This window comes from Nymphaea colorata, chromosome 2 (assembly GCF_008831285.2).
Source record: "Nymphaea colorata isolate Beijing-Zhang1983 chromosome 2, ASM883128v2, whole genome shotgun sequence".
Taxonomy (NCBI): Eukaryota; Viridiplantae; Streptophyta; class Magnoliopsida; order Nymphaeales; family Nymphaeaceae; genus Nymphaea; species Nymphaea colorata.
The window spans coordinates 3391887-3463542 of record NC_045139.1 but is presented as its reverse complement, the minus strand read 5'-3'; the positions used below and the strand labels follow the sequence as shown (position 1 = coordinate 3463542).

General features: G+C 38.3%; 4 protein-coding genes across 15 annotated transcripts; all 4 read right to left on the bottom strand.

Moving 5' to 3' along the window:
- Nucleotides 1-15320: 15320 nt before the first annotated feature.
- LOC116247977 (disease resistance protein Roq1-like) lies at nucleotides 15321-23557 on the bottom strand. Of its 3 annotated transcripts, XM_031620485.2 has the most exons (8): nucleotides 22963-23557; nucleotides 21264-22377; nucleotides 19414-19719; nucleotides 18867-19310; nucleotides 18061-18774; nucleotides 17435-17978; nucleotides 17007-17338; nucleotides 15321-15958 (listed from the first exon to the last, which is right to left on the bottom strand). In XM_031620485.2, exons 1-8 carry the CDS (start codon nucleotides 23469-23471, stop codon nucleotides 15497-15499), a joined length of 4425 nt encoding a protein of 1474 aa, XP_031476345.1. In that variant the 5' UTR covers nucleotides 23472-23557; the 3' UTR covers nucleotides 15321-15496. The 3 variants fall into 3 exon arrangements, 2 of the variants coding, with proteins under 2 accessions (XP_031476345.1, XP_031476344.1); XM_031620484.2 differs by having other exon boundaries at nucleotides 17007-17978; XR_004170949.2 differs by having other exon boundaries at nucleotides 15821-15958; nucleotides 16851-17978; nucleotides 22963-23556.
- A 7466-nt stretch (nucleotides 23558-31023) lies between these two features.
- On the bottom strand, nucleotides 31024-51988 carry LOC116247976 (disease resistance-like protein DSC1). 9 transcript variants are annotated; one of them, XM_050076024.1, is made up of 8 exons: nucleotides 49813-50386; nucleotides 48029-49133; nucleotides 47485-47796; nucleotides 46934-47377; nucleotides 46126-46830; nucleotides 45497-46043; nucleotides 33242-33690; nucleotides 31024-32044 (listed from the first exon to the last, which is right to left on the bottom strand). In XM_050076024.1, the coding sequence occupies exons 1-8, from the start codon at nucleotides 50331-50333 to the stop codon at nucleotides 31340-31342; spliced, it is 4788 nt and encodes a 1595-aa protein (XP_049931981.1). In that variant the 5' UTR covers nucleotides 50334-50386; the 3' UTR covers nucleotides 31024-31339. The 9 variants fall into 9 exon arrangements, with proteins under 9 accessions (XP_049931981.1, XP_049931980.1, XP_049931982.1 ...); XM_050076023.1 differs by lacking the exon at nucleotides 45497-46043 and adding an exon at nucleotides 33790-34336 and having other exon boundaries at nucleotides 31032-32044; nucleotides 49813-50383; XM_050076025.1 differs by lacking the exon at nucleotides 45497-46043 and adding an exon at nucleotides 34300-34336 and having other exon boundaries at nucleotides 31037-32044; nucleotides 33242-34146; nucleotides 49813-50382.
- LOC126409778 (uncharacterized) lies at nucleotides 43448-45490 on the bottom strand. 2 transcript variants are annotated; one of them, XM_050076028.1, is made up of 3 exons: nucleotides 45081-45490; nucleotides 43996-44476; nucleotides 43448-43809 (listed from the first exon to the last, which is right to left on the bottom strand). In XM_050076028.1, the coding sequence occupies exons 1-2, from the start codon at nucleotides 45402-45404 to the stop codon at nucleotides 44003-44005; spliced, it is 798 nt and encodes a 265-aa protein (XP_049931985.1). In that variant the 5' UTR covers nucleotides 45405-45490; the 3' UTR covers nucleotides 43448-43809; nucleotides 43996-44002. The 2 variants fall into 2 exon arrangements, with proteins under 2 accessions (XP_049931985.1, XP_049931984.1); XM_050076027.1 differs by having other exon boundaries at nucleotides 43448-44476.
- Nucleotides 51989-68401: 16413 nt separating the features above from the next.
- LOC116246633 (uncharacterized) lies at nucleotides 68402-69036 on the bottom strand. Its single transcript, XM_031618428.1, has 2 exons — nucleotides 68886-69036; nucleotides 68402-68811 (listed from the first exon to the last, which is right to left on the bottom strand). Exons 1-2 carry the CDS (start codon nucleotides 69034-69036, stop codon nucleotides 68402-68404), a joined length of 561 nt encoding a protein of 186 aa, XP_031474288.1.
- Between the last annotated feature and the right edge of the window lie 2620 nt (nucleotides 69037-71656).

The window sequence follows — 71656 nt, the reverse complement described above, 5'->3', positions numbered from 1 at the left end:
CAGGCAACGTCAGTCAAAACCAGACCAAACCAGATCTGAAACCCAGCTTTTCTAATGACGTCTTTGGTCAAGACAGTGGAGGACACTATACTAGGAGCATTGCGCCAGCCTTCACCATTGAACAATATCATAGACTTCTATCTTTGGTGAAGGATCAACCGGCCAACATCAATTTTGCAGGTAATATAGCTCACACAGGTAACAATGACTCAACTAATTTACATTCTCTTAGTTGGATTATTGATTCGGGAGCCAGTCGACATATATGCTCTAATCCACATGCACTCCATGAGTTAAAAATGTGTAATGTACCTGTGACGTTACCAAATAGAAGAACTCTCCTAGTTCATCAAATGGGCAAAATATCTATGTCGTCTTTTGAAATGGACAATGTGTTATGCATACCATCATTTAAAGTCAATTTGCTCTCTGTTAGTGAACTTACTAGAAACTTAAAGTGTTCTGTAAATTTTTTTTTTGATCATTGTGTTATCCAGGACCTGGCATCGAAGATGACGATTGGTCGGGGTGAGGTGAAAGGCGGCCTTTATGTTCTCCAACAAGAACCAACTTGTGCTTATACCTATTTTTCCCTTTCTTCGCATGAACTTTGGCATAAGAGATTAGGTCATATTTCATCTTCTCGTTTGAAATTAGTGAACAAAAATTTAGATTTGAGTCTTGTTTTGAAAAATGATCATATGTGTGATGTGTGCCATCGTGCAAAACAGACACGACTTAAGTTTGATTTGAGTGATATTTCTACAACTCATCCTTTTGATTTGATTCATTGTGATATTTGGGGCCCTTACTCCCAATCCACTATTTCTGGTGCCTACTATTTTCTTAGTATTGTAGATGACTTTTCCCGTGCCACATGGATTTTCTTAATGAGGCATAAGTTTGAAGCACTTCATGTCATCAAAATTTTTTTTGCCTTAATCAAAACCCAATTTAATTGCCAAATTAAATCTTTACGATCCGATAATGGGACTGAGTTTTTCTCACTCGAAATGAAAGAATTTTTACAAAATCAAGGGACTACCCATCAACATAGTTGTGTTGCTACGCCACAACAAAACGGTGTAGTAGAGCGTAAACATAGACACCTCCTCGAGGTTGCTAGGGCTCTTCGATTTGAATCGAACCTTCCTATACGATTTTGGGGGGAATGCATTTTAACGGCTGCCTATTTGATAAATCGTATCCCTTCTTTAAAACTTGATGGAAAAACCCCTTTTGAAAGATTGTTTAAGAAAAAGCCCAATATTAAACATTTGAAAATTTTTGGGTCGCTATGCTACGCCACTAACACCAGTCACAAAAAGGATAAATTCGAGTCTCGGGCATCCAAATGCATATTTATTGGATATCCCGAGGGGCAAAAAGCATACAAGTTGTATGATATAGAAACTCACAAAGTGTTTTCTAGTCGAGACGTTGTGTTTTACGAACATATTTTTCCTTTCCAAAACAGGAAGAATGACAAAAATAATATTGTTTTACCCATACCTTACAACCATGATGAAGTTAACTATCAAGACGATGCCAATGGAATGTTTCTTAGTACACCACTAGATACAACCCACTTAGAGATCGAAGAACCTTTGAATCTTGATAGAGAACATCTAGAAGAACCTACTTTACCCACCAATTTCAACCCGTCTTTTGATCAAGATCCAAATCCAACACCCGGATCCATTAGACAACAAGAAGACTTCATTGTATCCTTAAATTCCAACGAGCCAAACTCTTCTCTTGATCCAAATCAGACTTCTGGACCCATTAGGAGATCCACTCGAGTTAGAAAGCCCACAACTTGGTTGAATGACTACTTTTGTACCCTCGTCGCCTCACCTTCAACCAATAGCCCTCTCATGTCAGGTCGCAAATAAGGAACAAGGTATGAGTTGAACAAGTTTATCTCTTTTCAACGTTTTTCTAATAGACATTTTGTGTTTCTCACCTCTCTTATGTCTAAATCTGAGCCTCAAAAGTATGAAGAAGCTGTGCAGTACAAGGAATGGCAAGATGCCATGGATTGCGAAATTCGTGCCCTTCAAGAGAATAAAACTTGGACCATTACGACACTTCCAAAGGGAGTGAAACCAATTGGGAGCAAATGGGTCTACAAAATCAAGTTGAGATCGGATGGATCTATTGAACGATATAAAGCTCGTTTGGTAGCTAAAGGATACTCTCAACAAGAGGGGCTGGACTACAACGAAACTTTTGCACCAGTTGCAAAGATGGTAACGGTACGTACCTTTCTCACCATTGCAGCTAATCAAGATTGGATCATGTGCCAAATGGATGTTAATAATGCATTCTTGCATGGAGACTTGCTTGAAGAAGTATTTATGCAAATGCCACAAGGATATGCAAAACAGGGGGAAAATCAGGTATGTAAATTGCACAAATCTCTTTATGGATTGAAACAATCCCCATGAAATTGGTTTTACAAGCTCTCAACTTCTCTTGAAGAATACGGGTTCACGCAATCCAAAGCTGATCATACATTATTCACATTTAGAAGCGGTAAAACTTTTATTGCTATCCTAATATATGTTGATGATTTATTAATTGCGGGTAACACAGAAAAGGCAGTTGACAATTTCAAAATTTTCTTATGCAAAAAGTTTCACATGAAAGATTTGGGCAAATCTAAATATTTTCTAGGAATTGAAATTGCTTGCTCAGCCAAAGGTATATATATTTCCCAACAAAAATATGCAACTGACATAATTCATGAAGCAGGTCTTTTGGGAGCAAAACCGGCCGATACTCCTATGGAACAAAAACATAATTTAGAGATCGAACAAGGAGAATTCATTAAGGATCCAACTCAATACCGTCGACTTGTTGGGAGGCTAATATATTTGAGCATTACTCGGCCGGACATACAATATGCTGTACATGTGTTAAGTCGATTCATGCAGCAACCCAGACTACCACATCTACAAGCAGCATTCCGTGTCATTCGCTACCTAAAAAAGCATCCTGATCAAGGCATTCTTATGAACAAAGAAAACAATATGCAATTAAGTGCTTTCTGCGATTCAGATTGGGCCGCGTGTCAACAAACACGACGTTCTGTCACCGGTTATTGTGTTTTTCTTGGATCAGTACTTATATCTTGGAAGACAAAGAAACAAAACACGGTATCCAGATCATCTGCAGAAGCGGAATACAGATCCATGGCAAATCTAGTATGTGAGATTACATGGTTAAGATATCTATTACATGATATGGGTTTCAGTCAAATATCGCCTATAACAGTATATTGTGACAATCAAGCTGCATTACACATTGCTGCGAATCTAGTGTTTCATGAATGGACAAAACACATCGAACTTGACTGTCATGTTGTACGAGAGAAACTGCTTCAAGGGATAATACGAACATGCTATATTCGAAGCAAAGATCAAATAGCAGATTTATTTACTAAGGCACTTGGGAAAGAAGGTTTTAATCATCTTTTATGCAAACTGGGTGTCACAAACCTTTACACACCAGTTTGAGGGGGAATGTTAAATTTAGTATAAAATTGAAAATTGTAAAGCTTTGTTGTGCTGTCTTGAACATTGAACCAAGAAGTCGCATACTCTAAACGACTAGATTTTCCAACGTTCAAGACAGCACGTCTCTCTTCTTCCCTTCCTTGTTTAGCACTCCCTAATTAGGCTTTTCTTTTCCTACCGTTGAAAACTAAACGTTGTAAATCCTTTGTATATTTATTACCATTTAATGAAAGGGGAAACAAATAACTCGCCATTCCTGCCCAACGCCCGTCTCTCTCTTCTCTCACGTTCTCCATGAAGGAATTCCACAATTTGTGTCATCTGAAAATGGAATGGTACATTCTTCCTTTGTTTCCAAACTGATAGTCAACCCCAAGCACGAGTTTTAAGATGACAAGAGAGAGGAAAGCTCAGCCAACACAATGGCGATGTTGGGATTAAGGATGTCAATGGTTTGGCTTTGGATCAGATATCCAAGAAATCCATTTAAAATAATTCGGTTTAAGGAATATACATCTGGTCGGATTCGAATATGGGTTCGGATTCAAGTAAGTATCCGATCATGGCATCCGAATTTACATATCCGACCTTTCAATGGAAGCAGGCAGTTGTTCAAGTGAGGAAAAACCATTAGGCGACGAAGGCACTTGAGTCCCTCAACATAATCTGGTATTGGTATTTCCATTAATGAAATGCAATTATCAAGTATGAGCCGTTATAGCCTCTTAAGCCTTACATCCACCATGCCTGCTTCAGGTAGGATCTTGATTTTAAACCACCATCAAGGCTGACTAGTTGAAGGCAATTCAGTAGCAAAATTTCACAGGGGAGAGCATCTTGGTTGTTAAAATATCCTGGATGTCTGTAGTGATTGACCTGATAAGCTTCTTTTGGTCTCTGCGGAAGCATATTAAAAGAAAGTGACTTGATTTCCTGATTGAGCAAATAATTCAAGAGGTGAATCAAAGGGTCAATGGGAAGCCTACAAGCCTCAGGAAAACATTAAACTTGAGAGAAGAAAACATATTTTCACCGACAGAAGAGAAAAGATTGTGCATGTCCTGTTAAAAGAGAAGGATTCTAAAGTTCCACCATCTCTGCCTAATTCTGAAGATTCTAAAGTTCCATTTTCTATTCCTAACTTGTTGGAGAGAGAGAGTGGTGAGTTAACCAGGACATCAATCAAAATTTGGCCACTCAGAGAAAAGCTGTAGTAGCAGCAAACAGCACCTTATAAGAGGGCGTTGGGATGACACCCTCGTCTAATTCAGTTTTTTGAAAACTTAATTTCATGAAAGTCAAGTTTTTTAATGAATTTTAAAAACTTTATTTTTTTATTTGGATGACAAATCCAAAACCTGGTTTTTGAATAAAGGGGCCAAGTTTTTTTTGTTCCTTTTTACAAAACCAGGTTTTGTCAAAACTTTACTTTTTTTCGAAACCGAGTTTTAATGACACCCAAATGCTCCAAAAGAACTGATTTTGGTGCCAAAACCAAAATATGAGGTATCAAACAAACACCCCCTACATTTTTCCCTGTTTTCTTGGTAAGATACCGATCCTTCTCGAAAGACTAATATACATTTGGCAATCGTTCCATAAACAAGCTTCCTACGTGAATAAAGCACCAAATTCCAATTTTATTCCTGCTTTTAACTATCTGTGTGCATGGCTGTCAGAATATTTGCATCTGACCGAGTTATAAAGGATTATGAAGATCACTTTCAGAATGAAGAATGAAAAAAAAAACACTGGAATAAATGAATCCATGGTCCCTAGTTCTAATTTCTTTACAGTCCTCTTCAACATTTGCACAGAACAAAAGAAAAATTAGGAATTAGGAATTAGTCCATGAGACACAGAAAAGGGGAAGGCGTGAAGTACCCATTGTAGCTCTTTAGATCAAAGTCGGAACTTCCTCCTACATAAGTCAGTGTGTGCTTCCATGCATTGACCTCGTTCAAGGTATCACTCCTTTCCGTCTAGTGCTTCTGAAAGGCAGCTTCAATGGGCCGCTCTGATACTGTTGAGCGGTTAACGGAAGGAGGCTCTTTTAATTGGAAACCCAATTCATGATTGAAGATGACCGTTGGTTCCTTGGAGTTGCTTTCTTTGTGCTGGGTTGCCATCTCTATTGTTTTCCTTCCCTTGTTATTGCTTACCAAAATATTCTTACCTAGTAACAGTAACTACACTCTCTATAAATTGATGCTCTACCATGTAACGAGGGTAGTAGAAAAATTTCTCATTCAATAAGAGCTCCTCCTTCCCGTGGACGTAGGCAATTGAATGCCGAACCACGTATATGATTGTCTCTAGTATTTGCTTGAGTTCTTCTTTTCTTTATGGTATCAGAGCCAGGTTCAAAGAACGGTGAGAAATTTTTCGCCATTGGCATTTCTTCCAGCAAGTTTTTCTGGGTTCGGTCTCTCTTTTTCTCCTTTTCGAGGAACTTCTTGAGGACCGTCCTCTGTTCTGGTTCGAGAAGAAGAAGTAGCTGCCAACGTCGGCTCTCTGTTTTGCTCGCGGCGAGATCAGAACTCTTGGTGCGTGATCTTTGTTGAAGCCTCATCCGTGGGTCATACAACGCGGACCTATTCTTCTCAAGGCCGCTCCTCCATTCAATACAACTGGTTTGCCAGGTTCTTGACAGAATTGTTTTTTATTCCTCAAACCTTGCTGCCTTTATCATTTTTTCTCTATGGCCGAAGGCGGAATTTCAGGAAGCAACAATGCAACATACCATCAGCAAACGAACGTGGTTGAGAGTGCTAACCCAACCCTCAAAATCACCACCGAACCTTTAAATGGGTTCAACTACCTCACATGGGCCAAATCTGCTAAACTTTTCCTTAGTGGAAAGGCAAAATTTGGTCATGTAACTGGTAGTAAACCAAAGCCACCAGAAGGAGATCCGAAGCTAGAAGAGTGGGAGTCAAACGATCATACAGTTATGTCATGGCTTCTTAATTCTATGGACACAAAGATTGCTCGAAGTTTTTATTTTTTGGAAACGGCAAAGGAAATATGGGAAGCTGTTCGCGATCTTTTTAGTCAGCAATACAATGTTGCCAAAAGATATCAGATTACTCAAGAAATCAATAATTTAAAGCAAGGAAACATGTCGTATACTGAGTATCTTGGACAGTTACGTGCGCTTTGGGATGAATGGGACTCTTATACCCCAGCAGCCACCGATGCAACAACTCTGGCGAAGAACAGAGAAAGCGATAAAATCTTTCAAATGTTGGCTGGTCTTAGGCCAGAATATGAACAACTTCGTAGCCAGGAACTTATGACTGCTGATCTTCCTAAGTTAAACACAATATGTTCTATCATCATGCGTGAAGAATGTCGTCGTCAAGTTATGAATCCTTTGAATAAGAATGATGATGACTCTCAAGCCGCTATGTTCTCAAAACAAAAAGACATTGGTACATCTTCTAACTCTGATTTCAAAGGGAGAAAGAAGTTATTCTGTACCTGTTGCAAAAAGGACAATCATACACGAGAGAAATGTTGGAAGCTGAACAAAAAACAGGGTCCGATGGTAAAGACAAACAGAGCAGCACAAGCTTTTCATGAGGAATCTGAAACTCCAGTGACGATGGAAAAACTATCACAACTGTTGCAAGGTTTTATAAAACAAAACACTGCAACCCTAGCCACCAAGGACACCAACGACGGACCAGGTACATGCAGTTTCTTATCACATTTAGATGAAAATTCTTGGATTATAGATTCTGGTGCTTCAGATAATATGACTGGTTTCAAAAGTGTATTATCTAATATTAAAGATAGTGTCGACATTAAACCTGTTACGATTGCTAATGGTGGAAAAATTAAGGTTTGTGGTAAAGGAGAAATGCAGTTTTTTGAAAAAGGAAATCCGATTGATGCTTTATATATGCCGAAATTAGCCTCTAATCTCATGTCTGTAAGCAAAATTACAAAAGCTTACAATTGCTATGTGATCTTCTCGCCTTCAAAGGTTGTGTTTCAGGATCGGACCACGGGGGTGACGATTGGTGAAGGGACTGAATTTCATGGACTCTATTACTTGAATAGCGTGAATAAGGCTCTTGCTGCCAGTAAAAATAAAGATGAAGAGGAGCGTTGGCACTCCAGGTTAGGTCACCCGTCCAGTTATGTAATGAGTATTTTGAAGCCTGAAATTAAGTTTGATTGCAATACTTGTGAGGTTTGCCGGTATGCAAAATTTACCCGACCACCTTTTCCTTCCTCTGAAAGTTGTTCTAGTAGTATGTTTGAATTGGTTCATTCAGACGTTTGGGGACCAGCCCCGATTGATTCTTACAATGGCTTCAAATACTATCTCTCCTTTATTGATGATTTCTCCAAAGTAAGTTGGATTTACTTTCTTCGGTCCAAGGATGAAGTGTTTTCTAAGTTCCAGATTTTTTATAATATGGTTTCTACTCAGTTTGGAACTAAAATTAAAATCTTTCGCACTGACAATGGAACTGAGTATGTTAATCATAACTTTGAATCTTTCTCAAATCAAACTGGTATGGAACACCAAACGACATGCAGAGAAACTCCACAACATAATGGAGTTTCAGAAAGAAGAAATAGACATCTACTTGAAGTGACACACGCTTTATTATTTCAAAATCAAGTTCCTGAACGTTTTTGGAATGAGGCTCTCTCTACGGCAAACTATATTATGAATAGATTGCCAAGACGCAATCTTGAAAATAAAGCGCCTATTGAAGTTCTCATGGGTGGTAAACATTCTATTGATCACTTAGAAAAGTTTGGTTGTATTGTCTATGTTTGGAAATCGCCAAAGAATCGAAATAAACTTCAAACTCGTGCCATGAAATGTGTGTTTATGGGTTATGCTTCCAGAAAAAAAGGTTTTCGATGTTTTGACCCTATATCAAAAAGGATGTTTGTATCTCGAGATGTGAAGTTTGATGAGGCACAAGCCTATTTCAAAAATCAATTCCAGGGGGAGATGAAAAATCATCAATCAAATTCTCTATCTCTTCCCAATGTTTCTCCTATAGCAGACGCGGAAGTTAACTATCAACCACCAGCTTTTCAACCAGAGGAGAACATAATTCCAAACCAGAACGAACAACCTATGGAAGAAGTCACCACCATGCGCAGATCAGTTAGAACCCGTCAGACACCTCTAAGACTTAGAGACTTTGTCATGAGCAGTCAAGTCAAGTATCCTATTGAAGCTCAAGTAAACTACAACAAGTTTTCCCAAAAACAAGCTGCTTTGTTTGTGAAATTAGATAGTGTGGTGGAACCAGAAACGTTCGAAGAAGCAAATCAGGAACCTCATTGGAGAAAAGCTATAAAGGAAGAATTGGATGCGTTAACAAAAAATGGGACTTGGGATCTCGTTCATCTTCCCTCGGGAAAAAAACCAGTGACTTGTAAGTGGATATTTAAAGTTAAATTTCATAGCGATGGCTCGATTGAAAGATATAAAGCCAGAATGGTGGCACGTGGATTCTCTCAAACTGAGAGGGTAGATTACTCTGAAACTTTCGCTCCTGTTGCAAAAATGACTACTTTGAGAACTATAATATCTATTGCTTGCAATTTTGAGTGGGAATGTTATCAGCTTGACGTGAAGAATGCTTTTCTTCAAGGCGACCTCCAAGAAGAAGTGTATATGGAGATTCCTCAAGGATTGGAACACAAAGGTAAAGAAAATCTGGTCTGCAAATTGAAAAAATCCATTTATGGTCTCAAGCAATCTCCCCGTGCCTGGTACTCAAAACTTAGTTCAGCTCTGATAAACTTTGGATATTATTGCAGCATTTCAGATAATTCTTTATTCATTTATCGTTCACATAATGAAACTATCTTGCTATTAGTATATGTGGATGATATTGTCATTACAGGGACGTCCCAAAAATTGATAGAAGAAACCAAGAAATATCTTCATCAGAAATTTGAGATCAAGGATCTTGGACGATTAAAATACTTTCTTGGAATTAAAGTAAGTCATTCAAAGAAAGGTATATTTCTATCTCAAAGAAAATACACTCTGGATCTACTGAAAGAAACAAGGAAATTGGGATCGAAACCTGCAATGACACCAATTGAGGTCAATCACAACTTAGACATGACTGCCAATGACGGGCCTATCAAGGACATTAAAAGATATCAGAGGATGGTTGGGAAACTCATATATTTGACAGTCACCAGGCCAGATATAACATTTGTCGTAAGTGAAGTAAGTAAATATATGCATGCTCCTCAAAGTACACATTTTCACGCCATCAATCGCATTCTAAGGTACTTAAAGGGAGCACCTGGTAGAGGCATTTGGATGAAACGTAATAAGGACATTTTTATTGAAGGTTTTTCAGACGCCGACTGGGCTGGCAGTAAGTCAGATAGAAGATCTACCACCGGTTATTGTGTAACCGTTGGAGGAAATCTAGTTTCATGGAAAAGTAAGAAGCAAAAAATCGTCTCGAGGTCTAGCGCAGAAGCAGAGTACAGAGCCATGGCAAACACAGCTTGCGAACTGACTTGGCTCAAGGCGATAATAACAGAGATGGGGTTTAACTTATCCCCTCCCATGAAACTATATTGTGACAATCAAGCCGCAATTCATATAGCTGCAAACTCAGTGTTTCATGAACGGACAAAACACATTGAAATTGATTGTCATTTTATCCGTGAAAAAGTCCAAAATGGAAGCATTATTACTCCGTTTGTTAGAAGTGAAGATCAATATGCAGATATATTCACCAAACCCGTCACCAAAGACAAGTTAACCGACACCATGGCCAAGTTGGGAATTGTTAATCTTCACTCTTCCCAACTTGAGGGGGAGTGTTGAGCGGTTAACGGAAGGAGGCTCTTTTAATTGGAAACCCAATTCATGATTGAAGATGACCGTTGGTTCCTTGGAGTTGCTTTCTTTGTGCTGGGTTGCCATCTCTATTGTTTTCCTTCCCTTGTTATTGCTTACCAAAATATTCTTACCTAGTAACGGTAACTACACTCTCTATAAATTGATGCTCTACCATGTAACGAGGGTAGTAGAAAAATTTCTCATTCAATAAGAGCTCCTCCTTCCCGTGGACGTAGGCAATTGAATGCCAAACCACGTATATGATTGTCTCTAGTATTTGCTTGAGTTCTTCTTTTCTTTAGATACCTTACGTCTTTTGGGTTGACGACAAAAGACAGGAATAATCTGCCTCTCTTGGTCACCATCATAACATTCAACCATGTTGCAACTAAAGAAAAACAGAGATTTAAGGGACTAACGCCTGATTTAACGTGGTTTTCGGTGTAAAATCACACCTACATCCACAAGGGCAGGTATCGTTTTTTAGTGACGATAGGCCTGGTTCTTTCTTCTATTTATAATAGAATTACAAGCATTATTATTTCCTGAATTAGAAGAACTATATCGATCTTTACAAAAAAAAACGGTATCTGATTTACAGTCGTTATTTCTTTGTTGAGTTGTGTCTCTCTGTTTGACAGCTGCCTGGCCAGCCATAGTCTCTGTATTTCTTGCTTCACACGATTGGCCAGATGACAATGTTTCCTTCTTTCCATGGTAATTATAGTGATTACAGCCGTTACTGTTTTCATTGTTACGGCTGGGTGGAGTTTCTTCATTGAGTCCTCTGTTTATATCTTTGGCATTGTAACGCTGACTTCTTCTGTTTTCCTCCTTTCTTTCTTGATCAAAGAGTTTCCTTACTGATAATGCATCTATTTTCTTCAGCAACTTCTCTTAGACACCATTGTGATTCCGCATAGTGCTTGGAGAAGATGGGGACCAAGATCTTGGATAGCCACCAATATCTCCTCAATTCTCTCTCCCTTGTGCAAATCTTCCTCATCAAAGTAGGCATGTATGCCCTGTATCTCGAGGATCTAATAGAACAATTCAGTGAAATTATTGTGAGTGTCTTCTCCTCGAAACCTCAAGCACAGATCATACTCAAAGCAGTAGCGTAGCCACATTGTGGTTGGGGTGGGTAACTGTCCACACCAGTCTTTTAAAAGTTCTTTATTTTTAAATGAAAATCTTAAATACTTATATATATACATATATATATATAGCCCACTAGTTTTGAGTATTTTTAAACAAGTGCGCCTCCAACCAATTTTTTCTGGCTCTGCTACCGACTCAAAGCCAACATGGTTGCTAGACACAAACAATCTGAAAGGTCCTACCTTGTTGCTTTGCAGCACCATCCTTCCAATCGAATTTGCCCAGACGCATCAACGGTGGGTGGAAAGAGTTTCCAAGGACTTTTGATTAAGGAATCATTTTCCATTACAAGGCAGCTTCTGCTTGCGATTTTTATAGTTTCTCCAAGGAGCCCGTCCACCAGGGCAGTGTCATTGTTCATATTTTTTTAATCCTGCACTATTGCACGAGTTAAAGCGATCTTGCCCGCGAAGGGAGGGGTGACGGGCGGAGGAATTAGAGGTGTACGCCAGTCGAGGAACTGGTGAAGGGAGGGGTAACGGGAATTGGGCCAGCTCGAACTTGATTGTCTCAAAAACGGCTCGAATTCAACTTAAACTAGAGTCAAGGTTGGTAGAAGAGCACGAAATCAACTCATTTAACTGGTTTATGTCGAACATGTCTTGTTCTTTTTGTTAACTCGTTTAATTAGTTTAATTGTTATTCGTTTCAATTATTAGTTCATTATCATTCAACATTCATTATATAGCCGAGCCGAGTCAATTTTTACAACTTGAACTCAACTCGTTTAACATTTCGTGCATATGTTTGAACTCAATCTCGTCTCGTTTATAAACGAGTCGAGCTCTAGCTCAAGTTTTGACAAGCAAGTTCGGGTCGAGCTTGAGCTGGCTCAACTATAGGTTATGCACACATTTGATACCTCACCAGTCCATCAGCTTCATGTGCCCTTTCACCAAAAAAATTTGTAAAGAAAGTCAATAGTTTTGTACTTTCTCACCAGCCAAAGATGTTTTTATCATCATAGGAGAAAAATGGTTATGGACATAAATAACAGGACAGACATAATAAAAGAATGGTTCTTAGGTTTTAAGGGGCATAACATAGTTGGTCTGATTAGAGTATGTCAAAAAACAGGTCTTTAGTTTGATTTGTATAGATGCTATGTCCTTGCGACTTAAGTGCCGAGCTGTGGTCTTTTTTTTTTTCCCTTGCTTAAGAGATGGTTATGTCATTTCACCGAGAAAAGCAATTTTAATTGATGAATTTAAGATACAAACGAATTTCAAACAGAAATACACTAAGACTAAACTTTTCATTAGAAATAGTGCCATAGTGAAGCAACCTGTATAAAGTTAGCTTAGTATAATTATCTAGATGGGATTAAGGAATTAGGCACACGTTCATGTCAGATTTAGGATATGAATTCACCTACGTTTAAGAGCAGGCCATTCTGACCCGCTTGCTTCACGAGGGAGTTCCTTTTAAGTTGCAATACAAAAATTTAATCGGGATTTGGCAAGGCGAGACGATATGGCATGAAGGATTGTAAACCAGGAGATACTCCAGTTGTTAAAAAAGACAAGTTTAGTTTCAAACAGTGCCCTAAAAGTGAAATCGAATCTAAGGAAATGGAAATGGTTCCCTATTCGTCTGTTGTGAGAAGCCTTACGTAAGCTTAGGTTTGTACTCGTCCGGACATTGCATTTATCGTTGGAATGTTAGGCAGATACTTAAGTAATTCATGTATGGATCATTGGAAAGCAACCAAAAGGGTATTGAGGTACTTACAAAGAACAAAAAATTTTATGCTCACATAAAAGAAGTCAGACCAGTTGGAGATCATTGGGTATTCAGATTCTGACTTTGCTGGGTGCCAAGACAGTTGCAAGTCTACTTCAGGCTATATATTTCTATTGGTTGGAGGAGCTATATCATGGAAAAATGTCAAACAGACACTTGTAGCTACTTCAACCATGGCAGCAGAATTCATAGCATGTTACGAGACATCCAATCATGCTTTATGGTTGTGGAATTTTGTCATGGGGCTGTGCATTATGAATAGTGTAGAAAGACCACTAAGGTTATTGTGTGACAGTAATTCAGCAGTCATGTACTCTAATAACAGCTGCAATTTATCAAAGTCGAAGCACATCGACATTAAGTTTTTGGCTATTAAAGAGAGGATACAGAATGGTCAGGTGTCTTTAGAGTATATTGGGACAAATTCTATGATTGCAGATCCGCTTAGCAAGAGTTTAACATCTAAGGTCTTTTACGAACATGTTGTTCATATAGGGGTGTCGCCTTTGGTGATGTGCTGGTTTAGTGAGAGTTTGTATTTTGTTTGATCTTATGTATGGACACATATTCAGTTTTTTGCATAATAAATTTTAAAGTTATTTGGTTCCATTCTATGTTTATGTGTTTTTTGATCTCCATAAGGTTTTAAAGTAGGACCAGTTGAGAATAGACATGTTGTAATCACATTACATGTAATTTTCATGCTATACATCCATATAAGATCTATGTTATTGATTGTGTTAACATTTGTGATCATTGAAGGTTTAGCTAATTTTAATATAGCGAAAGCCGCTTTGGTTGTGTTGATATGATCATGGACGAGATTAGTGAAAATGACGTTTAATAAGATAGCAATTACGAACTCCTAAGGTTTTGTATAATGTCTGATTGTATAAAGACATATTTTGTCCAAGTGAGAGATTGTAATGATCATTTGGTGGGTCGACATATGTTTATGAGGAATTTCATGGTTGTCTTAATGTAAATATCCGCTTAAGTGATTACGTTTTGGGATATTACGTCATTTTATATGGTATGAAGTAATTTTATAATGTATAGATACCTATATATAATTACGAACTCTTTGATGAGTTGAATCCGTAATTGCTCTTAATATAAAATGGTAGTGGTCCTTGGGGTTGTGCGGTGATTGAAAGAAACATTTGTTTCTAGGGTTGTCTCTTCCCCATCTGAGAGAGACCTCACGTGCGATGCAAAGACCCTGGAAGATCCTACTGCAATTCGATCGTCCATTTGTTCAGATAGATTCAGGTACGCTTCCTCTACAGTTAAGATTTTATTTCAATGATTTAACATAACATAATCCTGTTTAGGGCAAATTCGTTTTGTGTATACATGAGGGAAATCTCCCAACAAAAACTACTCACTTTTTAAAAAGATGAAAAATTACTCGGAAAGGACATGCTACTGCATATCTTGGTCGCCAGCAAAGCAACCTTTCTTTCTTCTTCTACTTAGTTTTTGGCTTCACATGGCTTCGTCCAATCTTGTCATCATTTCCAGCACCGGCTTCCCCTGCTTCCGCGATTCTCATATCATTGTTTTCTCTTTCGACCCATAAGCATCATCCAGCCCTTGGCGTCACTCAAAATATTGGGCTGACTCGGAGTTCTAATGGTTTTGCGTTGTAGTTATTCCAATTTCATTCTTTTTATATCAGAAAAGAAAAAACAGAAAATCATATATGAGCACTGATGACGGGACCTATGGTGGAGGCAAAAAAGTCTTGAGAAAATTCCAAGCTTGTCTACAACTTAGGATGAGATTTTTCCTTTTTTGTTTTGATTTAATTTTAACTTGAGATCGGAAGCATATTTAGGAAAGATCAATGCATATATTAGGCAACTTTGACACTTACATGTGCTTTTCATATAAGCGAAAAAAGAATCAATGGTTTGTATTAAACTAAAACTTCACGACAAAGTCCCCCCCAAAAAAAAAAAGACTGGGCAAGGTACCACGGTGGCCTTTCATCCAGAGATGCAGGAAATGAGGTAGCTTGGCTCACTTCTCTTTTATCTTGATTTGGGATTCAAAGGGTGTGACAATAGGAGCGCTAATTTCTTAGATGCTCATCAAACATTTCCCGACAGAAGTAAGCATATTATTTTTCAGAGAAAAAATTGCAAATAAACCTAACACATTGTCATTAAAAAAAAAAAGACATGGTAATATTTAAATAATAGATGGAACAAGTTCAAGTGTGAAAAGATATGTTTGCTCGCACCATCCTGAACGTTGGGTCTTGGCAAGATATGTGTAGGGTTGGGACTCGAGTGGCACTTGTTGGCTCCAGCCTCAAGTGCTTATTTATCTCATCGTCCTTCCCAAACCTGGCCGTGTATGAATGGTAACCAGCATATGGGGATTCAAGGTCCTCCCTTAACTGTAGCGCCATCTGGGGCCGATCAGCAGGTGGAAAGAGACGTGACCTTACAGCTACGCCAACATTTAGCACGCTATCATCTTCTGGGACTTTGACAACATGATCCATTATTTCTTCCTTGGACTTTCTTTCAACTAAAACGCCCATTTTTTCAAGTTGCAGGCGCTCGCTCTTCAAGCGCCCTCCTCTCGGAAACGGAAGAGATATTGTCTTCACACCACTCCGATTTTTGCAACCAATGCGGAATGCCTGGAGATCATGAAATGCTGCCTCCTGCGTAATCAATAAAGCAAGCACATTCAATAAAAAAAAGAAATATGAAATTTTTATTTAAAAAAATCAGATAGCAAAAGAATATATATATATATATATATATATATATATATATATATATATATATATATATATATATAAACAATGTTAAAAAATCATAGAAATATGTCATGTACCCCTCAGATCATAACCATTAACATCAAATTTCTATGAAGTTTTTATGTGAAAAAAAATAGATGGGAAAAGAATATATATAAAAACAATGCTAAAAAATCATGAAAATATGCCATGTGCCCCTTCAGATCAGGCCCAGCTAAAAATTTCAGATATGAGGATGTCAGCAACATTGGCAAGGTGATAGCGTTCGTGCTATTGCCTTCGTGAATGTACGTGTTCGTCATGGGCTAGCTTCTAGAATCATCTGTGCTTTTTCATTTTAATTCAGTATCATTCTTAAGGCTGACTTTCTAATTAAAACTGACAGGTTTGAACACCTAAAAGACAGATTTGTTGAGGATAAAAAGAAAAGAAAAGAAAAAGAGATTACAAATTGAAAAAGAAACATAAAATCAAACAAGAAACAAACTGAGAAGTTTGTCTAGTGAGGCATCACTGTTGTAGGAAGTAATCATAATCTAAGTCACATGGTATGGGTACTATTTTGGTACAGTATAAGTACGGTAACTTTAGAAATGTGGGTATATATATATATATATATATATATATGCAAAATAAACACCAAAAAAATCAAAATGAAAACAAAAATTAAATAAACAAGTGATAATAGATAAAAACTTAACATATTAATGAACAACTGAGTTGGTAAAAATTAAATCAAGTAAAATTAAACAGTTTCAATCTAAAAAATACCCAAATTAGTACAAGTACTCACTGTATGAATACAACAACATGGGTATGTGGACCTGATGTACCCAGGCCTTGGGTTATAATAGAACGCACATCAGGTGACCACCCCATCTCAGCATTTTCTTCTATCACCCGACCACAAGAGCCATCACTACTGCAGTTTTAGAGAAGCAAAGAATACCTTCAACTGCGACCAAATCTTATTGAGATCAAGATGCCAACAGCCATTCATGTATAGGACTTTCAGTGATCTTAAGTTCTGCAAGCCAGGAATTGCGACCAGATTCGTGCAAAATTCTACACTCAACTCCTCCAATGCTGTCAAGTTTGAAAGGTCGGGCACTGAAGCCAATTTCCTAGGGTTCTTAGACTGCATTTTAGTTAGCCTCTTCAAGTTGCCTAGCCAATGTGGGCATGTTCTTACCGACCTTCCCATGGGACTAGGTAGGCGTTCAAGTGAGGAACAACCTTCCAAGGATAGGCGCCGTAGGCAATTATGTCTTCCAATATAACCTGGTATTTGTGTCAGTGAAGTGCAATGATCAAGTATGAGCTCCTTTAAGACCACCGAAAGCAAAATACAAGGTAGTCGTTGAAGTGAGGAACAACCTTCCAAGGATAGGCGACATAGGCACTTGAGTTGTCCAACATAATATGGCATTTCTGTTAATGAAGTGCAATGGTCAAGTATGAGCTCCTCTAAGGCCACCGAACTTTCAATGAAAGAAGGTATCTGTTTAAGTAAAGAACAACCTTTCAAGGATAGGCAACGTAAGCACTTGAGCCCAACAACATAATCTGGTATTTCTGTTAATGAAGTGCAATGATCAAGTATGAGCAGCTGTAGACTCTCCAACCTTACATTCATCCTGCTTGCTTCAGGTAGGAACTTGATTTTTGAACAACCTTGAAGGCTGAGTCGTTGAAGGGAATTCAGTTGCAAAATTCCACAGGGGAGAAAACCTAAATTTGCACATCCGACCATGCTCAGCAAGATGAGACGTTTCAGTTGTCCAATGGATTCACCAATTTCAAGTAAGCATTCACAATGGTCAAGAATCAACTCCTCCAAATTTGGGATCCGAGCCAAATCAGGTGTCTTGACAAGAAACTTACAATAAGAGAGATTGACAACTTTTATTTTCTCTAAAACCTGCAAAAAGTATTGCCCAGTACAGTTATGCATCGGAAAAATTTTGATTTTCACAAGAGTAGCTACCATATGACTGACTTACCTTTGAAGTTTCTTGTCGTGGCAACCGTGTTCCATGCCGTTGCTCATACCATGAAGCATCAATATCACCAAAAATCAAGGTAAGGATAATAAGTTCTTCAATAATCCAATCAAAAAACAGCATTTGTTCTCCGCATGGGACATTCAGTTGCATCAATATGTCATCTATGCGTTTCTCCATCCTCGTTGAATATTCAATGGCATCAAGTTTATCTGCTTCATGGAGATCGAAGAATATGGAGAGTCCAATCTGAAAATTCCTTCTAGATATGCTGATAAATGGCTTCATGTTCTCATCTCTAAACTTGCTTCTTTTTTGAACTTTGACGTCAACTTTTGTTAGCTCAAAATTGTTGGCAGCTTTTACCTTCATAATTATGGTTTTGCCTCTTGGGACCTCATTTATCTTATCATTCCTACCAAAATTGATTGTATAGCAGTCAACATACACATCGTCCTTATACTTAGAATTGTCACAGTGAGCTTCATGCATAGTCTCCAAGAGGACCCCACGTTTTGCCGTATCTTCATGACGAACGTGCAATTTGATGGTTCTGTTCTCGCATGGATCGCCATAACCATGGCACTGTAAGTGTTGTAAAAGCAAGGGGTCATTGATAGAGCCAACTGGAAGTAGGAAAGAAAATTCTTGCTCATAAGACGGTGTTCGACTTCCAGAAATGCCGAGTTCATCCCATTCTTTAAATGCCACATCCTGAATTGGCAACAGAGACATAAAAGCCAAAAACCCCTTAAGGAAACATGTAGATACACACACAAACACAGAGACAGTGGTAGAGAGAGAACCTCAAATAAATGTTTCCTTCTGTGGTCAAGGCCTTGGCAGCCATCTATGTGCAGGCTTCTTAAAGACTGAAACTTGAGAAGGTCAGGTAGAACTTCAAGGCTTTGGCAATCTCGCAAGATGAGCTGCTCGAGTTTCAAAAAGCCAGTAGTGGAATTTGTTGGCAGAAATTGAGGAAAAGCGACAAGAGTGCTGCATCCTTCAAGGTTGAAAACTACAAGAGAACTCAACCCATATATTTCGTTGGGTAGTTTCTCCAAAGATACACACTCCCTTATGCTGAGAAAGACCAACTTTTTTAGAGACCCAATGGAGTCATCAACTTCTTTCAACATGTTACACTCATCAAGTATAAGCTTCTCCAGATTTGGTGCCATAGCAAAATTGGGAGTGGCATTGAGACATCCACAACAGGAGAGGTCAAGAACTTTGAGTCCATCAAACAACTGCAAAAATGGTTTATGAATGTTAGTCAATAAGCAACACTCTTGAATATTAAAAATTACATAGAGTGCCAACTACTATACATATATTAGATCAAACGCAAACCTCTTTCCTTGGTATTGAGCTTGACCATGTTGGTGTTTCAGTCCACAATTGGCTGATAAAACTTCGAGAAAGGTTAAGGACCACAATGCTTTTAAACTTGCTTTCAAGTGGAAGAGTTGGCAAGGGACAACCTTTCCATTCTAACCATTTCAAACTTGCAGGAAGATGCTGAAATTCACAGTAACTGAAGTTGGCCAAGTTGATAAAGAGTATTCTAATTTCAGACATCAATTCAAAGGCTTCGGTGCTCAATTTCGCCTTGCTTTCCTCACGTGAGTTGAGAAGGATGCCTTGAATCTTGTTTCCCTGGAATCATGACCAATTATATTATATTTGCTTGTGATCACATTTTCGCCCCCAGCAATTTGTTCATGAAGAAGATCCATTAAAGTGAGACTAGAGAAATTCACCTAAAAGCAAGTATATTATAACTGGAAGGGAGTCGAAGCTCATCATTCGAAGGTACTCAAGGTACCGTTTGGTTGCTAAAAAAAAGTGGCAGAACAGATATGAACCTCACGTTCCAAGGTGAAGCCCAATGAATTCAAATCAAACCTTGGAAAATAGGATAGCAGAACAAATTGTTTTACTTGTCTTCCAGTTAACTTATTCTGTGTTACCTACACCTCTCAGATAGAGCAAACGCATTGATCAAGCACTTTTTTCCATTCATCAATTTAGAGCTTAGGTTTCAATTCTCATATAGAAAGTTATAGTTGATCCCGTCTTTTATTAAAAAAAAGTGATTGAGTTTCTTTACATACCCTTTCGATTACTTTATCTATCATTCCAGGCTAACCAATTATCTTACTTTATCTATCATTCCAGGCCAACCAATTATGCTACGCCCCCAAGACAAAAGCTTGTAAAAAAGTCATAATCAATAATTTTCTTTTACTATAGCCTAATTAGTTTCACATGTTTATGTCAGCATCACCCAAAATAAAATAGTGAAATATGCGATTTACTTTACTAAAATTAGTGAATAATGGTTTTTTTCATAATATAGATAATATATTTTCTAATTGAAAAATGGATTTGTGTTTTGAATGCCATGCAGATATCCTTTTTAATATTGATTAAAGCTTCTCAATACTTTTTCCATTTCCTATCTTTGTCCTTTATTTTTAAAGTTTGTTTGCATTGACGAAGTTATCATTTTATCTTTAACGATCTTTTCATAATATAGAGCACGATATTTTTTTTTGCCACAATTTATTATATTTTTTATTATCATAATTTGTTATTTATGACTAATTTACTATTTTATTTTTATTTCTAGATCACGGACAGGTTGCTATTTTATGTCGACATCATTTTGATTTTTCGTTAAGGTTTTTTTCAATAACTCGAACTTGTATGCTTTTGACAAAGCGGGCCTTTGTCTTGTGGGTAACTTCTCGTGAGCAGTCCTGAACAGATATACTACAAGTATTCAATTTGATCCTGCTATCTTACCAAATGTTTTTAATGTAAAGGAATTCATGTATTCATGCTCTATTGCAATCATAGCATTACAAAAATTGCAATTTGAAAACCGCATCACGTACTTACAGATCTGCTTACTGAAAATAATAAAAAGAATAAAACATCTTTTTGAGCAATCTTTCGAAAAATGGATTTGCCTGATAGAAGATCATATTCTTTTGAAGAACAAAAATTGTTTTGAAAATATAAAAATTACTTTGAGCTATGACCCATGTTGTGAAAAAACAGTTTATAAATCGAATCAGTCGATTCGCTGACGAATCAGTTGTGCATCGACCAAAAATACTAAATAATAAATATCAAATCGAATCACTGATGATCTTTAGAGAAAGAGAAATTGATCAGATCAAGTCTTAATTTACCTGAAGCTTGGTTAAAGCTTTCACCACGTCTTCTTCACACCATAATCTGCTGCGCTTTTCAGGGTGAGAAGGATTTTCTGTCATAACGATTTCTCTTCCCATGTCTCGTATTTGGTCATGCATTTCAAACTTTCCCTTGTTAATCTTAATAAGGGACCTATTTTGCAAGCTCCTTATAGCTAGGTGTGGCAAAAGATTGTCACCATCCCACATATAGATGGCGTCCTCTGAACTTTTGCCGACAAGAAGGCATGCAATATCCAAGAAGATGTACCGCTCATTCCATTTTAAACTATCATAACATATTCTTAATTTTTCATGAACTTCGCTAACTTGACGACGTGATCTCAAGTCTTTCAGCAACTCGTCACATTCCTCTGGCGTTTCGGCTGTCTTAAAAAGTGAACCAAACACTTGGACAACTAATGGCAGCCCATTGCTAATTGATACGACTTCCTTGGATAACTTGGTATACTTTTCTTGGGGTTCTTGATCTCCAAATGCATGATATTTGAATAGCTGAAGCGATTCTTCCCCATCCAATTCCTCAACCATATAAACAGCATCATCCTGCAAACCTGCAAATTTAAGTATCTCCGCTTGCCTCGTAGTGACGATGATTCTACTTCCTGGATGAAACCAGTCTCTCTTGCCAGCCAAAGCATCGAGCTGATTTTTATCATCGACATCATCAAGAACAAGAAGAACAGTTTTCTTACTAGCCTTTTGTTTAATCATTCCGACCGCTTTACTTGAGATATTCTCATTTATTTTATGTTTGTCATGCGAAAAATCCTGAATAAGCTGCTTTTGGAGCTCCATTGGTCCTTTAGATTTGTAAACCTCTCTTACGTTTTCAATGAAGCTACTCGCCTGAAACTTGTGATGGCATTTATTATAGATGGCCTTGGCAAGTGTAGTTTTCCCCACGCCACCGACGCCATGGATTCCAATGATCCGGACGTCTTTTACTTGGATGTCCATAAGCTCCATCATCTTTTCTATACGGCGGTCAAGACCAACAAGATATTCTTCCTCCTGATCAAGGGGCATCTTCGATGCCAAAACAGTCTGAATCTTTTCAACCATTGAACTGACAAGTTCGCTTTGGTTTCTGCAAAAGAAAATTAAAAGAAAGTAACTTGATTTATGTTTGGGAAGAAAAACTTCATCAGGGGAATCACAGGCTTAGTCAACCCAGGAAGGTTCACCAAAAAAATCTCACAGCTATTAAAGGTAAAACACCCCTATAATGGTAAAAAAGGGATTGGCAAAAAGTATAGTTTCTCTAAATGGTCTAACTTTTGAAAAATGATTAGAAATACCCTTCACAAGACTATGAGGAGCAGAACATATGGGTTCAGTAACGTGCCTAATAAATGAATTATTTCTATAATTCATCGAATTATAGAAATATAATTTCATGCCAGTACTATTTGTGGCTCACAGTGAACATTTGCTTCCGACAGAATGGATGGAAAACTAGTGGACTTTCTCGGAAAGAAAGAATAGAAAATAACAGTTGTATTTCCAGAACAAATTTAGCATTGAGCAATTTGTATTTAATCTGTCTAATCCGATGCATCCATCACTTCCTAATGCTCTTCCAGACACTCTGCTTTAGAATTTGTATCGAATAAAGGAAAAATTAGGTGTTAAAACAGTGAAAATTGGAAAAGGTGAGAGAGGCGTGAATCACCCATTGTAGGCTTTGAGATCATAGCCGGAAATTCCTCCAACGTATTCCAGCGCGCGCTTCCATCCATCTACCTCTTCCCTTCTTTCCTTCTTGTGCTTCAAAAAGGCGGCCTTGAATGGGCCGCTCTGGTGTCGGACGTCCTTCGGATTGACGTCAAAAAAGACAGGAACGATAAGCCTCTCTTGCCCACCATCCTTACGACATTCTACCATCTTGGCAACTTCTCTAAGACACCACTTAGATTCAGCATAGTTCTGGGAGAAGATGGGAACCAAGAACCTGGACCTGCTTATTGCATCCAATATCTCCTCAATTTTCTCCCCCTTCTGCAAATCTAAGTCGTCAAAGAAGGCGTGTATGCCTTTCTGATCAAGGATATGACGGAAAAGTCCGGCGAAGTTCTTGCGGGTATCTTCTCCTCGATAGCTCAAGAAGACATCGTACTCGAAGCGGCCATGGAAATTCCTGTGTAAGGTCGACTTAGAAGGCCCTGCCTTATTGCTCTGCATTAATGCTATCTTTTCAGTCGAAAACTCCTGCTCTGCTTAGATGCAACAACAGTGGATGGAGTCATTTATGAAGAAAGGGGACAGGGAACTTTCCTCGCCGGCTTGTTTTCGAGAGCAGCTTCCACTGGCTATTTTCCTTTTTTTATCATTTTTTTAGTTTTTTCGACCATTTCATGTGATGCTTCTTAGCCAATTATCTTATAATTTATTAAGACAAGTCCTCTTAAAGTTTGATAAGATGTTGACATCTTTTTAAGTTTCATTTTCTAAAAGAAATTTCAATTTCCATTCCATAATGCGGCATGTTGCATTTCAGAATTTAAAAGAAGCTTTGAGCTCTCAATTTTAACAATTTATCTCCCGTGAGGCATGAAATATTTTCGTGAAACTAAGGCAATAAATGCCATGAACAGGGCATTTGACGAGTGGAATAAGTTTTTGAAGCGTACTTTGTTGGAAAGGTTTGCGCACCAAAAAGACCCCCAAAAATTCACTACCAAGTCACTGAATCAGTAGATTTCTCTCTCTCTCTCTCTCATTTGTCCTCACAAAAACCCCAATTTCTCCCCCAAAATTTTAGGAACCCAATAGGTAAGCTTTTCCTTCTCGTTTTCAGCACATCAAACGACCAATAAGCTATGTTATTCATCAGTCCACTTCAACATAAGAGTGTCATTACACAAAAAAATTTTAAAATCTATAGAAAAGAAACATGATGTGGAGTTTCTGACCATATGATCGGATCTGGATGATAAAAGGATAGGATAACTACAACTTCTTGAGAAATTTAATTGCACAATGACAATGGAATGATTTTTTAATGTTAATTCATTAAAGTGGCAGGAAACTTCTCGTTTTTCCTTAGGTAGGATTGTACGATCCTTATCTCTTCGTAGTGAAAAAACGTGAAAGAACGTGAAAAAATGCGTTAAAAACATGTTTTTCTTAGTTTTAAACGACCATAACTTATCAGGTTTTTTTCATGCTTTTTTAAAAAAAATATGGTTTAAACATGTCATAATTGTCTAAGGTCATTTCAAATTTCCTTTAAGACAAGTAGCTAGTCCACTTGAACTAGGTCTGGGCGTCGGGCTGGGCAGGCCCAGCCAATAGGGCGACCCGGCGGCGGCCCGCCAGGCCGGACTCCCTCTCCCTCTCTGCTCTCTCTCCTCCTCTGGTTTCCTTTTGAGTCTCTGCACTCTCTCCCTCTCCTGTCTCCCCTCTGGTTCCCTCTCCCCCCTCCCCCTCTCCCTCCCCCTTCTTTTCTCTCTCCCCCTCTCCCTCCCCCTTCCTTTCTCCCTCTCCCTCTCCCGTCTCTCCCTCTCCCGTCTCCCCCACTCCCTCCCCCTTCCTTTCTCCCTCTCCCGTCTCCCCCTCTCACCCGCTCCCTCCCCCTTCCTTTCTGCCTCTCCGTCTCCTCCTCTCTCCGTCTCCTCCTTTGGTTCCCTCTCCCGCTCCCCCTCTCCCGTCTCCCGTCCCCCTCTTCTCCGCTGCCCCTCTCCCCTCTTCTGGCAAGCCAGCCCGGCCTGCCAAACGGGCCGGGCTGGGCCTGACTTTTGGAGGTCAGGCGCCCGGTACCTAGCCCGACCCGGCCCGGTACTCGGCCCGACCCAGACCCAGCAATATTATTGGGCCGAGCCCGGGCTTAAGCCCGACGAGCTGATTCGGACCGGGTTTTAGCAGGTCGGGCCGACCCGACTCGGCCCGATGCCCACCCTTAACTTGAACCAGTTGAACCAGCAAGGAGCCAGAAAGGTCTTGAGAAACAACTGTGTGGTTAACTAAGACATTAAAAAAACCAACTCTGTGGTTAACTAAGACATTCAAAGGATGATGGATGAGTAGCTAGCTAATGGAAACCAAAAGAACGAACAGTTGAGTAAGTGAGAGGTCAGTTAGAGGTTCTTACTTTCCCAAGCAGCAGTTGTGGAGATTAATTAAGGCCATGAAACCATTTCCATCTTGAAAAAAGGCCATGCTATTTAAATTTGTTCAAATAACAAATATGGTGAAAGTTTCCATTTGATGTAAAAAGTCCCAGTAGGACAGGGACCCCTTTTGACTTGTCAAAGTTCCTTCTATGCATATGTTAAATGACCATTTTGCCCCCATTCATGAGTTAAAATTTCAACTACCTAAATTTATGGCTCCACCCCCACTTTTAAATACACCCAACAATTTAGCAAGAAATTAGTTGATGAAATCTTTGACTGACATTAATTAATTGACTATCAACCTGACCCTTTGACTGACATTAATTAATTGACTATCAACCTGACCAGTGATGATTTATGAATGGGGCTCGCTTCTGCCAACTAACTTTTGGACTATATGTTTGAGTTATTTCTTTCTCTATTCAATGACATTGGGTCAGCCTCATATCTATTCAGATCGGCTCGACCCACCTTGGATGTATATGGTCATGGATATGGCCATGCCTTTCAGCAGAAATTTTATGAATAATCGCCCCATGATATTTTCAAGTGAACTTCATAAAACACGCTCAACATTTGATGGTTTAACAAAGAAAAAGCTTCAGCTCCTAATTTTATTCGGTCAAGTATTAGTTCTCTAGGGTGCGTTTGAATGTAGGAACAATGGTACAGATTACCGGTTTTGGAGTCATCCTAGTTGAAAGTTACGCGGGTCGAACTTTTTATCCAAGCAAATGTGACTTGGCCTTTAGGGCATGTTGCATCACTGGCAAAAGTTACGCGGGTCGAACTTTTGCGGGTATCAATGGCAGAAATTAATTAAGTCCACGAAACTATTTCCAATTACATGTTCATATGTAGTTTCCATCATGAAAAAAGACCATGCTATTTAAATTTTCTTCAAATAATGCATATGAAATTAAATAATCTAAATCATTTCGGCAAAAATTTCCATTTAATAGTCTGCCAAATTTTAAATCCTATTACCCAGTGTAGGCAACAGACCCAGTATACCTAATGGGTAGTTGGGTACCCGGCCCCCGTGATGGGGCAAGCTTGAGCTACTTGTTTGACTCTTGGTTCTCACTTCTCTCCTTTTTTTTTTTTTTGGTCCTCACAAAAGCCTCAATTTCTCCCCCAAAAATTTTAGCAACACATAGGGAAGCTTTTCCTTCTCGTTTCAGCACATCAAACGACCAATAAGTTATGTAGTGTCTGTCCATATGTTTAAAAAGGGATCGGATATGGAAACTGATAAAAGGATGGGATTGAGAAAAATGAGAGGACTAAAGAATATTTCTCACGTTACATTTTCAATGAGCTATTACAAGTATATGTACAAAAGAGATTTACAAGATCTACGATTTTTTGAGTGGATGAAGGATTACTTAAAAGGAGGATTATATGGGAACAAATCTGTGCGTCTCCCTTTTAAGTAATTTCAGTAATTTCAATTTATCAATTTCCCTAACACCTTCCTTGATTTTCGTTTTTCTATTGATATCAAGATCCTCAACGTCTTCCTTAATTCTGGTCTTTCCATTGACATCAAGATCCTCAACATCTTGAGTGATTTCCTTGATCTTCACCACTTTCATATTTTGAATATCCCTAAAATCACGTTGTGCTGATTTACTCTTATCATGCCCCCTCAAACTGGGTGGTGGGTGAATGACACCCAGTTTGTCTCTGAGATATTCAATGGCGGATCTAGATAAGGCTTTTGTAAAAATATCGGCAACCTGCTGAGATGAAGAAACATATTGAGTAACTAAGGTCCCCAACGCCACTTTCTCTCGTAAAAAATGATAATCAATGGCAACGTGCTTCATTCTTGAATGAAACACTGGTTTAATGCTGACTTGTAAGGCGGACATATTGTCGCAGTATAAATGCGAGGGATCAGTAATATGAATGCTGATATCTTTGAGAATGAAGGAAAACCATGTTAACTCTGCTGCTGCAGAGGCCATCGATCTCTATTTTGCTTCAGTTGTAGATCGAGCCACCGTTGGTTGTTTTTTAACTGTCCAAGAGATAGCATTTGTGCCAATGAATGTACAAAAACCAGTTGTGGATCGACATGTTTCTTGACACCCAACATAATCTGAATCTGAGTAGGCATGCAAGCGAAAAACTGACTGAGGTGTAATTATACAGCCGAGTTCAATAGTCCCATGAACATATCGAAGGATTCTTTTAACAAGCATAAACTGACTTTGAGTAGGATGCTGCATATATTGGCTGACATAGTTGACACTATAGGTAATGTCAAGACGAGTGAACGTGAGATATTGTAGTCCACCTACCAAGCTGTGATAGAGTATAGGATTGACAAACAATGGATCTTCAGAAGGTGGCCAAAAATTCTGAACTAGAGGAGTTACAGCTGGTTTACAAGCTATTAGATCAGCACGTTCTAAGAGGCTGTAAGCATACTACTTTTGATTGAGAAAAAGACCTTGAGATGTTTTGAGAACCTCAATACCAAGGAAGTGATGCAAGCTGCCTAGATCCTTCATCAAGAACTCATTACTAAGTTCAGTGATGAATTCTTGAATGAAAAGATTATTGCTGCCGGTCAAGATGATATCATCCACATACAATAATAGAATGATGGTTCCCTTTTTATGATGATAAATATAGAGAGAAGAATCTGAAATGCTGCAAAAGAAACCTTTTGAGAGTAGAAAAAATCCAAACCTATCATACCATGCCCTTAGAACTTGCCGAAGTCCATAGAGAGCTTTATGAAGCCGACATACATGGTCCGGTTAATCAACTACACAAAGTTGAGCTCGAACTCAACTCGTTTACAAATGAGTCGAGCTCAAGCCAAGTTTTTTCAAACAAGTTCGAGTCGAGCCAGAGTTGGCTCGACTCGTTGTGCAGTCCTATTGACTCAACTCAGGTCGACTATATAAGTATGTTGTGAAGGAGATTTTTTTGTTTATATGCTTTTCTTAAGCACATTTTTTCTTTGGATTTTCTATTAGATGGTCCTTTGCAGTTGAATTAGTTGAAAGCATTGCCACAAAAAATGTGCTCGGGTATTATACGGTGAGGAATTTCTTGGGTATAATACGGAAAAGTTGTATATATTAGGAATATCTCGGCAAATTTTTAAAAAATTTAAAACATTTAATAAATCTTAAAAATTATAAAAAATAAAAATTAATAAAAATATGCAAAAAAATGGCAAAAAAGAAAAAAACGCATATAGTACAGGTATTATATGGTAGTATACGTGTTTTTTGTTTTTTGATATTTAAAAAAAAACATGTTTTTTACGTTTTATATGACTGACTTGTTTTTCACGTTTTATACACGTTTTTAATTTAAGTTAAAAGAAACCAGTTAAATAATTAAAAACAAGTAGACAAGTTAATTGAGCGGAGTTCGAACTCAACGCTATAGTATGGAGTCGAGCTCAAGCCTCCTCCACAGAGCTCAACTCGAATTTCAATTATAACAATCACTAACTCTTATTGTTATTATATATAATACAGAACATGCACAAAATATAAATATACATAGCTAGTTCATTTTTTACATTCAAGTTATTGCTATCAAATGACCATTCTTTTTAATTTGCTTAAGAAAGTACCTATGAGCATGAAAATGAATAATTTTATTGTATTTTATAAAATCGTTCAGTAGCAGGTTAGATTACTTAGGCAACGCTCAAATCTATTAAAAAATATCCATGGGGTGGGAAATATTCTGAATTAATTAAAAAGTTGTGTCCCAAAAAGGTTCTGTTTTAATATCGTGTTTGTGAAATATATTTGCAGGGGTTTCAATATATTCAATTTGGACCAGATGCCTGGTCAAAATGTTTCCAAAAAATTGGATATGGAAAAATCTTAATATCATATAAAGAAATTAGATACATCCAATTTGAATTCGATTAAGGCCATGCATGCTTGTGATTGGAGTCGAGAAGCCCATGCTTGCTTGTGATTGCAGGCTTTTACAAAGAAAATAGTGAAAAGGGCATTGAGGTAAAAGTAAAACGAGACGGTGGGTAAAAGCACAAAGGGCGTGCAGTAGATCTTTTAGTTTAATCTAAGCCTGGGCATCGGGCCGGGCCGCCGCCGGGTACCCGGTACCCGGCCCGACTCGGTCTCGGGCCCGGGCCTTACTTTTATAGTAGTCGGCCCGTTAGTTACCGGGCTCGGCCCGGCCCGGTAACTAACGGGCCGGGCGCGGGCCAGCCGCTTTGATCGGCGGCGGCCCGCGAAGCCCGTTGTTTTTTTTTTTTTTTTAAATGAACTTCGTTACTCGTTAGGGACCTAGGGTTAAATAAAAATGAACTTGAGCTTAGAGAGTTAGGGTTTACTTTTCGACCTTCCATCGTCACCGTCGCTCGTCGAGACTCGAGAGATTGCATTTGCGGCATTGCCTCCTCTTCGCCCATCGGCTGCTCCTCCGGTCGTCGTCGTCGCCATCGGCTGCCTTCTCCGGTGACCGTGTGCCGGCTGCCGTGAAGGTCTTCAGTCTGTAAACTATCAATGTGCCTATAAAAGAACTTGATACTCCATGGTGTTTCATCATCTGAAGCTGTAAATTGTGCTGCCTCCTGCATTCGTTGTGTCTGAGTTTTTTCAATAACGGGCCGGGCCGAAGCCCATCTCAGCCCGCCCGGCCCATTATTAATCGGGCCGGGCCGGGCCGGGCCTCGGGCCTTGACCGAAGCCTGAGGCCCGATATGACTTGGGCCCGGCCCAGCCCGTTTAGAAACGGGCCGGCCCGTTTAGGTTATTGGGCTTCATTTTTACATTTTTATCGGGCCGGGCCGGGCCGGCCCGACCCGATGCCCAGCCTTAGTTTAATCCAAGATAAAATGGAAAGAAATATTGCACTATACACCATTTTTGTGTATGAAAGTAGTGCACAGGAGTTAATATGTCATAAAAGCGCATAACTGGCAAGATTGAAAAAAGAAAGGCTTAACAATAAAAGATGGTCAGGTTATACAACTAAAATAGAATAAACTTTAAAACACTATTGCCATGTTTAGATACTTTAGTGTGTAGCAAAATGACTCTTGCAATCAATGAAGAGGCTCGATTTGAATACCTATATGTGTTCACTACCTCTCATTGTTATGATATATATATATATATACACAAGTACACACACAAAATATAAATATATATAGCTAGTTCATTTTTTTTATTTGCTTAAGAAAATCCGTATGAGCATGAAAAAGATTGCTTTAGTGCATTTTATGAAATCGTTTAATCGCTTAGTAGCAGGTTAGATTACTTAGAGTACATTCAAATCTATTATAAAAATATCCATGGAGTGGAAATATTAAAAAGAGTTATGTTCCAAAAAGGTTCTGTTTGGTATTGTGTTTGCGAAATATATTTGTAGGGATAGCAGTATATTCGATTTGGATGAGATGTTTATCAAAACTTAAAAAAAAAAAAAGGATTTTGAGAAAATCTTTATTGGAAAAAATTTTAAATGATGCCAGTAAAGCAAACCAGAGGTGGAAGTAGGAACTTTTCACTCATGGTGCCAAATTATATTTTCAAAATTTTAACAAGCGGACAAGGTCCCTCTGCCCCCTACGACCAACTACCAAGTTAATTGCTTTCTTTATTGATCCCAATAATGGCCAACTGCCAAGCTAGCTGTCTTATTTAATTATGCCAATAAACCCCAGCTACCAAGCTAGCTGCCTAATGATCCCAATAAAGACCAATTGCTACTAAACTAGCGACCTTTGATAATATCAGCGGGCGAAACCATGTGCTAGCTCGCACCATTCTGAGCACCGTCTGTTCAGCTAGACACTTGTCATTTTTTCCATATGCTCATGATTTGTTTCACGAGATCAAGAAACTTTTGGTGCCATCAAAACTGGCAGACGCTTCTGCTCGGTGTCATTAAAAAAAAAAAAAAAAAAAAAAAGTTAAATATTTAAATGATACAGGCAACAGGTTCAAGTGCAAAACGATATGTTAGCTCCCAGCAGCAAGACCGTTGGGTCCTGGGAAGATATGTTGCCTCTACTCTCAAGCACTGATTTATCTCATCGTCCTTCCCAAACCTGCCTGTGTATGAACGAAAATAACGGTCCTGCCCAAACCTGCCTGTGTATGTGTATGAACGGAAATAACGGTCCTCCCAAAACCTGCCTGTGTATGAACGGAAATCATCGTACTTCTCTAATAGGGCAATGACTGCCGTCGCAATCCAAAGTAGGGCATCGAGTAACTTCAGAAGCCAGGCCAAACCTGGGGCAGAACGGTCCTTCCCAAACCTGGTTGTGTACGAACGCCAATAACGGTAATAAGGACCCTCTCTTTGTTGGGCTTCAAGGTCCTCCCTTAATTGTAGGGCCATCTGGACCGGAGCAGCTGGGAAGAGACGTGACCCTACAGCTACACCAACATTTAGCACGCTATCATCTTCTTCGACTCTGTCTCCAACGTCCATTGTTTCAGACTCGACCAGTTTCCAAACAAAAACGTCCATTCTTTTAAGTTGCAGGGGCTCGTTCCTCATGCACCCTCCCCTCGAAAACGGAAGAGATATTGTGTTCACACGTTCCCCGTCCAAGCTGAAACCAATACTGAATGCGGAACCAATACTGAATGCCTGGAGATCATCAAAGGCTGCCTCCTGAGTAATTAATAAATCGAGTACATTATATAAAAGTATATATATCTATATATATATATATATATATATATAAACAATGTTAAAAAATCATGAAAATATGCCATGTGCCCTTTCGGATCAAGCTCGTAATCAAATTTTTATGAAATTTTTATATGAACAAAAAATCAGATGGCAAAAGAATATATATATAAACAATGTTAAATAATCATGAAAATATGCTCTGTGCCCCCTCGGATCCGATCCAGTCATCCAACATCAGTTTTCAGATATGAGGATGTTCGAAACATTGACAAGGAGACAGTTTAATTTAGTGAAATTTGGCTTCGTGAAAATACACCTGGACGTGTTCATTACGACGTGTTCATCACTGCCCCATTTCCAGAATCATATGTGCTTTTTCGTTTTAGTTCAATATCATTCCTAAGGCTGACTTTCTAATTAAACTGACAGGTCTGAAAATTCAAAAGATGGATTTGTTGAGGTTAAAAAAAAGGAGATTACAATTTAAAAAGGAAAGATGAAATCAAACAGGAAGACAAACTAGTGAAGTATGACTGTTGTAGGAAATGGTCATAATCTAAGTCATGGGTAGGGCTCTGTATGGCACGTCAATGTGGGTACAAGGAATATGATAGGATACTATATATATATATATATATATATATATATATATATATATATATATATATAACAGAAAAAAATGAAGGTAACATTTAAATAAACAAGTGATATAAATAAAAATTTTATATATTAATGGACATTGAACAATAACTCTAAAAACAAAATAAAAACGGAGTTGGAAAAAATTAAATTAAGTAAAATTAAACAGTTTTAGTTTACAAAATTAAGCAATTTCAATGTAAAAATACCCAAGTGCGTCTAAGTACCAAAATGACACAGGAACGAGTATGCCGACATGGGTTCATGGACCTTTCTGAAGTACTCCTGACTTAGGTCATAGAACGCACATTAGGTGGCTGCCCCATTTCATCATTTTCTTGTATCAGCCAACCACAAAGGGCCCTTCACCAATGGCGTAATGTACTTGCCCATTAGTACACTACCGTCTGTGGCAAAGCAAATGTGTGGCCCAACATGCTAAACCACATACACGGGGTTGTACCCAGATCTCGCCAATTAATGGATCAGTAACAACGAAAAATATAATGGCATTAGCTTTAGAGAAGCAAAGAATACCTTCAACTGCGACCAAATCTTATGGACATCAAGATCCCAACAGCCATTCATGTGTAGGACTTTCAGTGATCTCAACTTCTGCAAGCCATGGATTGAGACGAGTCTCCGGCAGTTTTCTAAATTCAGCTCCTCCAATGCTGTCAAGTTTGAAAGATCGGGCACTGATTTCAATTGCCAACGGTAAATTAAGCTCTTAAAGTTGCCTAGCCAATCTGGTTGTGTTGTTGCCGACCTTCCAATGGATCGAAGTAAGCAACAACCTTGCAAAGATAGGCGACGTAGGCACTTGAGTTCTCCGACAACATCTGGTATTTTTGTTAATGAAGGGCAATGATCAAGTATAAGCTCCTCTAAGAGCACCAAACTTATAATGGAAAGTGGTAGCCATCTAAGTGAGGAACATCCTTCCAAGGATAGGCGACGTAGGCACTTGAGTCGTCCAACATTTTCTGGTATTTCCATTAATGAAGTGCAATGATTAAGTATGAGCTCCTCTAAGACCACCAAACTCATAATGGAAAGAGGTAGTCGTTCAAGTGAAAAACAACCTTCCAAGGATAGGCGACGTAGGCACTTGAGCAGTCCTCCAAAATCATCTGGCATTTCCATTAATGCAGTGCAATGATCAAGTATGAGCTCCTCTAAGACCACCAAACTTCCAATGGAGCGATGCATTTCTTTAAGTGAGGAACAACCTTTCAAGGATAGGCAATGTAGGCACTTGAGCCCTCCAACATAATCTGGTATTTCTGTTAATGAAGTGCAATGATCAAGTATAAGCCGTTGTAGACTCTCCAACCTTACATCCATCATGCCTGCTTCAGGTAGGATCTTGATTTTTGAACAACCTTCAAGGCTAAGTAGTTGAAGGGAATTCAGTTGCAAACTTCCATAGGGGAGAGCACCTAGATTTGCACATCCAACCATGCTCAATAAAATGAGATTTTTCAGCAGTCCAATGGATTCACCAATTTCAAGTAAGCATTCACAATGATCAAGAATCAACTCCTCCAAATTTGGGATCTGAGATAAATCAGGTGCCTTGACAAGAAACTTACAAGAAGAGAGATTGAGAACTTTTAATTTGTTAAAAACCTGCAAAAATAGATTGCAGGACTACAATTATGCATCGGAAAAATGTGATTTTCACAATAGTAGCTACATATGACTTACCTTTGCAGTTTCTTGTCGTGGCAACCCAGTTCCATGTCGTTGTTCATACCATGAAGCTTTGATATCACCAAAAATCATGGTAAGGATAATAAGTTCCTCAATAGTCCAATCAAAAAACAGCATTTGTTCTCTGCATTGGACACTCATTTGCGTGTCCATGTCATCTTTGCGTTTCTCGATCCTCGTTGAATATTTAATGGCATGAAGTTTATCTACTTCTTGGAGACTGAAGAATATCGAGAGTTCATTCTGAAAATCTCTTCTACTTACACTGATGAATGTTTTCATGTTCTCGTCACTAAACTTGCTTCTTTTTTGAACTTTGACATCAACTTTTCTTAGCTCAAAATTGTCGGCAGGCCTTACCTTCATAATTATGGTTTTGCCCCTTGGAACCTCATTTATCTTATCGTTCCTACCAAAATTGATTGTATAGCTGTCAGTATACACATTGTCCTTATACATGGAATTGTCACAGTGAGCTTCATGCATAGTCTCCAAAATCACCCCACGATTTACCGTATCTTCATGACAAACATGCAATTTTATGGTTCTGTTCTCGCATGGATCACCATAACCATGGCACTGTAACTGTTGTAAAAGCAAGGGATCATTAATAGAGCCAACTGGAAGCAGGAAAGAAAATTCTTGCTCATAAGACGGTGTTCGAGTTCCAGAAATGCTGAGTTCATCCCATTCTCCAAATGCCACATTCTGAATTGGCAACAGAAACATAAACACAAAAATCCCCCTCACACACACACAAAAACACAGAGACAAAGACAAGAGAGAACCTCAAATAAATGTTTCCTTCTGTGGTCAAGACATTGGCAGCCATCTATGTGCAGGCTTCTTAAAGACTGAAACTTGTGAAGGTCAGGTAGAACTTCAAGGCTTTGGCAATCTCGCAAGATGAGCTGCTCAAGTTTCGGAAAGCCAATAATGGAATTTGTTGGTGGAAATTGTGGAAAAGCGACAAGATTGCTGCATCCTTCAAGGTTGAAAACTACAAGAGAACTCAACCCATATATTTCACTGGGTAGTTTCTCCAGAGACACACACTCCCTTATGCTGAGAAAGACCAACTTTTTTAGAGATCCAATGGAGTCATCAACTTCCTTCAACATGTAACATTCATCAAGTATAAGCTTCTCCAGATTTGGTGCCATAGTAAAATTGGAAGTGACATTGAGACAACCACAGCAGGAGAGGTCAAGAACTTTGAGTCCATCAAACAACAGGCAAAATGGTGTATGAATGTTAGTCAATAAGCAACACTCTTGAATGTTAAACATTATATTAGAGTGCCAACTACTATACATATATTGAATCAAATGCAAACCTCTTTCGTGGATATTGAGCTTTGACCATGTTGCTGTTTCAGTCCACAATTGGCTGATAAAACTCCGAGAAAGGTTAAGGACCACAATGCTTTTAAACTTGCTTTCAAGTGGAAATGTTGGCAAGGGACAACCTTTCCATTCTAACCATTTCAAACTTGTAGGAAGATGCTGAAATTCAGAATAACTGAAGTTGGCCGAGTTGATAAGTAGTATTCTAATTTCGGACATCAATTCAAAGGCTTCAGTGCTCAATTTAGCCTTGCTTTCCTCACGTGAGTCGAGAAGGATGCCTTGAATCTTGTTTCCCTGGAATCATGACCAATTATATTATATTTGCTTGTGACATATTTTACCCTCCAGCAATTTGTTCATGAAGAAAATCCATTAAAGTGAGACTGGAGAAAATCACGTAAAAGCAGCTGAAGATCTATTATAACTGGAAGGGAATCGAAACTCATCATTCGAAGGACCTTAAGGTACAGTTTGATTGCTAAACAAAAGGGGCAGAACAGATATGAGCATCACGTTCCAAGGTGAAACCCAATTCAAGTCAAACCTTGGAAAATAGGATAGCAGCACAAATTGTTTTACTAGTCTTCCAGTTAACTTATTTTGTGTTACGTACACCTCTGAGATAGACCAAATGTGCTGACCAAGCACTTTTTTTCCCGTCTTTTACTAAAAAAAAGTGATTGAGTTTCTTTCCTTACCCTTTCACTTTATCTATATTTCCCCACTCAGGTCCTTAATTATACCTTGCATATACCTTGCATGTTGTTTGAACCCCTTCTTCAATGTCACTTATTTGGTTTAAACAGCATTTTTGAGAGAGAGAGAGCGTGAAGTTGTATATGGCCCATCAACTAAAATGTTGTGTATGTACTATTTGTAGTGCCGAAGTGTAGTACCCATAGGAATCAAAATGACTATCAGGCTTTCACCAACCCTCCAAGCCGACGAACTATGTTATGCCCCTGGAAACAAAAGCTTGTAAAAGGTCATAATTAATAATTTTCCTTTCACTATAGCCTAATTAGTTTCATATGTTTATGTCAGCATCACCCAAAATAAAATAGTGAAATATGCGGTAGACTTTATTAAAATTAATGAATAATGGTATTTTCATAATATAGATCATATATTTTCTAATTGAAAAATGGATTTGTGTTTTGAATAACATCAGGTATCCATTTTAATATTGATCAAGGCTTTTCAATACTTTTTCCATTTCCTACCCTTGTTCTTTATTTTTAAAGTTTGTTTGCTTTGACGAAGTAATCATTTTATCTTTAACGATCTTTTCATAATATAGAGCACGATATTTTTTTACCACAATTTATTATATTTTTTATTATCATAATTTGTTATTTGTGACTAATTTTTTATTTTATTTTTATTTCTAAATCACGGACAGGCTGTTATTTTATGTAGACATCATTTTTATTTTTCGTTAAGTTTTTTTTTTCAATATTTTTTCTTTTCTCGAACTTGTATGCTTTTGACAAACCGAGGTTTGTCTTGTGGGTAAACTTCTCGTGAGCAGATATACTACAAGTATTCAATTTGATCTTGCCATCTTACCAGATGTTTTTAATGTAAAGGAATTCATGTATTCATGCTCTATTGCCATCATAGCGTTACAAAAATTGCAATTTGAAAGCCACATCACGTACTTACTGATCAGCTTACTGAAAGTAATAAAAAGAATAAAACATCTTTTTGAGCAATCTTTCGAAAAATGGATTTGCCTGATAGAAGATCATATTCTTTTGAAGAACAAAAATTGTTTTGAAAATATAAAAATTGCTTTGAGCTATGACCCATGTTGTGAAAAATCAGTTTATAAATCGAATCAGTCGATTCGCTGACGAATCAGTTGTGCATCGACCAAAAATACTAAATAATAAATATCAAATCGAATCACTGATGATCTTTAGAGAAAGAGAAATTGATCAGATCAAGTCTTAATTTACCTGAAGCTTGGTTAAAGCTTTCACCACGTCTTCTTCACACCATAATCTGCTGCGCTTTTCAGGGTGAGAAGGATTTTCTGTCATAACGATTTCTCTTCCCATGTCTCGTATTTGGTCATGCATTTCAAACTTTCCCTTGTTAATCTTAATAAGGGACCTATTTTGCAAGCTCCTTATAGCTAGGTGTGGCAAAAGATTGTCACCATCCCACATATAGATGGCGTCCTCTGAACTTTTGCCGACAAGAAGGCATGCAATATCCAAGAAGATGTACCGCTCATTCCATTTTAAACTATCATAACATATTCTTAATTTTTCATGAACTTCGCTAACTTGACGACGTGATCTCAAGTCTTTCAGCAACTCGTCACATTCCTCTGGCGTTTCGGCTGTCTTAAAAAGTGAACCAAACACTTGGACAACTAATGGCAGCCCATTGCTAATTGATACGACTTCCTTGGATAACTTGGTATACTTTTCTTGGGGTTCTTGATCTCCAAATGCATGATATTTGAATAGCTGAAGCGATTCTTCCCCATCCAATTCCTCAACCATATAAACAGCATCATCCTGCAAACCTGCAAATTTAAGTATCTCCGCTTGCCTCGTAGTGACGATGATTCTACTTCCTGGATGAAACCAGTCTCTCTTGCCAGCCAAAGCATCGAGCTGATTTTTATCATCGACATCATCAAGAACAAGAAGAACAGTTTTCTTACTAGCCTTTTGTTTAATCATTCCGACCGCTTTACTTGAGATATTCTCATTTATTTTATGTTTGTCATGCGAAAAATCCTGAATAAGCTGCTTTTGGAGCTCCATTGGTCCTTTAGATTTGTAAACCTCTCTTACGTTTTCAATGAAGCTACTCGCCTGAAACTTGTGATGGCATTTATTATAGATGGCCTTGGCAAGTGTAGTTTTCCCCACGCCACCGACGCCATGGATTCCAATGATCCGGACGTCTTTTACTTGGATGTCCATAAGCTCCATCATCTTTTCTATACGGCGGTCAAGACCAACAAGATATTCTTCCTCCTGATCAAGGGGCATCTTCGATGCCAAAACAGTCTGAATCTTTTCAACCATTGAACTGACAAGTTCGCTTTGGTTTCTGCAAAAGAAAATTAAAAGAAAGTAACTTGATTTATGTTTGGGAAGAAAAACTTCATCAGGGGAATCACAGGCTTAGTCAACCCAGGAAGGTTCACCAAAAAAATCTCACAGCTATTAAAGGTAAAACACCCCTATAATGGTAAAAAAGGGATTGGCAAAAAGTATAGTTTCTCTAAATGGTCTAACTTTTGAAAAATGATTAGAAATACCCTTCACAAGACTATGAGGAGCAGAACATATGGGTTCAGTAACGTGCCTAATAAATGAATTATTTCTATAATTCATCGAATTATAGAAATATAATTTCATGCCAGTACTATTTGTGGCTCACAGTGAACATTTGCTTCCGACAGAATGGATGGAAAACTAGTGGACTTTCTCGGAAAGAAAGAATAGAAAATAACAGTTGTATTTCCAGAACAAATTTAGCATTGAGCAATTTGTATTTAATCTGTCTAATCCGATGCATCCATCACTTCCTAATGCTCTTCCAGACACTCTGCTTTAGAATTTGTATCGAATAAAGGAAAAATTAGGTGTTAAAACAGTGAAAATTGGAAAAGGTGAGAGAGGCGTGAATCACCCATTGTAGGCTTTGAGATCATAGCCGGAAATTCCTCCAACGTATTCCAGCGCGCGCTTCCATCCATCTACCTCTTCCCTTCTTTCCTTCTTGTGCTTCAAAAAGGCGGCCTTGAATGGGCCGCTCTGGTGTCGGACGTCCTTCGGATTGACGTCAAAAAAGACAGGAACGATAAGCCTCTCTTGCCCACCATCCTTACGACATTCTACCATCTTGGCAACTTCTACCACTTAGATTCAGCATAGTTCTGGGAGAAGATGGGAACCAAGAACCTGGACCTGCTTATTGCCTCCAATATCTCCTCAATTTTCTCCCCCTTCTGCAAATCTAAGTCGTCAAAGAAGGCGTGTATGCCTTTCTGATCAAGGATATGACGGAAAAGTCCGGCGAAGTTCTTGCGGGTATCTTCTCCTCGATAGCTCAAGAAGACATCGTACTCGAAGCGGCCATGGAAATTCCTGTGTAAGGGCGACTTAGAAGGCCCTGCCTTATTGCTCTGCATTAACGCCATCTTTTCAATCGAAAGCTCCTGCTCTGCTTAGATGCAACAACAGTGGATGGAGTCATTTTATGAAGAAAGGGGACAGGGAACTTTCCTCTTTGCCGGCTTGTTTTCGAGAGCGGCTTCCACTGGCTTTTCCTTTTTTTTTTATCATTTTTTTAGTTTTTTCGTCCATTTCATGTGATGCTTCTTAGCCAATTATCTTATAATTTATTAAGACAAGTCCTCTTAAAGTTTGATAAGGTGTTGACATCTTTTTAAGTTACATTTTCTAAAAGAAATTTCAATTTCCATTCCACAATGCAGCATGTTGCATTTCAGAATTTAAAAGAAGCTTTGAGCTCTCAATTTTAACAAAAAATTTATCTCCCGTGAGACATGAAATATTTTCGTGAAACTAAGGCAATAAATGCCATGAACAGGGCATTTGACGAGTGGAATAAGTTTTTGAAGCGTACTTTGTTGGAAAGGTTTACACACCAAAAAGACCTCCAAAAATTCACTACCAAATCAGTAGATTTCTCTCTCTCTCTCTTTTGTCCTCACAAAAACCCCAATTTCTCCCCCAAAATTTTAGGAACCCAACAGGTAAGCTTTTCCTTCTCGTTTTCAGCACATCAAACGACCAATAAGCTATGTTATTCATCAGTCCACTTCAACATAAGAGTGTCATTACACAAAAAAATTTTAAAATCTATAGAAAAGAAACAAGATGTGGAGTTTCTGACCATATGATCGGATCAGGACAGACATTGATAAAAGGATAGGATAACTACAACTTCTTGAAAAATTTAATTGCACAATGACAACGGAATAATTTTTTAATGTTAATTCATTAAAAAAAAAAAGAAAGTGGCAGGAAACTTCTCGTTTTTCCTTAGGTAGGATTGTACGATCCTTATCTCTTCGTATTTATCTATTGACGGGTGGAAACTAAAGCGTTTGACGGGACTTCAATTATCTTCCAAATAGCATGTTCAATAGGGTTGGTACAAGGGGTGGGCGGGGGAGCTCGTAGGCTGTTTTTGTTTCAAACATCAATCTTCTGTACTTTGAAAATAAAAAAAAATCAAACAACAATCTTCTGTAAAAAGTTAAAGGAATAGCGCCACTCCAGGCACCATAAAAGGTGCCTCGAACATTTATATAAGCCATGGCGTGCCGTAAAAGGTTTTGAGAAAAAAATTCTAACGTTTTCTGCCACTTGGGTGATTTCTCCTTTCTTGATTTTTAACCTGAGAAGAGTGGTATTTAGCAAAGGTCATGCATTTAATTCTCAGGTAATTCTGACACTTGCAAGTGCCTTTTCCTTGAGACTAGAAAAATCAATCGCTTCTATTGAACTTAAACTTTTTGACACAATCGCACGAAAAACACTTAATCATGGCTTTTACTTCAGACTAACCAGAACAGGCGGTCCAGACGGCCTGCAAGGTAAACAGGTTCAGGTTCGGTGCACAGGGAAAGAACGTTGGGAATCACAGTGGATGTGTATGTTCTGTTTCACGCAGAGAAGGTCTCTCTTTTTGCTCTGACTGAAAATTGTGTGTCTGTAACGTCTGTTTCGATCGCCTGTTTGTGTTAGCCATTTTGCTGACAGATGACTAGTTAGTAACTATGTGGTTCTGCTCTTATGCGGATCCAAGTTGCAACTGTAGTTGGGCAAGGAATGTGTTTCCTCTGCTCATGACGGGGGAAAACAGCAGCTGTGTTTGAGAGACCTCATTGCTCCTTGGAGGCGTAAAACTTCGGGGCTAGTACCCTTTTCCCCAAGCCTATGAATGCCTTGGCTTGTGCAGAGATTAGTCATAGCGGAGAATGTGTTCTTGTACATGCAAACTTGAATGGCCATGAATTCGTGGCTCCGTGCTTTGCCGTGATGCTTAATCTTATGACGACCCAATTCTTAAGTTCACATATTATACCAATTCAGGGGATCAGAAATTACTGAAGTGCATCCACTGACATGTGAAACCCAATACGTATCAAGGTTTTCATCTGCATAAACATTTGAAAAGACTTTGTCTGCGATCAGAATTCATTTCATGCTGCATGCAAGGGCTTGGCTTCCTTTGACTCTGAACTTTTGTTGGCAAGAAGGCATTAAATATCCAAGAAGAATAGCTTTTCATGATCATTCCAACTATCACAACATATTTTTATTTGTTCATGAACTTTGCTGTGTTGACAATATAGTCACAAAAAACGCTTTTTTTCAAAAAAATGCAAGAAGACATGATAAATAAATTAGTCGTCTAAAACTTTTAAAAACATACCGTTTAAAAAAAACAAAAAAGAACTTGATTTTTCGCATATTTTTCCCTTTATCATTTTATTCACGGATTTTTATTTGTGGTAAACCAGTGATGAGTTAATAAGAAATTTTCTTACATATACTTTGAAAACCAAAAGAAAGTTTTCAACATTTTAGTTTTATTAAACCTGATTTTTCAAAATATCCTTATTTAAAACCCGTCAAAATAAAAAGACCTAGCTCGGACAGTCAACGACTGTAAAAGTCAATCTCTCCCTTCGTCTATCTCTCTCGAGAGAGAGAAAAGAGTGCTTTCAAAAAAAGAGTACACTATGAAAGCATGTAACGAGAAACCAAGAGAGCTTTTAAAAAAGTACATTGTGATAGCATGTAAATAAAATGTAATGATGCGTCAGTAACAAATTATTTTTGTACAAATACTTTCAAAACGACAAAAGAAAGTCTTTAAAATTTCGTTTCTAGTAAATGTTTAAAAGACTGAAGACTCCAAATTTTTCCTTTTTTGAAAACCGCCAAAATAAAATAAAAGACTTAACTCGGACGAGTCAATAAGTGACCCGATTGGCTACCGATCCGTGCCCCGATTTACGGGTTTATCAACTACGGTTCCAACACGCCGTTGGATGCTCAAACGAAGTTGAGTTCATCCCATTCTCTAAACGCCACATTCTGAATTGCCAACAGAAAAATGTAAAACAAAAATACCACATCAACTAAGCATGTGGCATAGGCATGCACGCATGTGTGCGAGAGAGAGAGAGAATACCTCAAATAAATATTTGCGTATGCACCGGCTTCCCCTGCTTCCGCGATTCTCAGATCCCTGTTTTCTCTTTTGACCCATAAGCATCATCCAGCCCTTGGGACTCACCCAAAATATTGGGTTGAATCGGAGTTCTAATGGCGTTTGCTTTTTTAATTATTCCAAATTAGGAAAGGGCAATGCATTATATCAGGCAATTTTAACACTTACATGTGTTTTTCTGATATGGGGAAAGGAACCAATGGTTTGTATTAAACTAAAACTTGATGACCAATCCTCCCCAAAAAAAAAGGCTGGGCAAGGTACCAAGGTGGCCTTACATCAAGATCTGCAGCAAATGAGGCAGCTTGACTCACTTCTCTTTTATCTGGACTTTGGATTTGAAGGCTGTGACAATAGGAGCGCTAATTTCTTAGATGCTCATCCAACATTTCCCAACAGAAGTAAGCATGTTATTTTTCAGAGAAAAAATTGCAGATAAGCCGAACACAGTGTCATTAAAAAAAAATGGTAATATTTAAATAATACAAGGAACAAGTTCAAGTGCGAAAAGATATGTTTGCTTGCACCATCCAGAACGTTGGGTCATGGCAAGATATGTGTAAGCCGAACACAGTGGCACTTGTTGCCTCTCCCCTCAAGCGCTTATTTATCTCATCGTCCTTCCCAAACCTGCCTGTGTGTGAACGCCAATAACTGTCCTTCCCAAACATGGTGCGTATAAACGATCCTTCCACAACGTGGCTGTGTATGAACGGTTTCTAAAAATCGGTCTCTGAACTCAGAACAAAGTCTATAAAAAATGCAACCTAGGAGTCTAGAGGCATCAGCTGGTGGAACCTAAGTTGTAATGTCGTAAGGATATTCTTGATTTCAGGTCATCAATCAAATAAGAGAAAAAATAAGATGTATATGATGGTGATGGAAAGGAACTAGTAACATTATGGAACTTTTGGTGCCATCAAAACTGGCAGGCGCTTCTACTCGGTGTCATTAAAAAAAAGAGAGTAAATATTTAAAGGATACAACAGATTCAAGTGTGAATCCATACTGCAGCTTCCATCACAAGGACCGTTCGGTCTTGGCAAGATATGTGTAGGATTGGGACACTTGTTGCCTCCACCCTCAAGCGCCTATTTATCTCATCGCCCTTCCCGAACCTGACTGTGTACGAGCGCTTACGATAACGGCCTTGAGAGTCCTCCCTTAACTGTGAGGCCCTTAATCGTAGGGCCATCTGGGGCCGAGCAGCTGGAAAGAGACATGACCCTACAGCTACACCAACATTTAGCACGCTATCGTCTTCTTGGACTCTGTCCCCAAGATACATTGTTTCAGACTCTAAATTTTTCCAAACAAAAACGTCCATTTTTTCAAGTTGCAGGTGCTCGTTCCTCATGCACCCTCCCCTCGGAAACGGAAGAGATATTGGATCCACACAGTCCCCGTCCGATCTGCTTGCTGCCGAACCGATGCTAAATGCCTGGAGATCATCAAAGGCTGCTTCCTGCGTAATCAATAATATGAGTACATTCAATGAAAATCTGAAATATGAATTTTTTATGTGAAAAAAATCAGATTGCAAAAGAATATATATATATATATATATGCAAAAAAAAAAGAGCAACATTAAAATAAACAAGTGATATAAATAAAAATTTTACATATTAATGGACATTGAACAATAACTCTAAACAACATAATAAAAACTGAGTCAGAAAAAGAATACATTAAATAAAATTAAGCAGTTTTAATCTATAAAATTAAGCAGTTTCAATATAAAAATACCCAAGTGTGTCCAAATACCCACTTAAGTACCCGAACGATACAGGAACGAGTATGCCAACACAGGCTCATGGACCTTCCTGATGTTCCCTAGACTTAGGTCATAGAACACACATCAGGTGGCCACCCCATTTCATCATTTTCTTGTATCAGCCAACCACAAAGGGCGCTTCACCAGTGCGGTAATGTATTGCCCGTTAGTACATTATAGTCTGTGGCAAATCAAATGTGTGGCCCAACATGCTAAGCAACACAGATGGGTTGTACCCTGATCTCGCCAACTAATGGATCAGTAACAACCAATATAATAGAGAAGCAAAGAATACCTTCAACTGGGACCAAATCTTATGGACATCAAGATCCCAACAGCCGTTCATGTATAGGAGTTTTAGTGATCTCAAATTCTGCAAGCCAGGGATTGTGGCGAGATTCCGGCAGTTTCCTACATTCAGCTCCTCCAACGCTGTTGAGTTTGAAAGATCGGACACAGACTTCAATTGCCAAGGGTTAATTAGGCACTCTAAGTAGTCTAGCTCATCTGGTAGTGTTGTTACAGACCTTCCAATGGAACCAGGTAGGAATGGAAGTGAGAAACAATCTTGCAAAGATAGGCGACGTAGGCACTTGAGTCCTTCGAAATCATCTGGCATTTCCCTTAATAAAGTGCAATGATCAAGTATGAGCTCCTCTAAGACCACCAAACTTCCAATGGAGCTAGGTAGTCGTTCAAGTGAGAAACAACCTTCCAAGGATAGGCGACGTAGGCACTTGAGCAGTCCTCCAAAATCATCTGGCATTTCCATTAATGAAGTGCAATGATCAAGTATGAGCTCCTCTAAGACCACCAAACTTCCAATGGAGCGAGGCATTTCTTTAAGTGAGGAACAACCTTTCAAGGATAGGCAATGTAGGCACTTGAGCCCTCCAACATAATCTGGTATTTCTCTTAATGAAGTGCAATGATCAAGTATAAGCCGTTGAAGACTCTCCAACCTTACATCCATCATGCCTGCTTTAGGTAAGATCCTGATTTTGGAACAACCTTCAAGGTTAAGTAGTTGAAGGGAATTCAGTTGCAAAATTCCACAAGGGAGAGCACATAGACTTGCACATCCAACCATTCTCAATAAGATGAGATTTTTCAGTTGTCCAATGGATTCACCAATTTCAAGTAAGTATTCACATTGGTCAAGAATCAACTCCTCCAAATTTGGGATCCGAGCCAAATCAGGTGTCTTCACAAGAAACTTACAATAAGAGAGATTGAGAATTTTTATTTTGTCAAAAACCTGCAAAAGAAGATTGAACGCTTACAATTATACATGCGTCAGAAAAACTTTGATTTACAGGAATAGCTACTATATGACTTACCTTTGCAGTTTCTTGTTGTGGCAACCGTGTTCCATGCCGTTGCTCATACCATGAAGCATCAGTATCACAAAAAATCAAGGTAAGAATAATAACTTCCTCAATAGTCCAATCAAAAAACAGAATTTGTTCTACGCGCAGTTGCGTTAACATGTCATCTATGTGTTTTTCAATCTTCATTGAATATTCAATGGCATCAAATTTATCTACTTGATGGAGAGCGACAAATATGAAGAGTTCAATTTGAACATCCCTTCTAGATATGCTGACAAATGGCTTCATGTTCACACCACTAAACTTGCTTCTTTTTTGAAATTTGACATCAACTCTTGTTAGCTTAGAATTGTTGGCAGTTCTTACCTTCAGAATTATGGTATTACCCCTTGGGGCCTCATTTATCTTGTCGTTCCAATCAAAATTGATCGCATAGCAATCATCATACACATCATCCTTATACATTGAATTGTCACAGTGAACTTCACGCATAGTCTCTAAGATGAACCTCCAATTTGTGATATCTTCATAATGAACATGTAACTTTATGACTTCATTCTCACATATATCACCATAACCATGGCACTTTAACTGCTGTAAAAGTAGGGGATCATTCATAGACCCAACCGGAAGCAGGAAACAAAATTCTTGCTCATAAGACGGTCTTCGACTCCCAAAAATGCTTAGTTCATCCCATTCTCTAAATTTCACATCCTGAATTACCAACAGAAATGTAAAAACTGAAAACCCCATCAAGGAAACGAGTAGATTTGCACACGCACACACACACACACACACAGAGAGAGAAAGAGAGAACCTTAAATAAATGTTCCCTTTTGTGGTCAAGGAGTTGGCAGCCATCTATGTGCAAGCTTCTTAAAGACTGGAACTTATGAAGGTCAGGTAGAACTTTAAGGCTCTGGCAATCTCGCAAGATGAGCTGCTTGAGTTTCGAAAAGCCAGTAGTGGAATTTGTTGCTGAAAATTGTGGAAAAGCGACAAGATTGCTGCATCCTTCAAGGTTGAAGTCTATCAGAGAACTCAACCCATATATTTCGTTGGGTAGTTCCTCCAAAGACACACACTCCCTCATGCTAAGAAAAACCAACTTTTTTAGAGACCCAATGGAATCATCAACTTCTTTCAACTTGCTACACTCATCAAGTATAAGCTTCTCCAGATTTGGTGCCATAGCAAAATTGGGAGTGGCTTCGAGACAACCACAGCAGGAGAGGTCAATAACTTTGAGTCCATCAAACAACTGCAAAAATGGCTTATACATGCACATTAGTCAATGAGCAACACTCTAAATGAAAAACATTCTATTAGAATGCCAACTACTATACATATATTGAATCAATCGTAAACCTCTTTTGTGGATCTTGAGCTTGACCCCGTTTCTGTTTCACTCCACAGTTTGCCGATAAAACTCCGAGAAAGATTAAGGACCACAAGGTTTTTGAACTTTATTTCAAGTGGAAGTGCTTCTAAGGGGCAATTTTTCCATTCTAACCATTTTAGACTTGCAGGAAAATGTCCAAAGTCAGAGTGATTGAAGATGGCAAAGTTGATGAGGAGTAATCTCAGTTCGGACATCAATTCAAAGGCTTCAATGCTTAATTTCACCTTGCTTTCCTCATTTAAGTTGAGAAGGATGCCTCGATTAATTACCTTGTTGCCCTGAAAACACATAACCAATTGGGTTGGTTCAAGATATTTAGCCTCCAACCATTTGATCAAAACTAGCCACATTTCAACCTGCAACTTGTTGGATTGTATGTGGATAAAATGAACCTACTAAAATATAGACAAGTTTTCAACGAAGAAAATCCATTAAAGCGAAACCAGGTATATATAACATTCGCGTAGGAGGAGCCAGAAGGTCTATAACAAGCCCTCCGCAAGGTCATACCTGAGACTTGGTTAAAGCTTCGATTACGTCTTCTTCACACCATAACCTGCTGTAGCTTCCAGTATGAGGGGGGCTTTCCTTGAGAACGATTTCCCTTCCCATGTCTCTTATTTGGTCATGCATTTCAAACTTACCATTCTTAATCTTAATAAGAGACTTGTTCTGCAAATTCTTTATAACTAAATGAGGTGAAAGCTTTTGATCTTCCCACACATAGATGGCATCTTCTGAACTTTTTCTGATAAGAAGGCATGCAATATCTAAGAAGATTATCTTCTCATTATCATTCAAACGATCATAACATATCCTTAATTTTTCATGAACTTCGCTATGTTGACGAAGTCTCAATTCTTTCAGCAATTCGTTCCATTCTTCCGGAGATTTTTCTGTCCTGAAAAGCGAACCGAATACTTCGAGAATTAATGGTATCCCACTGCTAATGGATAGGACTGACTTAGATAATTTGATGTATTCCTCTCCGGGTTCTCGATCCCCAAATGCATGATGGTTGAATAGCTGAAGCGATTCTTCTTCATCCAATGCTTCAAGCATATAAATCGCTTCCTCCTGCAATCCTGCCAATTGCAGGACCCCTACTTGCCTTGTGGTGATGATAATTCTACTTCCTGGACCGAACCAGCTTATGTCGCCAGCCAATGCCTCTAGCTGTTTTTTGTCGTCGACATCATCAAAAACAAGAAGAACAGTCTTCAAACCAACGATGTGCTTAATCTTTTTGGTCGCTTGACTTGGGGTATTTATCTCCACTTTATCTTTGCCTTCGCACATATCTTGAATGAGCTGCTTTTGAAGATGGATGAGTCCTGAGTTCGATTCTTTCCTTACATTTTCAATGAAGCTACTAGCTCCAAACAAGCGACGATTTCTGTTATAGATGGCCCTGGCAAGTGTTGTTTTCCCCACACCGCCAATGCCATGGATTCCAACGATCCGGGCGTGCTTCGATTGAAAGTCCAGACACTTCAGCATCTTTTCTACACGGGTCTCAAGACCAACAAGGTATTCTTTTTCGTAAAGGGGCATCTTGGTTGCTAAAATATTCTGCATGTCAGCGGTGATTGAATTGACAAGCTCCCTTTGATCTCTACAAAAGGAGATTAAAAGAAAGTGACTTGATTCCCGTTCGAGAGAAAAATCCAAGAGGTGAATCAAAGGCTCAATCGAAGGCTACAGGCCTCAGGACAACATTAAACTTGAGAGAAGAAAACATATTTCAGCGAAAGATAGAAAAGAGAAAGGATCATGCATTTTCCTGTTATATGCGAAAGATTATAAAGTTCCACCTTCTCTGCCTAATTATGAAGGTTCTAAAGTTCCATTTTTATGCGTAACTTAATTTGGAGACACAGAGTGGTTGGGTTAACAAGGACTGTGATCAAAATTTGGCCAAGCAGAGAAAAGCGGCAGTAGTAGCATTTATAAAATTTTCTGTGTTTTCCTGGTAACACACCCATCCTTCTTGAAGGGTGAATTTACGTGTGGTAGTCGTTCCAGAAACAAGGTTCCTACATGAATAAAACAACTTCACCATGTTCTTCGTGTCCAATTTCATACCTGCTTTTAACTATTAGTGTCCATGGCTGTCAGAATATTTGCATTTGGCAGAGTTGCAATTGATTTGAGGCAGTCTAATGGGATGAATTGATGGTCCCTAGTTCTAATTTTCTAACAGTCCTCTTCAAGTCATGCACAGGACAAAAGAAAAATTGGGCATTAGGAATTAGGACCATCAACACTGAAAAGGTGAGAGGGGCGTGAAGTACCCATTGTAGCTCTTTAGATCAAAGCCGGAAATTCCTCCAACATATGTCAGTGCGTGCTTCCATCCATCAACCTCGCTCAAGTTGTCCCTCCTTTCCGTCTGGTGCCTATGAAAGGCAGCTTCAAATGGGCCACTCTGACACCTTACGTCTTTTGGATCGACGTCAAAGAAGACAGGAATGATGAACTTTTCTTGCCTACCATCCTTTTGACATTCCACCATCTTGGCAACTTCTTTTAGGCACCAATGCGATTCGGAATAGCGCTTGGAGAAGATAGGGACTAAGATCTTGGACCTGGTTATGGCCACCAATATCTCTTCAATTCTTTCTCCCTTGTGCAAATCTTCCTCATCAAAGTAGGCATGTATGCCATGTAGCACGAGGATATAATGGAACAATCCAGTGAAAGTATGGCGGGTGTCTTCTCCTCGAAAGCTCAAGAACACATCGTACTCAAAGCCACCATGGTTGCTAGACAAGGTCGATCTGGAAGGCCCTGCCATGTTGCTCTGCAGTGCCATCCCTCCAATCGAATCTGCCCAGATGCATCAATGGTGGGTGGAGTCATTAATGAGCAACAGTCCCCAAGGAACATAACTTGTTATTTTCTTTACATGTTTGTGTGTGTTTATGCGGTTGCCGTAGAACACAATGCTTTTGCTATATTGGCAGGAACATGCTGCATATCTTGAATTTGAGCAGCATCACATTGAGAGATTTGCAATTGCTATAAGCTCTTTTTTTCTTTCTATTTGTTTCACAAGCTGCTTAAGGGCAAAAAGTTAAATTGTTGAGGCCAAACCACCAACTAATATTTAATACTTAGTTGTTTGTAGGTACAATGTAGAGAGAGCGTCATCTTTTCTTGATTGGATTGTTAAAACTGTAACAAAACAGATTACGTTGAAAAGTGATAGGTTTTCACATAAATGAACAGCTTATATGTCATTTTGAGAACGGAAAACCCGACCCCGCCCTGCCCCTTGGCATTTAAAAAACCGGCCGGGTTGGGTAGTGGGCGAGGTTGAGTAGGCCCGGTACCCGCCCCGTTAATAAGCGGGCTGGCCCTATTCAAAATTGTAAACGGGTTGGTCCGACCAGCCCAATGTCCAGGCCTGGCAATAAATTTTTAAAAGTCCGACAGCCTTTTTCAAAATATGACGAAAGAGGTGGACTAATTGAATAATTTCTAAATTTTGAGTACAAATTCGACCCGAACCCGAAAGTTTCTCATTTTCACCCATTTTCTCTCTCTTCTCGAGAGCTTCTCTCTGTTCATCGTGAAACTTCTCTGCGAGGGTTTCGCTGTCTGACTTCCTCTTCTCGGCTGCCTCTGCAACCCGCATGTCTCAAGGGAGACGGCCGGCGCGAGCTGCTCTTCTGCTACTGTGCGAAGGATGTCCGTAGATCTCTTCTACAGTCACAAGAAAGAGAAGCAGAGAGTGCCTCTCTGCTGCAACAGTTGGTTCGCTGCCAGGAGAATAACAAAGACTTTGGCAGGCGAGTGCCAACGCCTGTAAAACCCTCTATCCATGACACGATGAGAGAATAAAAAATAAGCTAGATGTTATAGGAGCTCTCAAACCCTTGGAGTAGGGTCTCAGGTCGTCACTAGAAAAGGAGCCGCGACTGAAATCTTCAGCTGCGACAGAGGAGAGAAACGACGAGGGTTCCTCCTCCGTTCTCAGAGGACCCAACCGACTTGGGTTTCTGACGCTCAGGCTATTGTAGAGTCTGTCGGAAAAAAGGCAAAGGCAAACCCTACATTTCGTCAGTGGGTCCGAAAAAAAACTGTCCAAGGTATCTTCTGCCCTCTCTCGTGAGCGTGTGCACTTCTGGCTGGACCCCCGATGAGGCTTTTGGTTTCTATTTATATTGCCGAGTATTATTTTCTTTCGAAATCTTGTTCCATAAAGCTTGACAGATATGCATGCTTAGATCTAGATCTCGACTTTACTCTCTATCTCTATTTCTCTTAGACTCAGGATACAGAAAAGCAGGGCAAAACATGATATATCAAATCAGAGGAGTCTCAAATCAGTTAGAAACTTAGAACTAGCATGCTACATGCATTCATGTCTAATTTTCATCTAGCATGCTTTAACTTCATATATTATATGCGTAAAGACATTAGCACCAAAAGTCGGAATGGACTTACTGAATTCTATAAACCTTGCTCTGATACCAATGATGGAGTTTTAGATGGAGTGGAACAATGTCTGCATCTCTTCAGCAAGCTTATCAAGGGCGTCTCCTGTATATGCGTCAAGAGGCTGCAATAGAAAACAGAGAAGAAGAAGAGAGAAGCTGTGAGATAGTCATTTCTGGGTTTTTTTGGTGAAGCGCCAACTTTGGTTATGGTGTTGCTTCATCAACCCAAGTCAGAGAATAGCTCCTAACATAGGAGGTTTTCTCGATGCCCAGTCATCGGCTATAACGTGTGAGAAATCGGTGGAGACTCCTAACTAAAAGCGGGGTTCATTGCAGTTACGAGATAAACCGACAGGACCAACTGTCCAACACCTTGCAATTGAATATGCCCAAACGCATCAAAGGTGGTTCGAGACTTCGAGTCATTAATCAGCAACAGTCCCAAGAACACAACTTTTGTTTATGAGTCGTTTTTTATTCCTTGACAGCTTCCCATTGCTACTTTTATCGTCCCACATTTTTTTTTCTTAGAGTTGGTCTTCAACTAAGGGTCCCTCTGAACAGGTTGGCATCATGAAACTGTCCACTCGGGCCGTCTCATTTTTCACATATATATATATATATCATGCATTATTGCACGAATAAAAGAAGCCAACCGTGGGACAGCAGCACCCGTCCCTTCGCGGAACTTACTTGAAGGGCCGGAGGAAGGATAGGTCAAAGGTGACGCGTAGAGAAATCTCCACCATCCTCCATGTTACACCACCCGACGGTGGCGTTGAAGTGGGGAGGAAGGCCGTCATCCAGTTGCAGGGGAAGGAATACTTCTCTCACCTAATCAAAGAAATAAAAAATAAGAAACAATTATGAACAAGACTAAAATAATAAAAAAGTAATAAAAAATGATGGTCAAAGCAAAGAGATACGGAAGGACTTTCCGACTAAAATAGCATTGGGTAAGACCATTCTTTTAAATGTATTTTTCCAAAAAAATTCTGCTTCCAAGCTTAAAGTTCTATAAACTGCAAATTTAAATACAAACTACAAGAGTCTTAAAAGAAATTCTTGTTTGGTTTCCCAATGCGCCATGTAGCCTTCTCAGAATTCAAAGTTCAAACCACCTTGAGCTCTCACTTTAGTCTTAAAGAAAAGTTTAACCTTGCATGGAATAGAAAAAATTTGCCTCTCGTGAAACATGAAATATTTTTATGAATTGAAAGAAATATTTGATTGCCCCCTTAAAGAAAACGTTGGACGAGAAGGGCAAAGTTTTCGAGGCGTGCTTTGGTTGAAAAGTTTATGGCAAAACATAAGGATTTTATCTTTTTTAGAATCCAATCAGTAGAGTTTCCTTTTTTTTAAAAAAAAAAATTATCCTAATAAAAACCTTCATTTTTTTCCCGGGAAATTTTTTTACCACGTAACAGAAATTCTTCTTCTTGTTTTCAAACGCGCTCTAGACTACGTCATACATTGTGAAGACACGCTTTGGTTTCTCACCAGCCTATCAGATTATATTTATTGTCCCCTTGCACTTAAAAAAATTTTATAAAGAAAACGATAGCTTTTGACGTTCCACCATCCGAAGATGCTTTGATTCTCATCGAGGAAAATTTAAAATGGTTATGGACATAAATAAAAGGAAAGACATAATAAATAAATGATTCTTGGGTTTCAAGATACCTAAGGCCATGTTAAAAACACGGGTCCCTAGTTTGATTCGTATAAACATTATGCTAAAAACACGGGTCTCTAGTTTGATTCGTATAAACATTATGCTTCTATGTCTTAAGTGATGTTGCATGACACTTAACTTGAAGGGCATATGCTGCTGCCATTACTTAATCCAAGAAGGAATGGTTCGAAGTCTAGAGTCTTCGGGGAAAAACAAGATCTGGATCACTTGAATCTAAATCTATCATGCCTCCAACTATTTGAATTACAATCTCAGGCATGCTTAAGTTGAGTAGAGATGTCAATGGATTGAATTTGAATTAGATGTACCATTTATTATGTATGACTTATTGAACGTTCATATATTTGGATTTGAATTAGAGATTCAAATATGAATGCCATATCTAAATCTGATTTTTAAATTCACAACTCAAATGTAGTCTGACTTTGAATAGATGTTGGATAGATAATATTTATTTAAAATTAACCTGGATCCAATTTTGAATCTCATCAGAATTTTATTTGATACATAATTTGAATCTGAATCTAATCAGATCTCCTTTCTTAAGTTCAAATCCAATCTGATATCTTAATTAAATATGAAATTTTTCTATATCCAAATGTTTTATGTATTCTGGCCAGATATGTAATATGAAGCCAATCCATTAACATCCTGTGGATCGAGTTAGATGTCTAAGGTTCCAAACAAGGTAAGACCCACTTGCACTGTTAAAGTTACAAGACGAGAAGGGCTCGTGTGGCGTGTAGTTGGGGATAAGAGCTGATGCGGACTGATATTAACGACACCGACAAATTCCCTGTGCCCTCAGAGATTGGGATTGAACCATTGTTCCCTTCGAGCTTCGGAGGGAAGCATTGATCGAATCTATCCGGAGTCTCGAACTGAGGACATGGTTAATACTCACCATTCACCACATATTCTCCAAACCCTGATATGATCTGCTGCAGTTTACAGCTGATGTATTAGGTCTTGATTGAGAACGACTTCCTTTCCCATGTGTCTTATTTGGTAATGCATTTCAGCTGTCCCTCGTTTATCTTAATAACATGACCTATTTCGCAAGCCCCTTATAACTGGATTAGGTGAAGGCAATGTTGTAAAAGGCGGTAAAGCAAGGCAAGGTGTTGAGCTTTTCATGAGGCAAGAAGAGGAGAGACACTAATTGAAGCGTAAGCTTCACGGACAAATTTGTGAATTATATAATATTTATAAAAATAACAACAAAACTAAAAAAAATGACTACAATACTAAGCATATCAATAAAAAACAATACAATGAAAAAGATAATTTGTGGTAATGTAAATTTTTTATGTTTCTATATTTATTAATATAAAACAAAACAATGTAATAAATATTCTATTCCGTAAATATTGAACATAGCTGTCTACGACTCTACCATGAAGCACAAAAAACAGCACACAATAATGCATGTAAAAAAATTGAAAGCAAATACAATAAGTGAAAGATGCAAGTGACAAAGCAAGAAAACAAATCCCAAAACATACAATAAGCTAACACAATACTTGCAGCACATGGCAAGGATAGGAGGAGGACCACCATCCATAGAATAGTCCGGACAATAGATGAACACGTAATGAAGAAAATAAGCCCATGGATGACACGCATGAAGAAAATAAGTTCAAGTTCACGGTCATGATTTTGTAAGGTAAAAGGGCTGGCGACGTCAAGCCGCTTGGTGACGATCCCTACCTAAAAGTAGATGCAATCAAAGGGCGGCAAGTCGGCCCTGATCTCATCGATGTCCAACCAAATGAAGAACTTCCTCACCTGTATGACCTTAAGTTCGGTGATGCTGCCATAGCGAAGGGTGCCGGTGATGTTCACATCATAGTAGACAAGGTACTCCAACTGCACGTAGCAAGGCTGCTCGAGCAGCACCAAGAATCTATCGTCGGTCTCGGAGAAGGAAAATGACGTCACTGCCTGGGGTAAGAGTCCTCGCAGCAGATCAAACTTAGGCAGCAGCTCGCGCATGCCCGTCCAATTTCACAGGCGTGTAGCGATGGCTGCCAATGATTTGTGATTGAGAAAAGAGAACTTAGGAAATAAACGGAGTTTAACTAGGCCTAAGTGTGAAGCCAGCTTGACTAATTTTATTAAATTTTTAGTTTTTTAAATTAAAAAAACTAAATAAACTCCATCCTTGAAGCGTGTGCCTCAAACACCGAGCGTGCCATGGATGGAGGCGTACGCCTTTACAAAGGCATGCAAGATATGAGAAGATCAGCTTCTCACGATCATTCAGACTGCCATAAGATATTTTTAATTTTTCATGAACTTTGCTATGTTGATAAAATCTCAACTCTTTCAGCAATTTGTTCCACTCTTTTGGGGGTTTTGCTGTTCTAAAAAGTGATCCGATTACTCTCAGAACTACTGGTAGCCCCACTTCTAGATGGTACCACTTCCTTGGATAATTCGACATATTCTTCTTCGGTTTCATCTTCTCCAAATGCATGACTGTTGAATAGCTGAAACGGTTCTTCCTCGTTCAATTTCTCAAGATGTATAAAAGCTTCACCCTGCAATCTTGCAAAGATGAGGATCTCCCGTTGCCTTGTATTGATGATGATTCTACTTCCTAAATGGAACCAGCTTACGCCGAGAGCCGATGCATCGAGCTGCTCTTGTTCGTCGACATCATCAAGAAGAAGAAAACAGTCTTAATACCAACCATTTGTACAATCATTTGGGCTCCCCTTAAGTAATTTATCTCTTTTTTTATGCTTGTCTTTTGAAACATCCCGAATGAGGCCTTCAGGATGTAAAAGCAATCCATCAATTTAATCGAGAGGCTCTGTAAATTCCGTTGGAGTGACACTGGTGAATCAAAAAAGTGCCACTTGATAGGCTGGAATACCCTATAGTGCTTCATGTTACACTTCTTAGTTCTTAGCCAATCATCTTATAATTTACCAAACACAAAATCCTGTTAAAGTTTGATAAAGGGTAAAGTTGAAACACTGCAAAACGATGTTAATTTTCCATTCTTAAGGTCATACACTGCAAAATAAAAGTTACACACTGCAAAAGATTTGAACCTCAAAACACACACTCAACATTTGATGGTTAAAAAAAAAAAACCAGCTTCAGCACCTAATTTTATTCGATCAAGTTCTAGTTCTCTTAAGTGCGTTTGAATGCAGGTTAAATCCTTCCCCCATCAAGTATACAAAAGAATTTTACCCAGTTTTTAGGGTCATTCCGGTTAAAAGTTATCACGTTCCGACGTTTTGCCCAGGTAAATATAACGTGGCTTGTTAGGGCATGTTGTGCTTTTATTTTACTAAAGCTGGTTAGGTATGCTGATGCACAAAATTTCTTGCACCAATACGGTCAATCATGAAAATGACTTCTTTTAAATAAGAAAAATAACTTTTTGTAAGAATAAAAGAAGAAATTGAAAAAAGTAAAAAGATACAAAAGGACATTTTTTAAATAATTTTTCATGTGGTTTCCGCCATCTTCCATGCACTCATTGTAAACATTGTGACCAAATTAAATGAAGAAACATAATAAGTTTAATCGATTCCACCAACGAGCATTTCGATGCTATAAATGCATCAGTTTTCCTTCATTTGGCCATAAATATAGATGCAGAAAAAAAATTGATCTGGCTGCTCATTAAACTGAACTGCTTGCAAGCTTCAGCTTCTTCACAAGGCAGATGGGATGCATTCTCTAGGTTCAGCCAAGCTCAAGTTCAGCCTGCTAACTATCTGACCTTACTGTGCACCTTCAAGCCCAAGCACGAGAATCTCCTCTCCATCTATCCACCCATAACTTTATTGACTTCCCATTTCCAACTTCCCAAACAATATGTTCCTCTATACACTGCCAGCGCAATCCCAAAAGCCCTTCCAGTGCTTTCTAAGAGTGTCGTTACGCAAAAATTTTATAAAGAAAATTCATGAAAAAGAACAAAGTTTTAAAGTTTCTCACCATATTTTTTGGTTGTCAATTATTAAAAAATGGTTTTATGGACATTGATAAAAGGATGGGATAATTACAATTTCTTGAAAAATCTTACTGTGCAATGAAAAAAGAGTCATTTTTTTATGTCAATTGACTGGAAAAGGAAAGTGGCAGGAGGGTTTCCTTCAGTTTCTCCACTCTTCTTTGCTGTTTGTTCTTGTTTGTACGATTATTATATCTTCGTGACGGATGGAAAGTAATGGAGTTATCTTCGAAAGAGACGTTATTGGTGACTTTCGATTGACTTGGTGGCAACAGAACGCTTCAAGTCAGTCTCTTCTGCATCATCAAGGTTGCAGGTTTTGTCTCTCGTTCAAGAAATGAAAAATTATTCAGATAGAACATACTTCCGCGGATCTTGATCTCCAGCAACCTGCCTTTCCTTTTCAACATAAATGACGAGTTCGAACTTCGAAGTAGCCATGTGAGGCTTCGGCTTTGGATCTAGTCAATATTTGCGTGATTCTGAAGGAAGTCTTTCTAACTCCCACACCAAACAACACTACAAAAGGGCACGTTAAAATAAAACTTGAAAAGACCTCAACACTTTCATTCTTTTTCTCACTCCTTGGATTACACGCATGGAACTAGTATTTATAGAACAAAAGAAAAAACTACCCACTAATGCCACTTGCCAAAAAGCAGCTCCATTTTGTGGACACATAACCACTAATTCCTATTTTTATGGCTAAAGAAAAGAAACTAAAAAAAACACCACATGTTTACACGATCTCCACTTCCACATATTGCTCACACGTTCACATTAACTAACATTTCTCTCCACTTCCACATATTGCTCACACATTCACATTAGCTAACATTTCTTCCCCTTAATGTGAAAAATCTTGTACTCCAATCGCTTCTCGAAAATTGAAAAACTTTGATGGTGGTAGTGCTTTTGTAAAACCATCCGCAACTTGCTCTTTGTGAAACATTGCTTCAACTCAATTTCTTCTTTCTCAATCACGTCTCTAATAAAGTGATAACGTAACTCTATATGTTTAGTCCTTCCGTGAAATGATGGATTTTTTGCCATGGAAATAGTAGATTTGTTATCACAGTATAACTGAGTTGGATTCTCTTGCTTCAATTGAAGATCTTCTAAAATATGTCTCATCCATATCGCTTGACATGCAGCAGCAGTAGTAGCAATATACTCAGCTTCCGAAAATGATAAGGCTGTTGAACTTTGTTTCTTTGAGCACCACGACACAGCACTTGAACCAAATCCAAATACAAAACCACTTGTACTTTTCCGATCATCAACAGAACCTGCCCAATCACTATCAGTATATCCAGGTAAACCAAAGTTAGTCACAGGTTTATAAAAAATTCCATAGTTGAGTGTAGATTGAATGTAACGAAGAATTCTTTTTGCTGCACTAAGATGTTGCACTGAAGGATCTTGCATGAACCTTGATATCAAACTCACTGAAAACACAATGTCAGGTCTGGTATGTGTCAAGTACATCAATGCACCGACCATGCTTCTGAAATATTTTTCATTTACTTTTGCCATTCCATCATCTGCATTCAGCTTTTCGTTGGTGTTCATGGGAGTTGCACAACCATTACAATTCATCATTTTAAACTTTTTCAGAGTATCTAATGCATATTTTCTTTGCGATATAAAGATTCCTTCATCACTTTGTACTACTTGAACACCAAGAAAGTAATGCAACAATCCCAAATCAGACATTTCAAACTCCCTCATCATACAATTTTTAAATTCTGCAATAAGGCTAGAAGAAGTGCCAGTATAGATAATGTCATCCACATAAACACTTACAATAAGTAAATGATTTTCACTCACTTTGACATAAAGAGTTGGCTCACTATCACTTCTTTGAAAGCCATTTTGATGAAGAAATTTACCAAGACGACTATACCAAGCACGAGGAGCTTGTTTAAGTCCGTATAATGCCTTTTTAAGTTTATAAACATTGTCTTCTTTTCCTTTAATTTTAAATCCAGGTGGTTGATCAACATACACTTCTTCATTCAAATAGCCATTTAGGAAAGCAGACTTGACATCAAACTGAAAAACTTTCCATTTAAATTGAGCAGCAATAAAAAGAACCATTCTTACTGTCTCAAATCTTGCAACAGGTGAAAACGTCTCAGTAAAATCAATTCCATATACTTGCACAAAACCTCTAGCAACCAGCCTTGCTTTATATTTTTTCACGTTACCTTTAGCATCATACTTCACCTTATAGACTCATTTTACTCCAATTGGTTCCTTCCCCGACGGCAACTTAGAGAGCTCCCATGTGTGTGTCATTCTTTTCTATGGTTTGTATTTCCTCTTTCATAGCATTCATCCAATTTTTGTCTACACATGCTTCATCAAAAGTTGAAGGTTCTATAACAGCAAAAGCGAATGCACACTTATAAATGTCATTTAAGGATCGTACATTTCTTGGAGGAGTTTCTTCAGAAATGGATTCAATACCTTCATTGATCGTCTCCTTCAAGGCTTCATCTTTCTCCTTTGGTTCTTCGTCAATATGACTTGGATTCACTTCTTCCCCGTCAACTTGGAGTTTCATGGTTTCATTCTTAACCCAATCCCAGCAAGCTTTTTCATCAAATATAATGTCTCTTCTTATAATCATCTTCTTAGTGATAGAATTATAAAGACGATAATCCTTAGTTTCACTACTATAACCAATGAAAATGCATTTTTCACTCTTCTTATCCAACTTGCTTCTTTCACTAGGATCAATTAATGCATATGCAACACATCCAAAGACTTTTAACATACTTACATTTGGTTTGCGATTCCACCATGCTTCGAATGGAGTTTTGTTTCTGACTGCCTTTGTTGGAGAAATGTTGAGAAGATATACTGCCGTATGGATTGCTTCAGCCCAAAATTCACTTGGTAATTGTTTTTCATTTAACATGCTGCGTGTCATTTCCACCACTGTCCGATTTTTCCTTTCGGCTACACCATTTTGTTGTGGGGTCTTCCTTACTGTAAACTGTCTACGAATGCCATGATTTTTACAAAATAAACCAAATTCGTCAGACAAAAATTCTCCCCCAATATCCGTACGTAGTATATTTATTACATTTCCACTTTCTTTTTCTGCAAACACTTTAAACTCTTTAAATTTATCCATTGCATCAGATTTGTGACTGAGAAAATATACCCAACTCATTCTAGTGTAATCATCAGTAAATAGCAAAAAATACTTGCTACCATTTAATGAAGAAGTTTTCATTGGACCGCATATGTCAGCATGAACTAATTGAAGCGGTATTTTAGCTCTCCATGATTTTCCAACTTGAAATGGTAATTTATGTTGTTTACCATAAATACACCCTTCACGTACATCATCATGACAATCAATAGATGGTAATCCATATACCATACCTTTTTTATGTAAGAGCTTCAATCCATTAAAATGAAGATGTCCATATCTCACGTGCCATAGCTTGGAATCATCAATTTTTGTCATAAAAGCATTTGTCTCAAGAGAAAACATTTTATTTCGAACCATATTTACTTTTGCAAGAACTACACCACTTTTATTTTTAATTTCACAAGCATCATTTTCAAATAAAAGTGTGTACCCTTTTTGAACCAACTGTCCAACACTAAGCAAATTTTGAGCCAACCCGGGAACGTAATACACATCATTAATAAATTTTTCCATACCTGTTTCTGATTTGATGATAGCAGATCCTTTGCCCTTCACACTTATTCTATTATTGTCTCCAAGCCACACATCCAACTGTATAGTCTCATCAATGTCTTTGAAAAAACTCTTGTTACCAGTCATATGATTACCGCAGCCGCTATCTACAAACCAAACTTCACTCTTGCAATTGTTAGCATCCATAGTTGTAAGAAATAAATTCTCATTTTCTTCTACAAAACTAGCTTGTTGTTTTGCCTTTTCAAAACATTTAGCTTCTATATGACCAAACTTCTTGCAAAAGTTACATTGTTTTCTTCTAAAGTACTGATTTTGATTACCTTTTCCTGTTGTGTCATGGGTTTTATGGAAATTTCCATGAAATCTTCCACATCCTCTACCATAACCATGAGTGACTCCTCTATAGCCTCCTCATCCTTGACTCCTTCCTTCATTTCTTTGATCATAGCTTCCATTCTTCTCTTTTGAAAACTCTATCTTTGTTTGGAAAACTTGCTCTATTCCTTTTTCTGTTGACCTGTTCATATGTTGCTCATGTGCTAAAAGAGACCCCATTAGTTCATCAATAGAATAAATAGACAAATCTTTGGGTTCTTCTATTGCAGTGACAACATGATCAAATTTAGAAGGAAGACTTCTTAACACCTTTTGCTCGGTTATGGCTTCACCGAAACTCTTCATTTGATTTACAATAGTAGAGAGTCTAAAAAAATAATTTTGAACGGACTCACCAGTTTTCATGCAAAATGTTTCAAACTCTCTCCTTGAGATTTAGAGCTTAACTGTAGTAATCTTCTTATCTCCATGAAATTTTTGTTTGAGGAATAGCCACGCTTCACTTGACTTCTCTGCACCAGCAATAGTTGGGAAGACAGTCTCTGATACAGCCTGCTGCAATATTGAGAGTGTCTTTGCATCTTTCTTCTGAAATTCCTTAACATCAATTTTCTCTATTGACTTTCCTGCTGCCTTTGATACTTCAGTTTCTGCATAACCATTTTCAACTAACTCCCAAAGATCTTGTGAAATGAAGTAAGTCTTCATTTTGATACTCCAAAACTCATAGTTCTCACCATTAAAAATAGGCACTAAGGATTGGGATAAATTGAGAGTATTTGAATTAGCCATACCAGCTTTCAAAAAATAACTCTTACCAATAGCACGCGATTTGGAGTTCCTTGCTTCTGCAATGCTCCAAGATACTTGAGATGCCCACGCAACCTGGCGCTCTGATACCAAGATTGAAGGAAGTCTTTCTAACTCCCACACCAAACAACACTACAAAAGGGCACGTTAAAATAAAACTTGAAAAGACCTCAACACTTTCATTCTTTTTCTCACTCCTTGGATTACACGCATGGAACTAGTATTTATAGAACAAAAGAAAAAACTACCCACTAATGCCACTTGCCAAAAAGCAGCCTCATTTTGTGGACACATAACCACTAATTCCTATTTTTATGGCTAAAGAAAAGAAACTAAAAAAAACACCACATGTTTACACGATCTCCACTTCCACATATTGCTCACACGTTCACATTAACTAACATTTCTCTCCACTTCCACATATTGCTCACACGTTCACATTAGCTAACAGATTCATGGTTCAGCCAATGGATTTAGTCTTGTCTTTGGCATGTGAATAGTCACACTTTGAGCGAACACAAGGTTAACAACGTCACCTCAAAAACACCCGATGGCTCCTCCCCCCACCCTTCCTAATTTCTCATGCCTCCGGGCTGTGTAGGCAGTCCACGACTAAAACCAACCAACAGTAATTATATTAATTATAAAGGGAGGCCATTAATGAGATGATTGTTCTGGTTCTTATTCTTTTTTAGGTTAGAAACCGAAACTGTTAGGGGGCGGGTTGGGATCCGCCAAACCAAGGTCCCGAGCCCGGAAGTGGTTATATATATATATATATATATATATATATATATATATATATAAGTAAACTCAGATAATGTAGCTTATCATATGTTGTCAAAGGGGAAGGGCGATTCCTGTGTTGGGGCCTAAGAAGTCTAATAACCAGTAGAACAGACAAAGTTAGGATTGGTTGGTTCTAAAACATCAACCATGGTCAAGTCAAGCTGCGCGTACACACTATTTCTGAAAATTTATGTTGAAAATGTGTCTTCATATTCTCTATGGATAAATTTCAGATCGTAGAATATTTGAATCCTAGCAACGTCAAGTTGAGTAGGTTAAATGTGGAAATAAGTTTTCAAGATAAAAAGTGGAAATTTTAATTACAATTTATTAACTCAGTCCCAAACTCAATAAAAAATTTAAAATATAAACCGATATGTTTGAAACAAATTGCTTTTACATGAAATGTATGATGTAATATGGTTACGGTACAGTCAGGAGAATAATGGTTATTGTTTAATGAGCATAAGCAAGTGGACCGTAAGCTTAGCATTTGACATTTATTATATTTTGGTTGTTGATTCGATTTGTTACTACTTGTACTGGATAAGTATGTTTCAATCTTTTCAACATAATATTATGATTTCTCTATTCCCATAACTTTAAATTTGCTCAAATAACACATATGCATTTAAAGAATCGAAATCATTTTGGTAAAAGTTCCTATTTGATGTAAAAAATCGGAGGAAAACAGGGAGCCCTTTGGACTTGTCAAAGATCCTTCTATGCATATGTTAAATGACCATTTTGTCCCCATTCATAAGTTACAACTTCAACTGCCTAAATTTATGGGTCTAGCCCCACTTTTAAATACACCGAACAATTTAGCAAGAAATTGGTTGGTTAATTATAGACACAAGTCACACAACATAGAGAAAATGGTCGGTACACGGTAAACACTTCAAAAATGTCTTCCACGAGGATTTCAGTTGTTAATAAATAAATAAATAAAAATTATTTGATGTTTTCGATGGGTAGTTGAAGCAGATCACTTTGGCCTAAGATCCAGTTCTGTTTTCCTTTATATATTCATACACAGAATTACACTGCGGGGCCATTACTTTTCCATGTAAGTAATTCTAATGCATTTTGAGGCCTGTGTCTTTGAAGCAATTGAAAAAACAAAAGGCTGCTTATATGTCATATTTATACAAGTCAAAACTACTTGTAAATGCTCTAATCTGGCACATGAGTGGAAAAGAAAAGAGAAAATAACTCTCAGGTAAACTCTTTTATAGTAGGTAGTTCTGCCCCTGCCGTTTCAAATAAGTACTTTGGAAACTCCATCTTACCAAGTATTTCCCCATAAAAATATATTAAGCTTTCTTAATTAGTTGTACATTCCACGCGAGTGCATGATGTTTGTTTTTTTCTCTTTTGGTCTTTCGTCGAAACTAGGTAGGCGCCTGTCTGGGGTACTACTCTCTCTCTCTCTCTCTCTCTCTCTCTCTCTCTCTCTCTATATATATATATATATATATATATATATATATATATATATATTTTTTTTTTTTTTTTTTTTTTTTTTTTTCTGATCACAAGCAAAACCTGACAGGCTTTTATTTTTTCGGGTATTAATAGCGGGAATTAATTAAGTCCATGAAATTATTTCCAATTACATGTTCATATGTAGTTTCCATCGTGAAAAAAGACCGTGCTTCAAAAAATAGTGCATATGCAATTAATTAAATGGTCAAAACTAGTGAAGATCAGAAGATGCAAATCAAGCAATGCGATTGTCCACAACAATCGATTTTCCATCGACAAGGAAAAAAAAGAAAAAGATGAATTAGAAGACAAGTCGGCAGTGACGCCATTCTACACTTTTGAGGTCAATTGATAAACTAGAGAAAGCTACGCAAGCTTTACAAGCAATGAACACCACTTTTGATGATGAAACGGGTCTGGACCCACAAGTCTGGATCTCGGCCCCCACCAACCAGGTGAGACACCCAAATGGAGATGAGATGGTAAAAGACAAGGCTGGCTTTTGACATGAGAGGAAAACTGGTGTCTCGGATCCAATTCCTTCGCTATGCAGAGAGGGATTGTTCTTTACGTGACAAGAAGAAAATTTTCTCTCTCTCCCTCTCCCTCTCTCTCTAATATTTTTATATCTTTAAGCCCCGTTTGATTGCCGGGGTAAATCACTCGGAAGAGGTGAAAAATGTACGAGCGGGTGAAATTTCACCCGCTCCACTAAACAAGCATCAAACAGGGTGAAATTTCACCCGTTTAATGAAAAAGGGAGCGGGTGAACTTTCACCCGCTCGACAATGCTTCGTTTTACCTCATTTCTCTCCAAACCTCCTCACCTCCACAACTTCTTCTTCGCTCGGCCTTGTGCCTTCTCACCGTCGCACCTCCCCTCTCACCGTCGCCACTCCGCCATCGCCACTCCGCTCCTCCGCCGGTTCGCTTTCTCCCTTTCTCTTTTGCTCTTGTCGATGCATTCGCTTTCTCCCTCTTGCTGATGCCGTCACCACCGTTCTGCAGCCTTTTCTGCGAGGTAAATTCCTCTCTCTCTCGCGGCAGGGCAAACGTCTGAACCACCGATTAGGGCATTCCTCTTTGTTTTTAATTTTTCTCATTCATCATAGTTTTGAATTCCTTCGTTTTTCTTGGTGCTTCTGCTGATTGATTTCTGTAGCCATCTCTTATACCTTGACTTTATCTTGTTATTTCAATTTTATTTTTTGCTATAATGCGTAATGGAGGGATGAAAAAATCAATTGTATTGCTTGTATTTTTCCTTGGTAATCCTAATTTATGGATTAAGAATCTTCACTAGTGGTTGCAGTAAAATCATTTGGGACGAGAAGAAAAAAAACATCTACCACGTTAAATTCTTCTTTTGCATCAAACAGGGTTAAATTTACCATGTTAAATTCTTTATGTGTATCAAACAGGGTTAAATTTAACACGTTAAATTTTTCTTGTGCATCAAACAGAGCCTCAGATTGGAAGAAGGAGAAATTTCATCCTGTAAATTTTTTCAGAAAAATTTATCATGATAAATTTACCACGTTAAATTTCACCCGACAATCAAACGGGCCCTAAAAGCCCCATCGTTATCTTTCTCTGGACGCATTATATGCATGACTCTGAGTAATTAAACAAGCCTTTTTATATATATATATATATATATATATATATATATATTGATGCATATAGAATTCATTATGGAGCTTCTTTTAGAGTTTGACCACGTAGAGATGTTCCACATCGAATAATATTATATAATAAAAAGTACTTACGTTACCTGATTCAAAAAATAGTGCATCCACTGACATGTGAAACCCAATATGTATCAAGGTTTTCATCTGCAAAAGCATTCGAAAAGACTTTGTCTGCGATCAGAATTCATTTCATGCTGCATGCAAGGACTTGGCTTCCTTTGCCTTGAATCCCCATCCTCACGATACCCTTTGAGGCATTTCTGCTCCAAAAATTGTTTTCCGCAAGAAAGCCTTTTGGTTGTGGAATTGGCACAAGCTTACCAGAAGATTAACTTTTCATGATCATATTCCAACTATCACAACATATTTTTAATTGTTCATGAACTTTGCTGTGTTGAATATCTCATACTCACAAAAGACGCTTTTTGTTTTTTGAAAAAAATGCGAGAAAACATGATAAATAAATTAGCCGTCTAAAACTTTTTAAAAAAATACCGTCTAAAAAAAATAAGAAAGAATTTGCTTTTTTTGCATTTTTTTTCGATTTCTCATTCCATTCACTGATTTTTATTTGTGGTAAATCTAGTGATGTGTTAACAAGAAATTTTCTTACATATACTTTGAAAACCAAAAGGAAGTTTTAAAAATTTTAGTTTTAGTAAAGCCTGATTTTTCAAAATTTCCTTATTTAAAACCCGTCAAAATAAAAAGACCTAGCACGGACAGTCAACGACGGTAAAAGTCCATCCTCCCTTCGTCTCTCCCTCTTGAGAAAAGAGTGCTTTAAAAAAAAAGAGTACATTATGATAGCATGTAATGAGAAATCAAGAGAGCTTTTAAAAAAGTACATTGTGATAGCATGTAATGATGTGTCAGTAACAACTTATTTTTGTACAAATACTTTCTAAACGACAAAAGAAAGTTGTTAAAATTTCGTTTCTAGTAAATGTTTAAAAGACTGAAGACTCCAAATTTTTCTTCTTTTGAAAACCGCCAAAATAAAATAAAAGACTTAACTCAGACGAGTCAATAAGTGACCCGATTGGCTACCGATCCGTGCCCCGATTTACGGGTTTATCAACTACGGTTTCAACACGCTGCCGATCTTTTCATTTCATTCGTTGGGTCCTCGACATGGATTTGTAGTCTGTTCCCACACGGAATATGGTGTCATAGTCATGTTAATACGCCCTTTCTTCCATCCACAAACTCAAAGTTTATGGCTGACTTATATTGCCCATCATCATTTTGCCATTGCATTCATTTTGCTCGTTGTTGGTCATATGTATAGAACTAACTTCAGATTGGCCATAGTATGAAGGATCTGATAAAGGCGCATTTTCCTCTTGGAGGTTGATTGGGGCACGGGCATAAAGATTAGATTAATTTTCAATTAGGTCTTGCTGTAGCCTCTTTAGGAGTTACTACTTGCTTATTCATTTGTAGCATGAGACTTTACTACTCCAGCTGTTTTATATAGTCATCACCAATACATCTCAGGGTTAATCACGACAGTAGCCTTTGCTCATGGAGCTATATTCTTCATTAGGGATTACAACCCGTAGCAAGATGAGAATAATGTCTTGGCAAGAATGTCAGACCATATATATGTGTATATATACGTTATTGTTTATGTAAGTTGGAAGGATAGTGATGTTTTTGTTTTTATTCGTATGCAGCTAGCTAGCTTTTTAAGGTTGCATCAACTTCTTTCTTTATATACTAATTTCCCAGTTGGAACAAAATTTACGAGTGAAGCCTACCCAATCGAATTCCGTCACCCTAGCTAATATGCATGCAAATATGGAGGAGGCAGGAGGGAGTATGACTTGAGATCACATAACAATCATGCAGGAATAATTATTACCATTAGTAAAATTATTTAGCACTAGCAGTTCAAGAACTACAAGGACTTGGCATTGCTTCAAAAAGAGAAGAACTACAACTCTTGGAAAGAAGCAAAATTAAGTCCCAACACCTAGAAAGTCTATGAATCCAACATTCTTATGCATTATGCAGGAATCCTCTGGTTCCTCACTGAACTTCTGCGGACCAGCAGAACTCTCCCCATAGCTACTCTGTTCATTCATGGTTGTCACTCCATGTCTGCAATCCTCAGTACCCAAAGTGAGAAAGCTCCCCATGGATGTTCCGGTGATCTCCTTGCAGAGGCCTGAAGTATCAGCACCTTCTTCGTCTGTGGAAGGCTTGGTTAGGAAGTTGCTCATGGTGACGTCCCCATTGCTGCTGCTGATGAAGTTGTGAGACCTTCTCTTCCCAAAGAGGCCGGCATTAAGAAGGCTTTCTTCCTCCTCCGGCTTCCTGTTAAGCGTAGGGTCAAGGTGATTCATCCACCTGAACCTGCAACTCTTACCTACAAAGAAAAGAAGATGAAGAATACCAACTTCTGCAAGAACTTTTGCAAGAGAGAGAACAGCTCGCATGTACCTGAGCGACCTTGGAGTTTCTCTGCGATGACATTCCAGTTCTGAGGGCCGTATTGCTCCACGAGCTGCCGGAGCCTTTCATCCTCTCCTGGCCTCCAGTGAACGCGGGGCCGACCCTTTGCCTCAAAAGCGCCACCACTTGCCTCATCCATCCTTGACGACCTCAATCGACTCCTCAGTCGTATCTTCCTTAGAACTTGATATTGAACTTATAGAAGTTACAGAGAGAAGAGAGAGAGGTCACGTTACTGCATGAAAGTGCAGGACATGCAACATGGTCAATTTTGGTCAACAGACCATTGAGACAGAGCGGTTGAGCGGTCGAGCAGCATTTTAGTCCAAGTTAAATCTTAGTTAGTACCTCTATGACTCTTGAACTATAGCTTCAGAGTTTCAATCCTATGAGGTTTTGGACTTGTTTGAGGATCACTCTCTCTCCTATTTAGTCAAGTTTTACCCCCATTTTAGCTTAACCTGCTTGAGCCTCAACAGGAAAGAGATTCTTGCTTCTAAGTAATATTGGTACTAACTAGAACCGAACCTTTGTTTTGAGATCCAAGAATGGATGTGGAACGCTTTCCTTCGCTAATCCCGTACACATCAAGGTTTTCAGATTTAACAATTGTAAATTTATTGCAATTTTAAGTATATGTCCATTACCCTAGGGGATACATACATCAATTATGAGATAAAGGAAACCATGATCAAGCAACAAACTTGAAATGTTTAAACAAACTGGTCGGATTTGAACCAGATTCAATTTTAAATGCTGGTTGGAATCCAAACTAAACCCTATTTATCGAATTTCAAACACACTAAAAATTATAGTCAGATGGTGGCTCCGATGTTTAATTATCATTGATATACTAGCTTTACGAAATCTAGGATAATATTGGATTAATCCACATATTTGCGTTAACTTGAAGGCCTTAAGTTTGTTTCCATCTCATAATTGATGTATGTATCCCCTAGGGTAATGGACATATACTTAAAATTGCAATAAATTTACAATTGTTAAATCTGAAAACCTTGATGTGTATGGGATTAGCGAAGGAAAGCGTTCCACATCCATTCTTGGATCTCAAAACAAAGGTTCAGTTCTAGTTAGTACCGATATTACTTAGAAGCAAGAATCTCTTTCCTGTTGAGGCTTAAGCAGGTTAAGCTAAAATGGGGGTAAAACTTGACTAAATAGGAGAGAGAGTGATCCTCAAGCAAGTCCAAAACCTCATAGGATTGAAACTCTGAAGCTATAGTTCAAGAGTCATAAAGGTAGGTTGAATGCACTGTAAAGAGTCTGCATTTGGTATGATTCAGACTGCAGATAAGAATTTTGAGTGAAAATTTATGACTCCTGAACTATAGCTTCAGAGTTTCAATCCTATGAGGTTTTGGACTTGCTTGAGGATCATTCTCTCTCCTATTTAGTCAAGTTTTACCCCCATTTTAGCGTAACCTGCTTGAGCCTCGACCGAACTTATGGCATTCGTCTCACTGAGATTAGCCTAACCCTAGCTCAACTTAGGTTAACTCATCCAAGATCCAATCCAATCTAGTTTTCAAGTTGCTAGGAGGTCACTCTATTTCCATGTTTCGGAAGGTTGTCCAAACTGTATGTAAAAAGTCTATATGTTGAGAAAAGCAAACATTTCGTATCAATATGAAAATAAGAATTTTTGTGGGTGCCCACACGTGTCTCCACCCCTGCCAATTGACCAGTTGGATCTTGTAGAATGTTGACAAATTCTGCCCCTTGTACTACTAAATAATTCCTATTAGGATTCTCATGCGATGAAATTTGTACAACACCAGGGGTGGAGCCAAGAGGGGGCGGCATGGGCTCTAGCCCCACCTCAAATTAAAAAAAAAAAGTTACATGTAAATTTAAAAAATTTTACTTGTTTTATATAAAAAATTTTAAAAATGATATTTCGACCTGTGTCAAAATTTAGAAACTTTAACTTGAATCTGTTCATGAAATTTTTTTGGCTCTGGACAGGACTGGGCTGTGGAGCATCTTTACCTGCCACCATGAAAGTCGATGATGGAGAATATTTCAAAAAAAAAAAAATTGAATTGATAGTTTTTTTCCTTCTTCCAAGTATATATGAAGACTCTTGAAATTCCAAAAGTTATCGGGGGTGCTTTGTTTTATTTTATTTCGACCTTTGCGTTCTATTTTTAAAAGGGCCCTACATAGTCAGCCGGTGTTGCCTTTCCAAGTACAGGCACACAGTTTCCACCATGATCAAACATAAAGCATTTATGACAATGACTTCTTCAAGTTGAGATATGATTAACAATTAAAAGAATTGGGTTTGGTTTTGAATTCACGAAGTCCGATCATATGGAGAAAAGCACAATACTATTAATGAATTAAATTACTTGGACTTGGAGAATAAAACAAATTATGTAAGTCTGTTCCACTGCATCCATCCTAAGAGCCTGAGCCCCTTTGGTTCTCCACTTTCCAACTTCTTAGTATGCAAATATTCTCGCCAAATGCCACACATCAGTGGATCCAAAATTAAACATCATTCCCTTCCCTGCTCTTCATTTCGACTCCTCAAACTGATCCTTCCATTCCATTCTTGCAACCATCGGACGGACCCCATTCGAGTCGATGTCACTGCAAGCAAGGATCTTGATTGCCTCAATTAGAGAAGAGAAAAGAAGACCTTTTCTGCCTTGGATCAGTAATTTTAAAATCAATTTTAAATATTTGATATTTTTATTAGAGATATGAATAGGTAAAAGTTCGATTGAAAGGCC

Bases quoted from the DNA above. Each gene is read 5' to 3' on its own strand.
- LOC116247977 (XM_031620484.2), bottom strand. From the start codon at position 23,471: ATGCAGAGCAATAAGGCAGGGCCTTCTAAGTCGACCTTACACAGGAAT. The intron at 19,720-21,263 runs GTAAATTAAGAC...TCATGATTCCAG, and splicing joins AAGCTTTAACCAAGCTTCAG to GGAAACAAGATTCAAGGCAT. The intron at 19,311-19,413 runs GTTTGCGTTTGA...CCATTTTTGCAG, and splicing joins GCTCAATACCAAGGAAAGAG to TTGTTTGATGGACTCAAAGT.
- LOC126409778 (XM_050076027.1), bottom strand. From the start codon at position 45,404: ATGCCAGATGATTTCGAAGGACTCAAGTGCCTACGTCGCCTATCTTTG. The intron at 44,477-45,080 runs GTATTCTTTGCT...TTGATTACGCAG, and splicing joins AGATTTGGTCCCAGTTGAAG to GAAGCAGCCTTTGATGATCT.
- LOC116247976 (XM_050076021.1), bottom strand. From the start codon at position 50,333: ATGGCACTGCAGAGCAACATGGCAGGGCCTTCCAGATCGACCTTGTCT. The intron at 47,797-48,028 runs GTATGACCTTGC...ATGTGTTTTCAG, and splicing joins AAGCTTTAACCAAGTCTCAG to GGCAACAAGGTAATTAATCG. The intron at 34,337-46,125 runs GTAAGTCATATA...CTATTTTTGCAG, and splicing joins CACAACAAGAAACTGCAAAG to GTTTTTAACAAATTAAAAGT.
- LOC116246633 (XM_031618428.1), bottom strand. From the start codon at position 69,036: ATGGATGAGGCAAGTGGTGGCGCTTTTGAGGCAAAGGGTCGGCCCCGC. The intron at 68,812-68,885 runs GTACATGCGAGC...TTTTCTTTGTAG, and splicing joins GAAACTCCAAGGTCGCTCAG to GTAAGAGTTGCAGGTTCAGG.